Here is a 72089-nt window from a genome sequence, read left to right on the forward strand (position 1 = left end):
AATAAAATCAAAAAAGTTTAAAGACCACAATATGAGACCTGAAACCACAAGAATTCCAGAAGAGAGTACACGCAGTAATGTCTCTGACATCAGCTATAGCAACTGTTTTCAAGCTATGTCCCCTGAGGCAAGGGACAAAAGTAAAAATAAACTATTGGGACTATATCAAAATAAAAAGCTTCTCCACAGCACAATCAACAAAACTAAAAGACACCCTATAGAATGGGAGAAGATATTTGCAAGTGAAATATCTGATAAAGAGTTAATATCCAAAATATATAAAGAACTTATACAACTCAACAACTAAAAAACAAATCGTCCAATTAAAAAATGAGCAGAAGAAAAAAAAAATACAAAATGGGCAGAAGACATGAAGAGACATTTCTCCAAAGAAGATATCCAGATGGCCAACAGACACATGAAAAGATGCTCAGCATCACTCATCATCAGGGAAATGCAAATCAAAATTACAGTGAGATATCACCTCACACCTGTCAGAATGGCTAAAATCAACACAAGAAACAACATGTGATGGTGAGGAGGTGGAGAAAGGGGAACCCTCCTACATTGTTGGTGGGAATGCACATTGGTATAGCCAGTACAGAAAACAGTATGTACAAAAACACTATTTCAAAGGGATGCATGCACCCTTATATTTATAGCAGCACTTTTTTTTTTTTTTACAATAGCCAAGATATGGAAACAGCCCAAGTGTCCATCAACTAATGAATGGATAAAGAAGTGGTTTATGTGTCTGTGTGCATATATATATATAAGAAAAATAAAAACTTAAAAAACAGGGAGGGAGAATCTGCTGCTAGTTTTCAAGTGTCAAAAATATTACAGTTGTGTGTATGTGAGTATGTGTGTGTGGATATGTGTGCAACAAATATAAAAAAATTTTTTTCATTACTCTTATTACTGGCCTGGTTTTTACTGATTCAATTGTTCTACATTCAGAAGTTGTCCTATATTACTTATTCTAAATCATTGCTAGTACAGCTATTAAATAAGAAGACCCAGTCAAAATGTTGATATGAGGAATAAGGTAGTTGAACCTACTTTGACCTAAAGATGATAAAATAGAACATATATATAGCACAGCATAACGTGTATACATATTATTGCTTCTCCCTCCTCTTTTTTTATTTTTTTTTTCTTCAGTACTGGTTCGAGAAACACCAAAACGATTATGAAAAACTTGGCTGGAAGCAAACTTCTGCACTTAACCTAGGATCTTTCCAATAGTAGTGGGCAAGAAAATATGAGGGAGGAGTGATTGTCAGAGGTGCAGAGGTGGCCTTTGGTAGATTATGGGCTTTCCCCAAATCTTCTCCTTAGGCTGCCTCATTTCTAACTTCTCCGATAAAGCTATTTGGGGATATTTATTTTAAATCATAAATTTCTGAGCCCCATTTCACATCAACTAAATCAGATTCTCCAGAAGAGGGGCCTGGAATCTGTGCTTTCTCTTCTAACATGCATGTTTTGAATGGCAGAATGAGAATACTTAGACTTTTTAAACTGTAGAATTCGGATTATAATTATTTTTCACGAATGGTGGAAAAAGGGGAAGTATTTTTTGTGGTCACGTGGATTTTGGTGCAGAAGACTTCTAAATAATTCTTGTCTCATTTATTTCAGTGTCATTTTGGTGGAATCCTCAACATTTGTTATCTTTACCATAACAATGAACTGAATCTGGCCAATTAGTTAACCACATGAACCACTGGTAAATATTTTTATTTTATAAACTGTTAATTTTCAGAGGGAATCCAGTATAATTTGCACCAAATAAATTTAGTCTAAGTTTGATTTTAGCTCATTCAAATAATTAATATATATTATTCACACTTTTATTCAAATATATCTGTTTAAGTGTTACTAGGTTCACATTCATGGTAATTGAATAAATATGCACCTGATAGCATTAATATTTAAACTTATTCCATCTAATTTGTGAAGTCAGTGCTTATAGTTTAGAAAGAGTTTTGGGGGTGCCTGAATCACTCAGTCAGTTGAAATTCCAACTCTTGATTTTGGCTCAGGCTATGATCCCAGGGTCATGGGATCGAGCCCTGTGTCAGTGTCCATGCTGAGTGTGGAGCCTGCTTAAGATTCTCTCTCTCTCCTCCTCTGCCTCTCTCCTCAGCCTGTGCTCTTTCTCTCTAATAATAATAATAATAATAATAATAACAATAATAATAAAATAAATACATAAGTAAATGCATAAAATTTAAAAAAGAAAGAGCCTTTGAATTCTGAATATGGAAGTAAGGTTTTTAAAACTTAGATGCTTTATGGGGCACCTGGGTGGCTTAGTCGGTTGGGCGTCCGACTTTCGCTTAGGTCATGATCTCGCGGTTCGTGGGTTCGAGCCCCGCGGCGGGCTCTGTGCTGACAGCCAGCTCAGAGCCTGGAGCCTGTTTCAGTCTGTGACTCCCTCTCTCTCTGACCCTCTCCTGCTCACGCTGTCTCTCTCTCTCCTAGAAATAAATTAAAAAAAAAAAAAAAGATTTAAAAAAAAAAAAACTTAGATGCTTTATAATTCTAGTATCTTTTAAACTACAGAAAATTATCAACTGTTAAACAGATTAAGAAGTATTGATATGACAATTATGGAATGTCAAGGCAAAATAAAATAAGGTAAATTTCTATTAATGAAATGGATTTATATATTGGCCTTTACTGCTGTGCTATTAGTATATTTTACACCTTTGTTTATGTCTGTGTGATCCTTTCAGATGTAAAAATGATGGCTCAGCAGGTAAAAGTTGGGGTAATTTTGATTACATGGGACTTCCCAATGTTAAAGTCATCTGAAATCATTACAATGTTTGGGCCAATCTTGCTAAGATTAAAATCAGTGTATTTTAATTTCCAAAAGTGAACTGTACTCAAGCCAATATTTTTAAGAAATACTAAAGATTATATAAGATGTTTGATTTCTCTATTGGATGTTCTGTGAGAAAAGTTGTTAAAGAAGATACCATTTGCTCTCAGTGCATTTGCTTTATTGAATGTCATGTTATGCTTAACTAGGGCATTCAAAGCCTTTCTTTCTCATTTGGCTTTAGTTAACAACACAACATGACTTAATGAGTTGAGCTTTATTACCATACCATACCATACCATACTACATACCATCCCATCCCATCCCATCCCATACCATACAATAACCTTATCATACCATATAATACCATACTACATATTACACTATACCATATCATATCAGGAGATTTTAGATATCTTATGTTGACTTATTTGTAGATATCAAATATTATTAGCAAACACGTTAGTAAACAAACAGTTCATCTAGAAATCTAACTTTTTAGTCCCTTGCATTTTCTTGATTAGGTGGTTGCTTTGTGATGTAGATTTCACCTGAGTCATCTCAAAAGATTTTATTTACTTGTCATTTTGAGTAATTTATAGTATCACGTATCAAACTAGAGTCAAACTTAAAAACAGTGCTATAGGTGTCTCTGAGCATAAGTAATAAAAAATTGACTCACTTTAATAAACAGCAAAATTGAGTCTACTTTCACAATTTGGGATGTAATGTAAGAATTCCATCTCATGGGGCACCTGGGTGGCTTAGTCGGTTGAGCGTCCAATTTTCGCTTAGGTCATGATCTCGCGGTTTTGGGTTCGAGCCCCGTGTCGGACTCTGTGCTGACTGCCAGCTCAGAGCCTGGAGCCTATTTCAGAGTCTGTATCTCCCTCTCTCTCTGACCTTCCCCTGCTCACGCTGTCTCTCCCTCTCCTAGAAATAAATAAAAATATTAAAAAAAAAAAAAAGAATTCCATCTCGCAGATTTTAACATGTTTGTTTCTTCATATAATGCTCTGGAATATGTTTGACTAGATCCAAAGTTCAGTACAGTTACTGAAGCTGTAGACACTAAAGTTACAAGTAAAGGTATTTTTTCTTGTTATGGTATATTTGCCAAGCCAAAAAGAAAACAGAATTTACAAGTATAAAAATATTTATAATTTAATTTTGGCAGGAAAGAAAACCTTAGAAGTACACATCTAAAATAATTACCAAGTCAGCATGAAGTAAAGCTTAAGAAGTATGTCTACCATGACCTCAAGATTTATTGATTATTCTTTCACATATAGTCTCTTCCATTTACATCTATATTACTGAACATTCTCAGTTCTCTCAACCTTCCCTGTGATAAAAGAAACATAAAGCTGATGAAACACTGAATGAGGGAGTCATGATCCAACATAAGTCAGGGAGAGCATGATCCAACATAAAGGAGTCAGTCTCCTGCAAGCTGATCCTCTAAAAATCACTCAGAGCCATTATTTTAAAGGATTAAGGATTTACTCCATATAGTTCTGTGAAGACTGTCTGCCAAATCAAAGGCAAGGGTGGTACTTACAAAGGCAAAGCCACAAAATTTGTCAAGAAAAATGGACTCACTCATTTATAGAAGTCCTTGGTTTGTCATTTTATGACTGGAATAGACAACTGAGCCCCAAAGACTATGATGAATTAAAATAGAATAGTCACAAGTTCACTAAAAAGGTTTATTTTTCTGAAAGGCTAAAGAGTTTCTTCTGTTTTCTGCCATCCTGACTATTTGCTTTATGAAACTTCTAGGCTCTGGGTCATGTAGCAGGAAAATCCCTATGCACTTATTGAAAATTTCCAGAACTCCAACCATCACATCCACATTCTAGACAGCAGCAGAAAAAAAGAGGAAGAACAATGGTAAGAGCGTCCCCTTTCCATTTTGAAAAGCTTCCCAGAAATTCAACACAGCACCTCTGCTCATAACCCACTGGCCAAATCTTAATTGGATGACTGAACCTAGCTAGAAAGGAGACTGAGAAACCTCTCTCTCCTTCTCACATGACGAAATAAAAGTTCTGGCAGTGAGGAGGAAAGGACAAATGGTTACTGGGGTAAACAATCAATGGTCTCCTCCACAAGGGCATACAATAAGGATTTTTATCCCAAATGTCACAAAGCTATCCATTATTTCATCAATCTGCTTTCATTCCCATAATGAAGCCCTTTGATCTTTAAATGTTGATTTTTAAAATTCTTTTTTTTTTAATATTTACTAATTTTCGAGAAGGGGGGTAGGGGCAGCGAGAGAGGAAGACAGAGGATCCCAAGCGGCTCTGTGCTGACGGCAGAGAGCCCAGTGTGACACTTGAACTCACAAACTGTGAGATCATGACCTGAGCCAAAGTCAGACACTTAACTGACTGAGCCACCCAGGCGCCCTGATCTTTAAATATTTCTTAATAAAATGATAATTAGTAATGTTACAAGATCACACTTTTCTTAAAGCTCTTATTATTATTTGTCTTTGAAGAAAATTCCAGGCACAAATAAAATGTAAGAATGCACATTTAAAATCATGGCCAGAATGGAAGTCCTGTACAGTACCTCTACGGTTAACTTTCTTATATAATATGAAATGTAATAACATTACAGTGTCTCAACAAAAACCCCTCGTCTGGTCTCTAGGTTTAATCAGCAAGGTAACACTGGGAAGTAAGAAAAGGTTAAAAAAAAATGCCCATCAACTGACTGGATTGCTTGTAGAACTCTTAAAAATATATTCATATTCTTCTCTTTGGCAACACATGATAATATTGCACTTCCTCACCAATGTTGAAATTATGTGGGAACATATTACCTCTTCAGCCAAAATTGTGTGAGGAAAAGTGCTGTACATTATTTCTAAATTTAAGGGTCACTAGGTGATTTTTCAGATTCTCCTTCCTTACCAGATGTAAAAACTGATCCTTCCTCAGCATGGGTCTCTGAGTGTACCTTCTCCATCTATGATGAACATGTACTATGAGCAAGAATTAAACTATTATATGAAGCCACTGATTTTGGATGTTTGTTACTAAAACACGATGTGTCCCAAAGGATATGTTTTCTCTTCTCAAATGAGCTTTACAGCACTAAAATTATCTTTCAGGTGTTGTTAAAAATATCAAAGAAACTGTTATTAAAAAATAAAAACATCTCTATAAACTGTTCTTTATAAACAATAGATAACTATTTTAAAAATTTAGAGGCACCTGGCTGACTCAGTCTGAAGAACATGTAACTCCTGGTCTTGAGGTTGTGAGTTTGAGCCCTTCACCAGATGTAGAGATTACTAAAAAATAAATTAATTAAAAATAAATTAAAAATAAATAAACTTAAAATTCTTTTAAATACAAAAAGTTAAAAAATTTTAGATTACTAAAAACTAAATAAACTGAGCCTGGGTAGATCAGTCAGTTAAGCATCTGACTCTTGGTTTCAGCTCAGGTCATGATCTCATGGTTTGTGGGATCGAGCCCTGCACTGGGCTCTTCGCTGGCAGTGTGGAGCCTGCTTGGGATTCTCTCTCTCCCTCTCTGCCTCTCCCTCACTTGCTCTCTTTTTGTCAAAATAAATACATAAACTGGAAAAAAAAATTAAATGGCATGGGAGGTAGACTTTACATTCACCACACATTTTACTTTAGGAGAATATGAAACAGTAGCGTAAGCAAGAACAGTTAACAAATTCTTATTCTAATTAATCCCAAAATAATTTGCTGGCAAGGACCAGTATAAAAGAGTGGTTTTAGACACAATTTAAAATTGATCAATGAATCAGCTGTGCTCAGAAATGACCTTTGAAAAGAATTTTCTATACCAATGTGATTTGCACTTCTTTCCAGCAATATTGACTTATGTACTCATTCAACAAATCCATACTAGGTAGTGTCCCAAGCACTCTTTTTGGAACTGAAGAATACAGTGATAGGTAAGTTACATCTGGTCCTCAAGGAGCCCATGATCAAGTAGAAAAAAGTACACAAACGTTTTCAGTTGTACAAGACAGGATGCAGTCAGTATCATATATTATATGAAAAAAAATTTACGAGTTGATAAAAGAATATCACTAGATATTGTAGAGAACTTCATGGGAGAGGAAAAGACATTTAAGGAAAATTATGAGACACTAAACCCTCTTTTTCATGTATATTCTATACTCTGTTGCTTTTATTTATCATATACAAATTGGGCTTAGAAAAATGAATAAGATCTAGATGGCCAGAGTCTAGAGAAGGGGAAGATATTCACTCTACAGAAATGGAGCACAGAAAGACAGAATAACAGCAGCAATGGGGGCACAGCAAAGGGGTAGCACAAATCATTTGCAGGTGTATATGCACCACAGGGTTGGCCTAGGGGAGAGTGAATGAAGGCTGAAAAGCTCTTGAAGGGTTTATTGTTCTGCACTGTAATTATCTCTTGTAGGCCTGCATTTTGTGGAAGAGATGGTAGGTGAGCTTAGAGGCTTCATCATTCATCCTGTATCCCAGAGTAGCCTGACCCCAAATAGCCAAGTGAAAGAATGCTGTAGTGGAGATTTTTATGTGCGTCCTGATTCTTACTGAAAGCTCACCAAAAGCTGGATTCTGGAGAGCCATGATTTTAAAACATTTCATTTTACTGCACGGAATTAGCAATTAGAATTAGGAAAGTCTCTATGGAAAGGAGAGCAGATCACAGGCCAAGTGTACATACTAAGTATAGAACTCTCCCCTTATCGGCCAAGGATATGTTCCGAGACCACCAATGGACGCCTGAAGCCATGGATAGTACTGACCCTATAGATACTCTGTTTTTTTTAATTGAAGAATAGTTGATAAACAATACTATATTCATTTCCAATGTACAACATAGTGGTTCAACAATTATATACACTACAAAATGCTCACCACAGTAAGTGTAGTTAACATCAGTCACTATACAAGGTTATTATAATATTACTGACTATATTCCCTATGCTGTACTTTTTCATTCCTGTGACTTAATTATCTCATAACTGGAAATTTGTACCTTTTAATCCCCTTCACCTATTTCACCCATCCCTCCGCCACCCTTCCTGCGTTTTTTTCCTATACATACATACCCATGATAAAGTTTCATTTACAAATTATGCACAGTAAGAGATTAACAACAATAACTAATAATAAAGTCAAACATTTTTAACAATATGCTACAATATAAGCAACGCGAATGTGGTTTCTTTCTCTCTCAAAGTATCTTACTGTATGCACTCACCCTTCTTACGAGGATGGGCAATGGTAAACTGCCCACCTGATGAGCCGAAGTGGGGTAAATGACTGAGGCGTTGTGAGGTAGCAGTAGGCTACTATTGACCTTCTGAGGATTCCTCAGGAGGATCATCTGCTCTGTTGACTGTAGGTAACTGAAATCGCAGAACAGAAACAATGGAAAGTGAAACCGCAGATAAGAAAGGATTGTAGGAATTTGCCTTGATCCTCTTGCTCTAGATTAGATTTTCTTTTTCTTTTTTTAATGTTTATTTATTTTTGAGCGAGCTAGCAAGAGTGTGTGCGCGTGTGCGCGTGCGTGCACACGCATGTGCGTGAGCACTTGCGGCAGCGTGTGGGAGAGACGCAGAATCGGAGGCAGGCTCCGGACTAGAAGCTGTGAGTCGAGAGCCGGTAGGGGGGCTCAAACCCACGAATTGTGAGATCATGACCTGAGCCAAAGTCAGACGCTTAACCCACTGAGCCACCCAGGCGCCCCTCTAGATCAGATTTTCTTAACTTTTTTTTGCCATTAGCCTCTTTGGCAATTTGGTGAAGCCTATGCTTCTTCACAGAATAGGGTGTTCAGACAGAAATACATAAAATAAGATGTAAGGATTATAGAAAAACTAATAATATTCCATTAGGTTATCAAAAAGTAAAAATATTATAATATATTTAAATGTATACTTTTTCATTAAGACAATGCATACTAAGATCTAATGGTGGAGCTAATGTAACTGTCATACTTTCAAAGTAGTGATAAATATAAACAATATTTCAAGGTATCTTTAACAACTGAAATGTGATGTAAACATATCTATATTTCTTTGGTGACCAAGTTATAGGTACAACTAATATTACTGTGGTTTGGGAATGCTATATTGCAGTTAAAAGTCAGTGAAAATAAAGACAGGATTTTGCATATCCACTCTGTTCTTGGAGCCCAGGTTAGAGCCACTTGCTTAAGACAACTCAATTTCCCAGAGGCAAAGTGGTACAAAATGCAGCGTACATCCCATTTTTATTGCCCTCTGGATGGCCACTTGGAGATGTATATGAAAATATCTCTATTCTTTTTTGCTCTGTCCATTTTGTGTATGACCTTTCTTATAAAAGCTAAAATATCCTACCATAATGTCTATAAAGTCCTTAAATTAAGATGTATATCAAACCCGGAGTGCCTGGGTGACTCAAGCCAGTTAGGCATCCAACTTCAGCTTAGGTTGTGATCTTGTGGTTTGTAGGTTTGAGCCTGGCACAGTGCTCTGGGCTGACATTCAGAGCCCAGAGCCTGTTTTGAATTCTGTGTCTCTGTCTCTGGTCTCTCTCTGACCCTCCCCTGTTCGTGCTCTGTCTCACTCTCTCAAAACTAAATAAACATTAATTTTTTTTTTATTAATTTTTTTTTTTTCTAGGAGAGAGAGAGACAGCGTGAGCAGGGGAGGGTCAGAGAGAGAGGGAGTCACAGACTGAAACAGGCTCCAGGCTCTGAGCTGGCAGTCAGCACAGAGCCCGACGCGGGGCTCAAACCCACAAACCGCGAGATCATGACCTAAGCGAAAGTCGGACGCTTAACCGACTAAGCCACCCAGGCGCCCCGTCATTAATTTTTTTTTTAAAAAGATGTATATCAAACCCTAAGAATACATATAGATATTGAGGGGAATAAAAATACATATAAATACCAAGTGCTTTTTACTGTTCTTTACTTAAAAAAAAAAGGTATTCTTTAAACTGCTAGCCAACATATCTGCAAGTAGAAGTAAAGCACAGAATGATACATGAATTGGGTATATAATCTCACTAAGAAGGTATAAAAAGACAGTGTTATTCATAAAAGTCAAATGGAGAAAATGATAAGATGTTGTGGAAAGAAGAACTTTTCTTGGAAATAGTCAATATATTTATACAACACCAAATTCAGGCAAAAATAGACGTCTGGGTAAGCAAATCTTTTTTCTTTACTTTTCTCTTTTCCAAAAATAGATCAGGTAGACAGTGTCTGACCAGCCAAAGATTAATTGACAGCTTGTTGAGCAAAGTGATCGGAAATACTAAGAGTAATTTGACTAGAGTCGATGGGTTCTGAAAACCAAGGAATCTTTTAAGGGAGATAACTGTTTAAGACTGTCACCTGCTAATTATTTTTCAGGAATGCAACTAGAACACTCCCTCTAACTTTATGAGAGCAAAAAAAATGTGGAAAACATAAGCTAATAAAGAGAACTTTTCAAGAAAGCATCATTTTGGGGGGTTCCTGACTGGGCTCAGTCGATAGTGCATGCAACTCTTAATCCTGAGGTTGTACGTTCAAGCCCCGTATTGGACATAGAGCTTACTTTAAAAAAAAGAAAAGAAAAAAGCATCATTTTTGGAGACAGTACTTATTTATTTTTTTTAATAGTTTATTGTCAAGTTGGTTTCCATATAACACCCAGTGCTCATCCCCACAAGTGCCCTCCTCCATGCCCATCACTTCCTTCCCCTCCCCCACACACCCATTAGTCCTCAATTTGTTCTCAGCATTCAAGAGTCTCTCATGGTTTGCCTCCCTCCCTCTCCCCCCGCATTTCCCCCCTTCTTCTCCCTCATGGTCCTCCGTTAAGTTCCTCCTAATCCTCCCATAGGTGCAAACATATGGTATGTGTCCTTCTCTGCCTGACTTATTTCACTCAGCATAACACCCTCAAGGTCCATCCATGTTGCTCCACATGGCCAGATTTCATTCTTTCTCATTGCCATGGAGTATTCCATCGTATAAATAAACCACATCTTCTTGATCCATTCATCTGTTGATGGGCATTTAGGCTTTTTCCATGATTTGGCTATTGTTGAGAGTGCTGCTATGAACATTGGGGTACATGTGCTGGAGACAGTACTTATTTAGTCTTAACTTTTGACCACCTATTTTTGAGTCTTTGGATTAGGTTTATTATTATTATCAGCATCATTATTATATTAGCAAATTTATTCTTCTCATTGTTTGAAAGTGAAGATGTATCATTTTACTGAAAAAGTGAGTAGTGGAAATATGGATGATTGTTAACTTCCTTTTTGGATTTTTCTCATGTTTTAAATCTTTCAAGCAACATGAAGATCAAATGATATATCCCATACATCTGTGGTCTTTGCAGATCATGTACGTAGCCATAATTTTTAAGGCTCTATCGGATTTAAGGAATATAGAGAAGTATTTTTGAATTTGTTTGTGTGGTTCATGTTATTCTTCTGTTTGCTTATGACAGGGGTTCTGGGAGTAGCCCTGAAGTGACAATGCTGAGGGTTGATTACAAAACTTTAAAAACTTGTGAGTACCTCAAGTAAGAGCTTTTATTTGTCTTCATGTCTGACTTTTATGTGCATAGCATACTAGTGAATGAAATACTCAACAAAGCCTGGTTATGACAATAGACAGAATGGCAAGCCCTGGGGATCGCTGGCAGAAGGGGAGGCCCAGGTGTTGTCCTCAGCCTCTCCTGCTCATGACCCTTTGCAGGACTCTGCCCACATTTTTCTTCTCACCTCTCTTTTCACCGCCAGTTGTGGTTTCCTTACCTGTACAATGAATGCACTTAGATAAACGACTTCTATGTTTCTTTTGGCTTATTCTGAACTGTTTAAACCTATTTAGGTGACACATATCACCATGTTTAAAATGATAAGGAGAACAGTTTTATTTTGGTTTATGAAATAACTAAAGATTTAGAAAAGATGGATAGAATGATGGATAGGTCAATGGATATAGGAATGTTCTGGTCATCTCTAGCTACAGAACAAACCACACCAAATGTAGTGGCTTCAACAAACAGAATCTGTTGGGAGCCATTCTGAGCCCACTAGTCGAGGAAACTCCTGGTGAGGTTGAAGCAAGTTTGTACGGTCTCTTGCCAATCAGATGATGACCGATATCCACCCCCACTCAATTATTTCTGCTTGAGCACTGACCCCTAGGGTACCTTGCTGATCAATATCGGGAGTGACTTGTCCCCTTATTCCGGCCCTGGTAGGAAGACTGCACCTTGTGAAGGAACTTATTGTGGGAACTTCTTCTTTTGATTATGGGAACAGACATTGTGTCTCCAGAAGGTCCTGTTTCCCTCCATACTTTCCCTTGAGCTATGAACAGCCTAATGACCCCTAGTCATAAAAGATTGACCTTTACATGTACAATTCTGTTTCTACCGTTGCGTTAGTCCAAGAGGTTCATACAGCTCAACATGCAAATCAACTAACCAAAAATGTCTCTCATGCCCTAGCTATTCAAGAAATCATAAAAGTAGACACAAAGGTAAATGCCCTCGAAGAGGCTATTCTATGTATTGGAAATGAGCGAAACTCTTTAAAGGTATGGTTGGCTCTCCGGTGCCATAAAGAATATAACTGGAAAATCAAGTCTTGCCCGGAGACAAAGAGCCTAATTTAGAGAGAAGGAACAGATAAGGGCAGAAGATAAGTTAGTACATACACCTTTGCTACCTGATGGTGTATAGCAGCCCCTTCCCTAAGGCCTACATTGCACAAACACCTTCCCTTACCCTGGCAGCTGTGGTGAGGATGGATAAGAGTATCTACAAACCTATGACTTAATCTTAGCGTTATTAAAATGTGAATACCTTGTTATTTTCTTAGTTATTCAACCTCACTATAATTGGGGCAGTTCTGCAAGAAGACTTCTGTAAAACCTGTTTCTGTACATTTTCCAAAAACACCTTATCACAAAGAGCTATCCATTGTAAAAATTCCATTTCCTGATGCCATGTTAACATTTGACCTATAAATAAAGACACCAAAACCGACAGGATGGAGATGCCTGCCTGGTGATCAGAAAGGATCTCGGGGCTCTCTCACTCTCTCTCTCGCCAACACCGTCCATCCTTCAGGGACGCCTGGACCTGCCGGAGCCAGCCTCCGACAAAAATCAATTATAATTATTATCCCTTACACTTCTGCGGTGACTAGGCTCAGCTAGGTGCCTCTTGCTCAGCATCTCTCCTGTAGTTCCGGTCAGATGGAGACTGGGGCTTGAATCATCCCGAAGGTTTTCTCACTCCCATGTCTGGTGGTCAACGCTGCCTTTTGACTGAGACTTCATCAGGGATTGTTGGCCTGGACACTTATAGGTGGGCTCTTCATATGGCCCAGGCTATTTCACAGGATGGCAGTTTGGTTCTAAAGGAAAATGAGTCAAAAAGATGGAGAATTAGGCGAGAAGTTTTGTCAAGTTTCCTGATCAGATGTCAGAAATTACATCACTTCACTTCCTGCTGTGCTTTAGCATACTATTTGTTAGGATGAAGTCAGTATGGCCCACGATATCACCACATTCAAGGTAGTGTCAAACAATCCATGTTTTCAAACCACCAGAAAGAGGAGTTTATGAATACACAAAACAGTCCTTTATTTCCCAGTTCAAATTTTCCATTACACCTTGTATTGTGAACTGTTACATAGTCCATAAAAAAAAAAAAAAATTGAAGATTCATGGGTGACTCCTTTGCTATGTCTATACAGGTTAATTCTTTTTTTTATTTTAAAAAATGTTTTATTTATTTCTGAGAGAGAGAGAGACAATGTGAGCAGGGGAAGGTCAAAGAGAGAGGGAGACACAGAATCTGAAGCAGGCTCCAGGCTCTGAGCTAGCTGTCAGCACAGAGCCCGATGCAGGGCTCGAACCCGTGAACCGTGAGATCATGACCTGAACCGAAGTCGGATGCTTAACTGACTGAGCCACCCAGGCACCCCTAAACAGGTTAATTCTTAATAGTAGTGAAGTTCCCTTTGTAGAGAAATTCTTTAGTATAGGGTAGCAATTCTGCATTTTTTAATATCAAGGTTGAGCTGGGGTCACACACACTTTCATTAACAAATGTATCATCTTCTAATCTTGTGTGCTAATGCTTGGAACATTTTTATTGATCCCAAAATGCTCATCACTAATTGAAACAGCTGCTTTATTTAAATAGCACTTAGGATGTGATATGCAGACAGGCTCTGCTTCATGTTTTGGCAGAAGTTAAGTCCAATTTGCTCAGAGGGCTCATCTGCTCCACACATACTCTTCACCTGGGAGTGAGAGGGACTTCAAGCCGGGAGCTCTGCTTTCCTCCCTTTGACATCACATGTGCTCCTGTGGTGAGAGGAACAGAGAAGTGAGAACAGAATTGGGGTCTGTACTTCCAGCATGGCCTGTAACCCTAATGGAGTTACCAGTACAGGTGACTTAAAGGCAGCAGAAGGCCCTGGGAAGTGTGGGATTATATCCTAGGACCAAGAGTAGCCTTTCCTAGAAGCCCCTCTACAAGCCCACAGATGAAAGCCATAATTCAGCCAATACATGCACGTTTCCATTTCCAGGAGGGGCAAGAGTCAAAAAGTCGGTAGTCTACAGGGCACCTGGGTGGCTCAGTCGGTTAAGCGCTGGACTTCGGCTCAGGTCATGATTTCATAGTTCGTGGGTTTGAGCCCCATGTCAGGGATCTGTGCTGACAGCTCAGAGCCTGAAGCCTGCTTCAGATTCTGTGTCTCCCTCTCTCTGCCCCTCCTCCACTCATGCTCTCTCTCTCTCAAAACTATTTAGAAAAATTTTTTTAAAAGTCAGTAGTCCAGCCTTGATTGTCCCTACCTGGCTCAGTTATATTTAAGAGTGGTAACAACAGCGATGAGGGTGACCCTGAGACACCACTGATTGAAAACCTCAGTCTTTCCCATGCGTCATCCCAGCTTCTATTTCTTACAGATGCCCTCCTTTCTATGTGTGTGTGTGCGCGCGTGTGTGTGTGTGTGTTTTCCAGCTTTATTGAGATGTTACTGATATACTATGTAGTTTTAAGGTGTATAGTGTAAAGATTAGATATAGTACCTGTATATATTGCAAAATGATTATCATAGTAAGTTTGGCTAACACCTCCATCCCCTTATATAATTACCAATTTGTATGTGTGTGTTTGTGTAGGGGGGGAGGTGATAACATTTAAGATCTACTCTCTTGGGGTACCTGGGTGGCTCAGTCGGTTAAGCATCCAACTTCAGGTCAGGTCATGATCTCACAGTTCGTGAGTTCAAGCCATGCATCTGGCTCTCTGCTGTCAGTGCAGAGCCCACTTCTGATTTTTGTTATCCCTTTCTATCTGCCCCTCCTCTACTTGCACTCTTTCTCCCTCTCAAAAAGAAATAAATGTTAAGATCTACTCTCTTAGCAATTTTCAGGTATATACTACAGTCACCATGCTGTAATTAGATTCCCAGATCTTATTCATCTTACAGTTGGGAGTTTGTACCCTTTGGTCAACACTTCCCTATTTTCCCCACACCCCACCCCCTGGCAAACACTATTCTACTCTCTATTTCTGTAAGCTCAGGTTTTTTAAAAAATATTTTTATTTCTGGGACTCCTGGGTGGTTCAGTCGGTGGAACACCTGACTCTTAATTTTGGCTCAGGTCATGATCCCAGGGTCATGGGATCAAGCCTCTTGTTGGGCTCCACGCTGAGGGTGGAGCCTGCCTAAGATTCTCTCTCTCCCTCCTCCCCTCCCCCACTTGCATGTGCACTCTTTCTTTTCTCTATAAAAGAATTAACATTTTTAAAAGAGAGTTTTATTTCTAAGCAATTTCCACACTCAGCATGGGGCTCAAACCCTCAACCCCAAGACCAGGAGTCATATGCTCCACTGGCAGAGCCAGCCAGACGCCCCTTCAAGTTCAGCTTTTTTAGCTTCCACATATAAGTGAGAACAGACACGATTTGTCTTTCTCCTTCTGACTTCTGACTACAGGTCTAACCGTGGGCACATGCACAGTAGTGCAGGCTGGTAACGGGAGTCAGGCTGGTGAGGTACAGGCGCACAGGTGAAGGAGTGGGCTGCAGGCCCACCCACTGGTGCACACCAATGACAGGAGACGGGCTGGATAGGGGCCCGCAAGCAGTTGCAGGTATTCTGGCTGTCAGTATGCACTTCTGTGACTGCAGGGTCTCCCTATAGACATGTCCTGGGCACTGGAGGCCAAAGTTCAGGCTAAGCGCATGATGGTGTGTTGCCGGAGGGGCTAACCACAGGTGATCCGAGTGGTGCAGTCCAGTGACTGGAGATAAGACCAAAACTGAACCCGCAGCAGGTATGGGGGCCTTGGCTATTGGTGTTCACTTTGGTGACTTCGGGGTTGTGTTACAGGTGTGCATGTGGCAGTAGGGTCTGTCAACTTAAATAAGGAGGTAAACTGAGGGAAGCTTAAATGACCAGATATTGGCTTTATCCAGGAACAGCAGGTAAATTGCAATTTGGGAAACATATGCTTTAGCAAGCTTCAGGCATGCTCACCCTCTGTTGAGGATTTGGGGAGACTCTATTTATGAGCAAGGAGAACAAAGAGGGCGACAGTCGGCCAGAGTCCAAGCAGTGAATTCACTGGCTTAAGGATGGGGAGATTCCTGGCACATGTGCACTGTTTAGGGGACACATTTCAGTCTTTTGTAAATCAGGCATTTATGGGAAATCAGTCTCTCATTTCTTAAGTTCCATTCTTCCAAGGGTGCACGCTTGAGATTCTCCATTTCACATCCTCCATTTCCATTTTAGATTGAAATACTCTGGCCAAGGGCAAGCGCACAGCTGCAGGGTCTAGCCTGCTGGAGACCGGATCCGTCAGGTCCAAGGGTCCCTGAAGGATGGACGGTGTCGGGGAGAGAGAGAGTGAGAGAGCCCCGGAGATTCTTTCTGATCACCAGGCAGGCATCTCTGCTCTGACTGGGGCTCCACTTTAGTTTAAGGGTTTTGGAGACGGCACAGAAGCGGCATTTGCCTTAGACAATGATTTCTGACAACAAACTTCTTTGATATGTAAGAATTTCCCAGAACATAGATTTGTAGAAGACTCATGTATAACCTTTATCAATCGCCATTGAGGTAGGGGATTTAGATGTTTATCTTATGGGGAAGGAAGGCTTCTTTAGCATACCAGAAAATGTTTTTAGCATAAGAGGGTGAAGTTACTTCTCTGTGAGCAGGGGTCAAAAACAGGTCTTTCAGGAGATACCTTTGCTCTCATAATCACAAAAAGTTCCTCACTAGGTTCCTTCACAGGGAGTAATCAGCATATACAAGGCCAGAAAATGCTCCAGGCAGAAACAAATGGGTGGGGGTAGATATCTGCCCTTAACTCTAAATTAAGCTCTTTGCCTNGCTCTTTGCCTCAGGGCCAAACTCAAACCCCCTTTATTATGTAAGTCTTGGATCTGCAAGACCCTTAGGAAGAGCCTTTTGACAATCATCTTTGGAAAGGCAAAGACATGCCTTTCCTTAAGAACAATATGTGTGGGGAATATCAATCTGATATGGAATAATGTGAGACCTGGTCAATACCAGCAGCCTCATTTACAACATGAGCCAGTAGTAGCAGAAGGAGATACCAGTTTCCTTACTGTGACTGCCATCCAGAGAGGCTGGTGCGGCTCCCGAAAGGCATCTGCTACAGTGCAAGAATTGAAAAGGACTTTGAAAAAAACATGTCCCTAAAGGAGAATGATGGTGAGATGGCATAATGTAGCCGGTAAAATTGCAAAGTGTCTGAAGATCAAAATGGTTTCTACCTCTGCTATTTTACATCTGACGGAATGCAGATACAGACGGATGAATCTCTTAACCCAGAAATGGCTTCTCATTTATAATATATGATAATACTCCTTTATGTGTCTATTATACAAATCAACTTATTTTGGATATTTAAGAAAAGATACATATTATTTTATCAGTACATCTTCAAAAATAGAACTCTTTTACCATGAATTCCACTGTAGGATGGATTCGTTTTTGGACTGGTAAAGGAGAGAGGCTGGCACTGTGCATTCCTTAGGGTCTTTACCCACGTACATTTCATGAGTTGGAAAATGCACACTTAAGAATGTCCTTGACTTTCACTTTCAGACTCAGTATCATTAGGAAGTAAATATTATTAGGGAAAAGGGAACTGTGTATAACACAAAGCTTTTGACAGAAGCTTTATACTTTAATTTGTGCATTTCCATTTTTGTAGACTATAAAATAGCTAGTGATTCTTTATCTTTGATAACATTAATAATTACTGTTAAGCTATTTAAATTTCCTATTCTAAACATTTCATTTTACTTAAATTTCCCATTCTAAAGGTTTTCATTTCCATATGTTTACATGCAAGCAAAATCAGAACTTTTTTTCTGGATTTCTGTTAATAAAACAACATACATTGATCAAACAATTCTTTCTCCTGATTTGCTCTAATGAGATTGCCACAACCCAAATACTTCTCTCAGAATAAAGTAATCAATGAACAAAGATGATAAAATGTGCCTGGAGTCCTTTTTTGCCAAGAGAAAATTATATTCTAAAATTATATTTGTAGTTGAGTAGGATGGAATAAAAATAGCAATATTTTGACAGTCTTTGAGAGTAACTGTAACTGTTTGTTTCCCCCGTAGACCAGCTCAGAATGTTGAGGCTTTGGTTAGACATAGTATGGATTCCAACAATGGTTCATTGCCAGTGTGTGTTATCATATAATAATAAATTGTAATATGTTATATGCACATAACATATAACATAATATGTGCCATATAGTATATAACTAATACATCTAATATAATTAATTTGTGATATAAAATATAGGACATATATATAACATAAACACAAAAGCAGAATTTGTTTTACAAAGAATTTAAAGCAGTTAATACTTTTGCAGGATCAACTGATTTTCTTGACATATAGACTTCAGTGCATTTGAAAACAAAGTTGCCATCTTTAACATTTGATGTGTTAAATGTTTCTCATAGTGAATTAAAAAGTTTTTTATAGTTTATTTTTGAGACATAGAGAGACAGAACTTGAGTGGGGGAGAGGCAGAAAGAGAATCTGAAACAGGTTCCAGGCTTTGAGCTGCCAGCACAGAACCCCATGAGGGGCTCAAACCCACAAACCACGAGATCCTGACCTGAGGGGAAGTTGGACGCTTAACCAACTAAGCCACCCAGGTGCCCTTCTCACAGTGAATTAAAATGTAGCCAATCAGTCTCATTGTCATGGATACTTGTTTGATTAATGTGCTTGACTTCTTTTCTAGTTTTCCAGAGAATTTCCTTAAGTGGAGTTAGGCCTTTGGACACTTTTTTATCATTTGTTGTTTATTGATTACTTACATATATTGGCAATAAATGGAAAGAGAAGCAAAATGGCTAAATGTGTATTATTATTTTTAAAAAAATTTATTATTGAATATAGTTGGTATTCGATGTTATATTAGTTTCAGGTGTACAACATAGTGATTTGACAATTCCATACATTTGTATTATGTTTTTATACTGTATCTCACTTTAGGGTTGAAAAGATTTTTATAACAATGCTTTGATTTCATTAAGATTATGAAAATGGTAACCTTTAGAGAAAAAGTGACATTGCTAGAAAGGAAAAGACCACCATCAGATAAATGAAACAGAGGATAGCTTGCCCAGCTAGTGTGAGGCCTTGAAGAAATAGCAGTTTTCCCTGGATAAACAGCAAGCTAACAAGAAAGTCTTCAAAAGAGCAAGGGTAATTTTTTATGGTTATGTTGTCCTGAGCTTTCTACCTTTTTGCTCAACATGCCTTTCTCCCTGTAGTAAGTCCCGTATTTAAAGGAAAGGAATTGTTATTCAATAATCTCTGACATGAAGACAGTCCACAATAGAGATTAGAGACTTGAAGAGAACTGGAAAGTGAAAAAAACACTTTTTATGACAAATTTATATGCTTCATTCTCTATTGTCCAAGATTTTACATATTTCAGCTCAGGAGCTTAGCTGAGTTTAACAAATAGGCATGTCTCTGAGTACTTCAGGAGGATGGTAAATTACAGTTACTTGAATGGAGGAAGTTAATGGACTTCTTGCCACACATCCTTGGAAAACTTCCGTGCTTATGGTGGAGTTAGATAATACAAAATACAAAAAACAAAAACAAAAACAAAAACAAACTACTGAGGAAGAAATAACTTTATTTGAGTATCTCTGAATATATACTAGATATAAATTATGCATTAGTTTAGATATATTTGCAGGAAAGAATACATACACTTATTTCTGCAAAGATTGGATAGCCTGCGAGCGGTCTAGAAGTGAGATTTGAAGACACAGTTTCTCCTTAAAAAAACTAATGGTACACTTTAATAATTAAAAAAAAGATCATTAAATTGTTCTTGTCTCCTCCTCCCAGTTGGATAAACCAGCATCTTCAATTATTTATGTTCTATCCTCAGAAATATAATTTTCACAGATTTAAGAGGGAAAGCAAGAGTCTAGAGTGAATGAAGAATAAAACCTCTTATGATGAAGATAAAACTGGACAATAGAGGGGAAATCAATGCTGAGGTCACTGGGAAAGTACAGGAAAGTTTTATCTTATAGGTGCTGAAAGATCCTTTAGGGTCAAAGTCGAATTAGAAAATTGTATAAGGAAGATCAGACCAAGGGGCAGAAATCTCTGAATGTCATGCTAAAAAAATACTAAAATTCAATTATTTATTCATTCATCCATCCAATTAATATTGTTGAGCCCTTAGATGTACCAGAGTCTGTGTTCGGCAGTAGATGTGACAAAATGAACAATGAAGACAAATAATGGGATTCAGAAATTGTGTTAGAGAAGAAAATAACTGCCAATAGATGGGTGACTTAAAAAATTACACATATTGAAATTCAGATGTTCTCAAGAAACTAAATTATGTAATTTTGAACTTAATCCAGGAGCAATAAACGTAGGAAGTGATTCTCGATAGCATCAGAAGAGATATTCTCTTCAGGGAAAGGAGGAACTAAGAACTGAGGATGGTGAGGTGAGAGATGTGCATCCTGCATTTTGGTAGAAGAGCACAGAGAAACTCAAAAGTGTGACTCTGAAAAGAATAGATCATATTTGAAGAGGAAGGAAATGTCATTTGGAGTTTTCAAAAACCTCTTTCAATGTACCTCCTTTTTTAAGGTTATTTTTGAGAGAGAGAAGGAGGAAGGAGTGGAGAGAGAGAAAGAGGATCCGAAGAGCTCTGAGCTATCACACCCAATGCAGGTCTCAAACTTGCAAACCATGACACGAAGACCTGAACTGAAGTTGGATGCTTAATTGACTGAGCCACCCAGGTGCCCCTTCAGTGTACCTACTTAATAATATTTTCCATTTTTCCTCTTCTACAGAAACATATTTTATCTTATTTGAATACATTTAACTTTATGCTTATTTTTAAACACAGAGCAATATCATAGCGTGGTGAATTTCATAATGTCATAAATCTGTTCTTTAAAATAAACTGCACATAGGGGCACCTGGGTGGCTCAGTCGGTTAGGCGACCGACTTCGGCTCAGGTCATGATCTCACAGTTTGTGGGTTCGAGCCCCCATTGGGCTCTGTGCTGACAGCCAGCTCAGAGCCTGGAGCCTGCTTCAGATTCTGTGTCTCCCTCTCTCTCTGACCCTCCCCTGCTCACACTGTCTCTCTCTCTCTCAGAAAAAAAAAAATACTTTAAAAAATAAAATAAAATAAAGTGCACATATTAAAGCAAGATTTGAATATAATGCTCATGTTCAGTGTTTCCTGTATTTCTCTAGTTGGATGAAATTGAATACAGGCAAGTATACTGAAAATATACTCATGAATTTTGGTTAAATTGTTTAATTAAAGATTAATTATATGCAAAAAATGACATCTTTACAATAATATCCCCCAGTAGGTATAACATTTTGCTCGACAAAAAGCAGAGAAAATAATAATTCTCAAATTAACAGGTCATTACTCTTGACCTTATGAAAGAACAAAGTAATTTATTTCAAAGATAATTGAACTTACTATGTGAAACCTAATAAAGTTGCAATATTAGTAATGTAATTGTTCTCATTTTAAATTTGGGTCAAGCTTATAATGTAATGAGAGAGCAAACAAGGAGAATATTAACTTCATAAAAACAAACAGCAGGAAGTTTCCTTTTGCCTGACAGTAAAGTACGGCACAGATAGGCAAAGTTTCAAGCCCTAGTGCCAGTGCTTACTCTCTCTGGAACAAGTCACTGAACTGCTCCATACCTCAGTGTTCTCAGCTGGCGACTGAGATTGTTCAGTGAAGAACATATGTTGATTTATTTTTTAAAATATTTTAATGTTTATTTTTGAGAGAGAGAGAGAGAGACAGAGTGTGAGCATGGGAGGGACAGAGAGAGAGGGAGACACAGAATCCAAAGCAGGCTCCAGGCTCTGAGCTGTCAGCCCAGAGCCCAATGCGGGGCTCGGACTAAGGAACTTTGAGATCATGACCTGAGCCGAAGTTGGACACTTAACCGACTGAGACACCCAGGCGCCTCTTTATCATGATATATTTAATGCGTGTAAGGCAGTGTCTGGAACACGACAGATGCTAATTAAATATTACTATTGTTTTTGCTGTCATTATTAATTCATCAGAGTAAAAAGAAATGACCTAGGGGTGCCTGGCTAGCACTGATCTCAGTGCTGAGTTTGAGGCCCACGTTAGGTATACAGATTACCTGGTGCCTGGGTGGCTCAGTTGAGCATCTGTCCGAGTCTTGATTTCAGCTCAGGTCATGTTCCCAGGGTCATAGGATCAAGCCCTGTGTTGGTCTCCACACTGAGAATTGAGACTGCTTAAGATTCTCTCTCTATCCATCTGCCTCTCTCTCCTACTCACTCTCCTTGTCTCTCTGGAAAAAAAAAAAAGATCTGAGCACCTGAGTGGCTCAGTCTGTTAAGTGTCTGACTTCATCTCAGGTCATGATCTCACGTGAGTCTGAGCCCCATGTCGGGGTCTGTGCTGACAGCTCAGAGCCTGGAGCCTGCTTTGGATTCTGTGTCTCCCTCTCTCTCTGCCCCTTTCCTGCTCACACTCTGTCTCTCTCTCAAAAATAAATAAACATTTATAAAATTTAATGACAAGAAATTAAAGATAAAAAATATTTTTTAAAAATGACCTAAACATACTATACTGTATTTGATTTATCACAAAAATTTCAAAGCAATGACTTTGGAGTTGAATACTAATTATTTAATTTGAAACAATCTACTTAACCTCTCTCAGCCTCAGTTTCACAGGTTACTTTTTCCCCAGGCATCAGTGGTTGAGTTGACTCAGAACAATTCAATAGTAGGTACAAATTTTTATCTTACGTTAAATAAAGAAATATAACAAATGTCTCTCAGGGATGCTAATGCTCCAGTAAATAGATATTACTAAATTTCTAAGCAGAAATTTCACGTGCCAAACCTTACTGAGTTTTTTCCTGCCCATCAACCTCGTTACAGCTTTATGTAGGTATCCTTTTAGATGGTGTGACATCAGCTGTCCCCAAATGTCTTTGTACAAATGTATTTTTCTGCCACTCTTCAATAGATTTTAAAACATCCATCTTTCCTTCGGATTTAAAGCACTAACTGCTTCAGAGGAAAACAAGTCAGTTAATTGATCTGAGTAAAGCAATAAACAAACATATGATCTGGAAAGAGACTTAGGAATTGAGAACAAAGGCTGGTAAAAGTTAATAGAGCCAAACTCGTCAAGTGAGAAGCACACAACTTACCAGCAAGTCTGGGATCTTGGTGAGTACTCTCTCTTCATTCTCAATTGCCCGAATGCCAATTAAAGTCCAAATATTGCTTTTTAAGCACCAGGATAAGTAGCCAAGAGTCCTTTGGAGCATTGCTCTCTCTCCAAGCTCAGGAATCTGCTCCCTACAGAGAAGCAAGTACCATAGGACTGATAAATGTTAAGAACCCATAAAATGAGGGGTACCTGGGTGGCTCAGTTGATTAAGTGATTAACAGTCCAACCCTTGATTTCGGCTCAGATCATGATCTCACAGTTCATGATCTCAGGGAGCCCAACTTGGGCTCTGTGTTGACAGCACTGACCCTACTTGGGATTCCTTCTCTCCTTCTTTCTGCCCTTCCCATGATTTCTCTCTCTCTCTCTCAAAATAAATAAAAATTTTTAAAAATCCATAAAGTGATGAGTCCCTTTAAGCTAAGATACTAAGGAAAGGCAATGTATAGGTGCTAGTGTTGTAACCAACGCTTGGAGAATGACTAGTACAGTTACATGTAAACTTGAAGGTGTTTATAAATCCAGGGAAAGTGAGTGACAAGAGCAAATTTTGAGAATATAGAATTTTCCAAATTAACTGGGACACTGAGCCTTTTGGAAATTTGGAGAGTTGAGGCTATAAAGGTATATTCATGTCAGTGATTTTTTTGCATCATTCACTGAGTAGTAGGGAGTCATGGGAAATTTTAATGTGGAAGTTTAACATAAAAATAGTTCTTTTGGGGCACCTGGGTGGCTCAGTCGGCTGAGCATCTGACTTCGGCTCAAGTCATGATCTCACAGTTCGTGGGTTTGAGCCCCATGTCAGGCTCTGTGCTGACAGCTAGCTCAGAGCCTGGAGACTGCTCCAGATTCTGTGTCTCCTTCTCTCTCTGACCCTACCCTGCTCATGCTAACCCGCTCTTTCTCTTTCTCTCTCTCTCTCAGAAATAAATAAAATATTAAAAAAAAAATAGTTCTTTGGAAAAGTACTATAGCAGTCTAAAATTAGAGAAAATATTTTAGGTTTATGAAATCAATTGGTAGATATTCGAAATAGTCTAGCCATTAAATCACAAAGTCAACAAACAGGGGCAGAGTCAAAAGAAAAATTGAAGAATATTTGGTAGGACTTGTATGCCAGGCCAGCCTACAAATACTGGCTCTCCAATTGTGAAGACCCTCAAAATGATTACTCAAACCCAGTTCATTTTACTTTCACATAGGTTAAATAGTTCAAATGACATCAACTGGATTAAGGATTTAAATATGAGTGTAGAAAGTTCTTCAGGTTTCCATACGTTGTCAGAGTTCTATCAGCTTAGAGATCAATGCAAACCATACTGAGTGAGATCAGCTGTAGCCTGTGGAAGTGTGTATGTATGTGTATGTTCTGCTCTTTAAATCAATCGTCCAGAGCTGGGGCTGGGTAAACATTCACATACAAAACCTTGCATATCTGTGATTACCACAGAGAGTATGAAATGAGACCATCTGCTCAACATAATGAGAAGAGATGAGGCATGGGAATTAAAGTGCTCAGGAAAAGATCTGAAGAGTTCTTTGCAAGCTGACATCTAAGGAAAACAGGAAATTGATGAAAATAGGGCTAAGCAGAGGTGAAAAAGACAGTGGGAGCACACAAACTTTTAGGGCTAACCCATATTTGTGCTTTCTTTACCATTTTGCAGGAGTTATGAAAAAGACATAGGAGGGGAAAGATTAACCTAGGATAGGTAACTTCCATGGCATCATTGAGGAATATCCATAAGTAAGAGATTCAAGGGCAATTTTGAAATAACTGGCCATGAGCTCTATACTAATTACCAAGGTGACTATCAGACATTTTTATTACATAACCTTCAATCTCCAAGGATAATAGCAAGAGACAATAAAAGAAAACCTTGATTTTGGGATTGAATATTGTATTTTTTAAAAAGGGTAAGGGGAAGGCACTTGGGTGGCTCAGTGGATAAGCACCAACTCTTGATATTGGCTCAGGTCATGATCTCAAAATTCATGAGTCCAAGAGCCTGCTTGGGATTCTTTATCTCTCCCAGTCTCTCCTCCTCTCCCCCAGTTTTGGTCTCTCTCTCTCTCTCTCTTTCTTTCTTTCTCTCTCTCAAAATAATAGATAAATAAACTTAAAAAATTTTTAATTAAAAAATTAAAAATCTACAGAAATAAATGCTACAAAGAGGCAAGCTTAGGTTATGAACTTCTAAAGAATCTATGATGAATGACAATAGAAGAATAGTGATCTGAAATTATCTATGATGTTTTCTATCTGTGTCCTGTTTGCCTTCTTTTGAGTCTGGAGGAATAGACAACAGATAGTTTTTTGGAGATAATTGAGGATATGTTGAAGGAAATAGTAGTTCAAATGTAGGTAGGAAGATATGGGTGAATTTGAACCCAGTTAGTATGGTATAGTGGATAGGATGGACAGGAAGACATCAGAGAATTAAGGAAGCAAACTGAGTAAGAATGTTTGATGGGAGGGTCCATACCTAACAAGGAAGGTATAGAGAACTAGAGCAAAGAAGGAAGTGCAAAGATAGACTGAATCCAAATAACTATTAGCAAGCAGGAAAGAAATTTTACAAATGCATAAACATGGCACAAATTCGGAGTTCTGCTTGGGTGCATCATCCTTGGCCACTGTAACAGAACGTGCTGTGATAGACATGTCCACTGGTTCACTCCTCAGCTTCTAGTGTGCTTCCATCAAATGTCACCACAGTAGCCATTAACAATCTTCCCATAACTTTTAAGAATTTTGTTTTACAGGGGCACCTGCGTGGCTCAGTTGGTTAAGCATCCCACTCTTGACTTCAGTTCAGGTCATGATCTCATGGTTTGTGAGTTTGAGCCCCACATTGGGCTCTGTGCTGACAGCGTGGAACCTGCTTGGGATTCTCTTTCTCCCTCTCTCTGTCTCTGCCTTCTGCCCCTCCTCAACTCACTCTCTCATTCTCTTTCAAAATTCATAAACTGAACAAAAAAAGAATTTTTTTACACAGTCCATTAAGAGTTCATAAAAAAAAAAAAAAGCCTCTCCTCCCCCCAAGTTCTGTTATAATAGAATATTTGTCTTGGATAACCTGAGTCAAGGTTTCATTCCCATTCTGGGGACAAAATGCTTAAGATTTTTGTCTCCAATTCCCATATTCTAAACGAGAATAGAAATATTCATCTCAAAAATTAGTATATGGCTTCTATGAGATAAAGTAAACAACAGGGCCTGACAGGAGCATTTTACCAACACTCCCTAACTTTTACTTCAACATGTCCTCATCTGGAATTCTGACTTACTTGTTCCACTTCCAGTCTATTGTTTTACTTTTCTTTTACTTTATAACATTACAGGGAAAAAATTCACAAGAGGGTATAGTAAATCTATTCTAAAACTTCCAGTGAAGTCGTATCTTTCACCATTTTTGCATGTAATGCGGGGATGTAAATTGATTAAATGAATTTCGATTTCAATGTCAACTTTCATCATCAGATGACAGCTCCACAATTCTTTTTGTGAAGACCAGCAAGTCCCTCAAAACTGGCATGATTATTTTTAGATGAAACATAATGAACCCTGGTGTCCTGCTGTATATAAGGCAGTGAAATCTGCTACTTATGAGAAGGAACACAAGAGGCACTGTGAACAATGGAGCACTGTTGAATTTGGAAAGTTTATGACAACCTTGGAAGAAGCTCCTTGGCCACTCGTTACTGAAATGAACACAAAAATTAAATAATTACACTTGATAATTCTTTTTCCTTTGTACAACCTTTTTTTTGTGTTGATCTAATCACCATTTGTAAGGCTGTACCTTTCAAGACATAATAAGTAAATATATGCTCTCTTAACATATTTGTATAGAAAATTTCAGAAGGAATTGAGAGAAGTAAAGGCAAGTCAGGGTGTAATGCAAAGTGAAGGTGGGCTATGGTAAATGCTGCTGGTTATGTAGATAGTTTTACAGGTCTTGTTATTTTGAAAAATATTTGCAAAACATAATCATGATAGCTCTGCTCAGAGTTTTCCCTTACAGTTGAGTTAATGTTGCCATTATGCTCTGGAAAAAAATGCGCTAGTCAAGGAAAAGCTAATTCCATTTTTAATAATATTACTATTGGAAGACTTGTACATGTTTTTAAACACTAAATATAATTGCTTCTTGAATAGCTATTAACTAATATGAAATAATGTAAGAAAACTAGATATAAAATTTTCACACATATGTGAAAATCTCCCTGTTTGTTTTGGTCAAAAATGTGTATCAATGTGTGTATGTGTGTATGTGTGTGTGTGTGTGTGTGTGTATCAGCACTCATTATAAAAAAATGTGCTCATTTTCATTTCTCAAAAAGAGTTTTTGGGGTGCCTGGGTGGCTCAGTCGGTTAAGCATCTGACTTCGGCTCAGGTCATGATCTCACAGTTCACAAGTCTGAGCCCCGCATCAGGCTCTGTGCTAACACTTCAAAGCCTGGAGCCTGCTTTGGATTCTGTGTCTCTTTCTCTGTGCCTCCCTTGCTCATACTCTCTGTCTCTCAAAAATAAACATTAAAAAATACAATTATTTACTGAGGTCTATAATTAGGAAAATCTTGATAAGCGTAGTAGTTCTGAAAAAGGCTGACCTTCAACAAGTTGTGCTCTGCTTGTTAAAATATTGTAACAGTTGCTTTTACTATATAGTACAACTTGCCACTCTAACAACCACAGGCCCTCCATCAGAACCCTCTGGATCTCCAGGCAATCCAGTAACAACTAAGAAGTTAATCCATAGTGTAGTAGGGGGCCTCAGAACCTTGCTTAGGCATCAGTTCAGATTGGTAAGAACTCTAATCTGTGCTTCCTAATTATATTTAATGTTATTTATGGATAGAAAGATGGCTATGATATGACTCCTGCCTCCCAGGAATTCCTATCTGGTGGTAGAAATAGGTATCCATAAATCATCTCAATACAAGGTACACACTGATACACTGAAAATCTAAACAAAGGGGTGGGAAGCCTAGTGGAAAGAAATTAACCACACCAGTGTGGGGTTTGAGAGGTCTTCTTAGGAGATACAGGGTTTTAGCTGAACCTTGAAGGATGAGATGGGATTTATCAGCCACTATGGGTGGAGAAGGGCATTCCAGCAGATAAAACAACCTTAATTTAAACATAAAGGAAACAATTTCTATAAATAGTGAATAGAGGGGTATGTTTGGAATGTAATTGTGGTAGGAATACAGAGTGATGTACAAGCAGAATTTGTAGGGCAGAATTTTTGTTTCACTTATTGTAGTGGGAGCCATTGAAGATTTAGGAGGACTAAGGAGACATGAGTCAATAAATTTAAAAAGAAAAATCTGGAGATAATATGTAAAACAAATGGTCAGAGAGACATAGGGCAGCTAAATCTGGGAGATCATTTAGAGGCTTTGGTAATAATTTAGATCATGTAACAATAATCTTTCCTGTAAAGTTTCAGAGAGTAAATATTTTACGGTTGCAGGTCATTTGGTCTCTGTTGTAGCTACTGAACTCCACTGTTATAGCATGAAAGCAGCCACAGACAATACCTAAATAAATGTGAGTGGCTGCGTTCCAATAAAACTTTATTTACAAAAACAGATGGCAAGCCAGATTTGGCACAGAGCCCTGTTGACTCCTGTTCTAGAGCATCAGTTATTAACATAAGTACCTTATTTTGAGTTTCCCATACAGCAAACTCTGAAACAGGGATAACAGGAATTTGAATGCACATAGTTGATTTGGAAGCTGATTTGAGGAAACACCCTGGAGAGGGAAAGTAGGACCCTGAAGAGTGAAAGCCAACAAAAGGTAGAATTATAAACAGTTTACTACAGAAATCTGGAGTGCCTTATTGGAGACTTTATTAGAGACAATGTAGAATACCCCCCAGAATTGTCACTTTATGGAGTGAAGAAGCTGGATGTGCATTCACTGTAACTCACACCTCATTTTTTGAGGGACACTTGAGATATTATATCCCAGATATATCTGACATAAACAAGCTATGTATGCTCTCATGACAAAGAATGCCTTCAGGCAGTGAGATGCAGGAAAACATTGGTTTTCCATCTCCACCATTGTGGAGGGCAGGTAGGCTAGGAACATGTGTGTTTCAATAGGTATCATGGCATATAGGTGAGTAGAGATAATTTTTAAGAGAAGATGAAGCTGAAAGATGTGCCTTCACTGACTTCCAATCAAGATCCACGTGTCTGTGGCAGGAACATTTATTTTAAAGCCTGCCTGGTGTGGAATAAAAGTAGAATGGCCATTTGAAATGGAAGTTAATGGTAGATAGAACCAGGTCAGTGAGGAAAAGGAAGATAGTTTCAAGAGAAATAAAAGATAAAATGGTCTGTCACAGGCTGGGTTCCAGAGAAAGCAGTTTTGAAGATGGAGTTTAGTATGCAAGATATTTATTAGGAACTGTTGGTAACATCAAGAGTATGTATGTTGAAGAAGAGGGTATGAAATAGAATTGGGGAAACGTAGAGGTTGAGCTGTGATGCAGTCCCAACAAAGGCCTCAATTCGCCTCGTGGGGAACGCCACAACTGAGCTCACCCTTTAGAATTACCCCCAGGTAGGGCAAGTGGGTCAGGTCTTTACAGCCCTGTGTTGTTCAGTCACTGAAAGTTGGTTTGCTTTGGAAGGAGGCATGATCTTGGATGAAGCTATTTTCTTCAGCTGAGGAAACCATGAGAGAAGGCTGATAGCCAACAGGACCCCACAAGACCCCAATAGTTAGGAGAATAATTTCTGGTTGGTGCTTGACAGTATTCACCACAGATAGATGTGATAATGACTGGAAAGGGAGAGATGAGTGAAAAAAAGTAAATATGGTAGTGGCACTGAGAAGCCCTAAGGAAGGTGATACCATTGACTTTAATAGGGGGAAAAAAGCACAGGATAAAATCCCAGTTAAGTTTGAGATCGAAATTACCTTTCCTTTGCCAACATGTTTCAGGAAATGAAAATATATTAAATAAGTTGTCGTCGACATGAAAATATGGACTCTAATTTCATAAATATTGTATTATCTCAATGAGAAAAAAAAGAAGCAAAACAAAGTGAGCAAACAAATGCACTATGTGTGAAGTTCATTTTTCTTAAGGCCATGGCAGAAATAATGTTAATGATATCACACTTTAAGACGTGATGAAAGTCTTTTCTTTTTTAAATAACCATAAAGTGACCCGTCTGGTGTGGGTATAAAGTATAATTAGAGAAGTTAAATTTGTTCATTATTACAGAATTGATACAGAATAAATTTCAGAAATGCCATTCTATGGCCTATTATTTACTTGAAGTAGTGAAATATGCAAGTATATTTCTGTTCTTGTCAGGAAGAAGTTTGTTTTGCACAAGACAGAAATTGAAACGAAGATGATTGGGCCTAAGTGGTTAACTTGTACTTTAGTAACAGCAACTCTTAAATTTATTTTGATTGCAATGACATAATATGATTCATAAATGTAACTTAAAGATGGTTATAAAAGATGCATGTTCCTAAGACAGAGACAACTCACTCCTAATGCAGTATTATGAAAATGAACTTGTACCAATTAGAGGTTGTATAATGTGGTATAACCTGCACATCATTTTCTCCAGTTGCTCTTTAATAATCTACATCAAACTCATACATCTGAGGTGTGTGTCTCTGGCATGACAGTTCTGAATTTCTTTTTCTTTTTTTTTTATGTTTATTTTTGAGAAAGAGAGACAGACAGAGTGTGAGCAGGGGAGGGGCAGAAAGAGAGGGAGACATAGAATCTGAAGCAGGCTCCAGGCTCTGAGCTGTCAGCTAAGAGCACAATGTGGGGCTTGAGCTCCTGAACTGCAAGATCATGACCTGAGCCGAAGTCAGATGCTCAACCAACTGAGTCACCCAGGCACCCTGACAGCTCTGAATCTCTTATGAAGATGTTGCTCTAATTAGCTCGATGCCCTCCAACTTGTGAATATCAGGGCAATGGTATGTATTTAAAAAGAGAAGTTTAATAACAACAAGCAGTTAAGTGCCTAAACTTATAAGGCCACCTTCAGGACCACTTTTCCGTGTTATCAGTTCCCTACTTCTGAGTCTATCTATTTTTGAACACAGATCCCTTTGGCAGTCTAAAAAATATACACCCAGAGTACTGTTTGTATATAAATTAAAATACATAAATAGCAAAGGATAGCAATAATTTGAAAATAGTGCTGTCAAAATAAAAATGAAATGTATTTGTGATGTAGTGTATGTGCTCCTTAACATAGTGGACAACACGATATAGTGAGTGAGCACATAATTTTTGTAGTTTCAAGATGTGTGATGCAACTGTTACATGATTTCAGAATACCTGGGATGTTTATTGGTGACCTAGTCATAGGTACTGCTTCCTCATTAGGTTGTCCCCACTCATACTTGAAGGAAATGATACATTTCAGTGAGATGTTAATAAAAACATAAATGTTATTTTTTCCTCTGATTCTTCAGCTCTTTCCAATTCCCTGAATCCTATACATGGGCACCTCTGAGGGATGGACCATAGATGCTAGGTTAGAAACCCATGGCAGAAAAAAAAAAAAAAGAAACCCATGGCAGGCCCTGCTCTACTGCCCTCTGCCCTCTGCCAGGGCCACATCTATGCTGAATGTGGTGTTGGCAAGTCAGTCAGGTGGTCCCTCAGCACAGTCTACCTCAATGAAATCCTCCCCCTGATGGCATTCCTTTGATGTAAGTGACGCCAGATGGTGAAGAAAGGCAAGTTCCAGAACAAAAAGTTTAAGCTTTAATCCATAGATATTTTTCAGCCTTTGCTACTCTTCTGATAGCATGCCAGTGTGATCCAAGCAGGAGTATAGCCTTGTAACTCTGTTAGTGGTGAATACGATGGCTTGCAACAAAGGCCAGGGTTGAGTAAAACATGAGGAGGAAATATGAGTTGAGTTGAGATATCACTGTCTCTGTCCTAGTCTTAAGAATGAAGAATGAATTGGGGCGCCTGGGTGGCTCAGCCGGTTTAAGCGTCCGACTTCGACTCAGGTCATGATCTCATGGTTTGTGGGTTCGAGCCCCGGGTCGGGCTCTGTGCTGACAGCTAGCACAGAGCCTGGAGCCTGTTTCAGATTCTGTATCTCCCTCTCTCTCTGACCCTCCCCTGCTCACACTGTCTCTCGCTCTCTCTCAGGAAAAAAAAAAAAAAAAAGAATGAAGAATGAATTAACAGTCAGTGTGATGAGTTACCAGGACTTGATGAATATGGAGTTTGGATAAAGTCTTAGAGCCCTTATTGATAATATTTCCTGGCCAGGTAAGTAGGAAAGTTGTTGCAATTCAAATAAAAACAGAGAAATGAGATGTTAAAATATGTCTGGGGAGGACATGTTATTTCTTTGATTTACTTGTTGAGAAAATGTCCAACAGGCACTTATTTATCTTGAACAAGTGGGAGATGGAGCTGGAGATCCAGGTTGTGATTTATATGGGACAAGATGTTATTTGAGTCTCTGAGTATGGGAAGATATCTGAGAGAAAGAATGAGAGAAGAGCAGAGGGGTAAAACAAAACTTTGGGGAATGTTAGATGGAGGAGGACCAGAGAATTTGTGAAAGAAGGCCCTCAAACACAGAAGACAAAGTCAAAGTATAGTGTTGCATAAGGTAAGCAGTTATAAGATGAGCAAGTTTTGGGACCTAATGCACAGCATGATGACTGTAGTTAACAACACTGTATAATATGTGTGAAAGTTAATAGAGAGTAAATCTTAAAGATTCTTACCACAAAAATAAATAATGATAACTATATGAGGTGACTGATGTGTCAACTAACCTTGTTGTGGTGATCACTTTGCAATATACACATATATCAAAGCGTCACGTTATACACCTCAAACTTATACAATGTTCTATGAAAATAAAGCTGGGAAAAAAGATAAAGAATTTCCCAAAATGGCTTCCCAAGTGACTGTAACATTTTGCTGTCCCACCAGCTATGAATGAGAGCTCCCGTTGCTCCACATCTTTACCCGTATTTTGGTGTTGTCAATGTTCTGAATTTGGGCCATTCTAATATGTGTGTAGTGATAGGTCACTGTTGCTTTAATATGCTTTTTTGCATATTTTTCATATGCTTATTTGCCACCTATATAACTTTTTTAGTCGGGTGTCTATTATGGTCTTTGGTCCATTTTTTAAAGTAGTTGTTTGTTATTGTTAAGTTCTAAGAGTTATTTTTATGCAATAGTTCTTTATTTCATGTGACTTTTGCAAATATTTTTTGCCTTGCTTGTCTTCTCAGTCACTTGACGTTATCTATCACAGACCAGAAGTTTTTCATTTTAATGAAGTCCAGTCTATCAGTTATTTCTTTCATGGATCATAGCTTTGGTGTTATGTCTAAAAAGTCACTGCTGTACCCAAGACCATCTAGGTTTTCTTCAATTTTCTAAGAGATTTATAGTTTGGAGTTTTACATTTTGGTCTGTGATCCATTTGAGTTCATTATTGTGAAGAGTGTAAGGTCTGTGTCTAGATTCATTTTTTCCCCATGTGGATGTCCAGTTATTCCCACACGATTTTTTTAAAAAGACTATCTCTGCTGCACTGTATTGTCTTTGCTCCTTTGTTAGAGATCAGTTGATACTTATGTGAGTCTATTTCTGGGCTCTGCATTCTGTCCCATCTGCCTATTTGTCTTTTCTTTCCCCAATGCCGCACTGTCTTAATTACTGTAGCTTGATAGTAAGTCTTGAAGTCGGGTGGTGTCAATCTTTCAAATTTGTTCTTCTCCTTCAATAGTGTGTTGACTATTCTATATCTTTTTCTTTTCTTTTCTTTTCTTTTCCTTTTTCTTTTTTGTTTTTTAAAGTAAGTTCCAGGCCCAATATGAGGCTTGAACTCATGACCCCCGAGATCAAGAGTCACATGCTCTACTGACTGAGCCAGCCAGGCATCTCTCTTTTGCTTTTCTGTATAAACTTTAGAATCAGTTCATCAATATTCAGAAAATAACTTGATTGGGTTGGATTGGGATTGTATTGAATCAGTAGATAATTTTGGAAAAATTATGCTGTTAAAAATTTAATGTGCTTATCTTGGTTGATGAGCCAAAATTATTTCCAAGCATTAAACAACAAGAATTTTTTAGGGGCACCTGGGTCACTCAGTCGGTTAAATGTGTCTGACTCTTGATTTTGGCTCAGGTACTGATCTCATGGCTCATGAGTTCAAGCCCTGCATTGGGCTCCACTCTGTCAGGGATTCTCTCTCTCTCTGCCCCTCCCCTGTGCTATCTCTCAAAAATAAATTGACAAACCTAAAATAAAAACAAAAAAGAATTTTTTCATTTGGCACTTATTTACAGTGGCAGGTCTTTAAATGTTCTAGAACATTATATGGGCACTGCTCAATGCTGTCAACTAGCTGCTTTAACTCTGTTTACTCCACATTAGAAAACTAAATTCTGAGAACTCACAATTAAGATGGTCTCCAGTTATATTAGCAAATTTAATCTCTATCCTAAACATTCTTGTTTTTTGAAATTAGATTTTTTTTAACTTTATTTATTTCAAAAGAGAGAGAAAGAGCAATAGCAGGGGAGGAACAGGGAGAGAGGGAGAGAGAGAATCCCAAGCAGGCTCCATGCTGTCAGCCCAGAGCCTGATGCGGGGTTCAGTCTCACAAACTGTGAGATCATGACCTGAACCAAGATCAAGAGTCAGATGCTTATCCTACTGAGCCCCTTAGGTGCCACTGAACATTCTTAATATAGTAGTCTGGAAATTTAATCCTATTAATTCATGCCCTTTGATAGTAACAAATAGTTAAGTTTGTAGCTCCAGAAGCTCAGTAACAATGATGAGTTTTAACATAATCAACAAATACCGTATATTTTTATTCAATAGAAGCTGTAAGTGGTTTTTTACTTGCTGAAAAGTGATTGTATTCACTTAGTTGCCACAAGTGTGAATTATAGCTAAAACACGTTTCTAAAAATTTGCAATTCAGAAGTTAGCACACTGAAAAGAGATCTATTATGACATTGGCACAAGAAAGCCTCATCCAAACAATTGCAAACAAGCTTTTATTCAGTTTTGGTAAAGACTCGACATCAGAAAACTTCTGTTTAATGTCTAAATAAAATGTTTAATGTGAGCACAATAAAGTTGTTCTTATGTTAGGCCTACATTAAAGCAAGATCGAAATAGTTTTTATAGTCAACATTCTGCTACTCTCTGAAATGTTACACTTTCCAGAAAGATATTTATTACCAGTTGCCATCTTTAAAATAACAAATTCAATTCAAAATTTGATTTCTAATATTATGTGTAATGAGAAACACTACTTTCACTGTACACTTTTAGAAAGTGATGCCAAACAAAAGTATTACCATTTAATTTTGTATTTCCATTTAACTTTGGGAAAGATATTTATGCTATCCACCACATCACAATGGCAAAATGGCATGTCTTATACTTTGTAATTTCCTATTTAACTATTATTGCACAAAGAACATATTCAGAAGCCAAACAATTTGGTTTTCATAGCTTTCTTAAAATATCCCTTTGAAAACATTTCGAGGTAAAGCGAAGGTTATGTATTTCAAGTGATTTTTACTATTTTCGTTTTTTAAGACAATATCCTATAATCATAATGGTTGAACTGATAATAACTCTTTTTTAAACACAAAGCATTTATAACAAGCTTATTTTAGTTTTACTTTTATAAAATATATTTTGAATAACATTTTCTAAAATATAAATACAGAAAGAAATCCTTTTATTTCAATGAAAGATCTGAGATTTCTCTTCCGTCTTGAATATAAGCCAAACTACATCTTATATCCTGAGCAAATCATCCTTTAATTTCTGTCATTTAAATGGTGCCTAAGTATTTCAGGGCTTCCAACAATACTGTAATGACTAAGAATCTTTTTACATAAAATCTAATTTTAGTTTAGTTTATTTTTCATAAAAATATGTAATAATTTCTCAAAATGGTCTTTTAAAAATCAAAGGTCATCAACAAAATATGATTGCTTTTTATAATCCTATGTTACACGAAAAACAGACTTTGAATCTCTTACCTAGTACTTCTTGTCTCTGAGACCTGGTCCAGGTTATTCAACCCCACCAATCCTCAGTTTCCTCATCCACGGAATGATAATATAAATATTCCTTACATAATTGGCTCTTGGGCCATCAGTGGGTGATAGTGCTATGAAGGCACTAACACAGAACATGCAGAAGGCACAAAATAAATGTTAGGTCTCCTAATTATTTTATGCATCTGGATAAACATTACTTCAACTCCCAATTATGTTATTCTCTTGTTGTGTGACCTTGAGTTATTCACTTAACCTCACTGAATGTCAGTTTCTTATTTGTAAAAGATAGATAATATTTAACCTTTTGAGATGGGTATAGGCAGTAAATGAGAATAAATGAAATGTGCTAATCTAGTAGAGGCTCGATTAATGTTTATCACTCTTATTTAATATGCTAACTCCCATCTCCACCCCAGCTCTGACCCTCACATTTTGGAAAACAGTCTTTTCAACATTGAAAATATCATGTAGGGGACATCCTTTACATGTTAGCACTGTGTTAATTGAAATTCACTTTATACCTTTAAATAAAACATGCTCTAGAGAAAATCTATTTGAGAGCTGGCCTAGAAGATGCACAGTACAAATGTAAAACCTACCGCTTACTTGTATCTCTGAAGAAACTTTGTGTAATATTTGAAGCTCACGGGAATTCTGCTAATGGTTCCTTTTTCATGCGTAACTACTACCACCATATATATGTATATATGTATGTACATATATATATGTATGTATGTTTATGTGTATGTATATATATATATATGTATTCTTTTCTAATCCTCAAGAACATTTGATATAAATACCATTATTTCTACTGTTTTGTAAAAGAAGAAACTGAGGCACAAAAGAGCTTAAGTGAGTTGTTGATATTCACATAATTTGTCAGTGGCAGAGCTGAGATTTGAATTACAGCAGTTGATTTCTAGAGTTTTTGCTTTGTTTCTCTATGCCATACTGTCTCTCTTTAATGTTGAAAGAAACTTAGGGACACTCGTTTCTGGTTATTGCAGTGAGGCAACCTGAGCAGCAAAGTCTTCCCCAACGTCTTGTATGAGGCTATGTGGGACGTCCTGCACGGAGACCAGTGTAAGTTCCGGAAGTTTTTGGAGACCGTGGAGCTGCAGATCAGCTTAAAGAACTATGACCCTCAGAAGGACAAACACTTCTTGGGCACCATCAGGCTTAAGTCCATTCCCTACCCCAAGTTCTCTGTATGTTTTGAGGGACGACCAGCACTGTGGTGAGGCCATGGTTATAGATATTCCCCATATGGACACTGAGGCACTGAAGAACTCAACAAGAATAAAAACTTAGTCAAGAAGCTGGGCAAGAAGTATGATCCTGTTTTGGCTTCAGAATCTCTGATCAAGCAGATCCCATGAATCCTGGGTCCAGGTCTGAATAAGGCTGGCAATTTCTCTTCCTTGCTGACCCACAATGAGAACATGGTGGCCAAAGTGGATGAAATGAAGTCTATGATCAAATTCCAGGTGAAGAAGGTGCTGTGTCTGGCCCTGGCTGCTGCCTACATAAAGATGACAGACGATGAGCTTGTGTACAGCATCCACTTAGCTGTCAATTTCCTGGTGTCATTGCTCAAGAAAAATTGACAGAATGGTCAGGCTTATACATCAGGAGGACCATGCGCAAACCCCAGTGCCTGTACTAAGACACAGCTTAATAAACCCTAGTGTTATCATTAAAAAAGAAAGAAAGCAAACCTAATGACCGAGAACCACAGAAAATGATAAGGTATTATCTAATGCAAGTTTTTGCTTTTTCTGTGTTCTTTTTCTTCTCACTATTCTCTTCATAGTTTGGCAGGCAAATGCCTAAAAGCTATGGCCAGATGGTTAGATGTCCCTTTTTTGAAAACTGTCTAGCATGATATGTATATATGGTGGATTTTGGACTCCATTTGTCCTCCACCCTCTCATAGTTTGTCTCAATGACAAAGCCAGGAAGCATAATGTCAATGTTTGGGTGAGATCACATTTGTATTTTGCTGTCTTGTTCCCATCACCAGTATGGTCTGTCTCAAAAACCAATCAGACTGCCCCTGGTCTTTCAAGTATTGGTTGCTAAAAACATTTCATGCTCTTTTAGAGGACAGAAATGATTTGCAAAAGCAGGGCTTTGAGATACTTCAGAGAGAGGAGAATAGATTTGCTTGGATCCTGTCATGGTCCTTTGGACTCTCCTCTTTGCTTTTGCTTTTTCCATCTCTGCTTTCCCAACTGGCTCTGATGCTTCCCAGTGGTTCCAGCTACCTTCATGGTGTTACCCTACAGGGCTTGTGAGCACTTGACCTTTTTTATCCTTCAAATTAAAGAGACATTCTAATTGTAGCCCCAGATGTCTGGCTAGAGATAAATTCATTCATTTTAGTAAATCAATGAGTTATGAAGTATTTGCATTTTCTGTTTTTACATAAGATTATCTGTCCTTTACCTGCCAGGTCAACATTAGATTCCAGAACAATACCTGGCATACAACAGCGGGAATCTCATCAACAGTGAGTGGAGGAAGAAATACATTTCAAAAATAAAACTGTTTCTAAATATTAAAAGATGTATTCAGTAGTGCAATAATAGGAGTGCTATTAAATTCAAGAACACTATCAAGGAAGATTTACAAACTGAAGAAAAGCATAAATTTGACAACTGTATCTACCTTGTCAGGCTGAAGGAAAGACACTCTTGCAACTACACTGTTTATCATGAAGCCCATATTTAATTGGCACAACATTAATTTGTATTCTTGATTGCATTAGAGACCTAGCTCTTCGCGGGAGTGCAAGGCAGGCTGTAAATGCTCTATTGAATACAAATTTAGGTTGCTCTAGGAAGAAGACTCTAGTGGCTGATGAATCCATTCTCGATATTTTGTTTAAAGTGTTTACATCAGGGGCACCTGGGTGGCTAAGTCAGTTAAGTGTCCAAGTCTTGATTTCAGCTCAGGTTGTGATCTCGAGGTTCATGAGATCAAGCCCTGAGCTGGGTTCCTTGCTGATTGTGGGGACCGTGCTTGGGATTCTTTCCCTCTCTTCTTTTTATCTCTGCCCCTACCCTGCTCACAAGCATGCTCTCTGTCTCTCTAAAATAAATAAATAAACTTAAAAAATTGAAGCTTTTACATCTGAATTTTGAACAACCAAGATATAGTTTGCATTTATACTGAAAAGGTAAAACTCTCTGTGTATGTGCATGTATGTGTGCATTGTGTGCATTCAATTTGGCCAATTGAAAAGAATTTGTGTATGTTGTGAGTAGTTATTTTTTTAAGTTTATTTATTTTGAGAGAGAGAAAGAGAAAGTGCCAGTGGGGGAGGGGCAGAGAGAGAGGGAGAGAGAGAGAGAATCCCAAGGAGGCTCTGCATTGTCAGCTCAGAGTTCAAAGCAGGGCTCAAACTCACCAATCATGAGATCATGACCTGAGCTGAAGTCAGACACTTAACTGACTGAGCCACTCAGAGGCCCCAAAAATGTGATTTGACAGGTTCTTCTCATGTAATACAGGAGTTTACTATAAGCTATTTTATTCATACCTCCTGCATTTTTTAGAAACTCAAATTCAAACCACCCTTCAAAAATAATTTCCTAATATGTGAGTAATTAAACATAACCTGTTGGAATTAGTAGGGTGAAAATATTCTTGAGCAATTCTGAAACTTTAAAACTAAATACTTTGCATGGAAGCTTAAAAACCCACTATCAAAGAGGCGCCTGGGTCGCGCAGTTGGTTAAGAATCCAACTCTTGATTTCAGCTGGGTCTGATCTCAGGGTCCTGAGATCTAGTCCTGCCTTGGGCTATCTGCTGGTGGCTTAGAGCCTGATGGGATCCTCTCTTTCCCTCTCTCTCTGCCTCTCCCCAGTGCCTTCTCTCTCTCTGTCTCAAAATAAATAAACTTAAAAAAAAAGAAAGAACCCGACTACCACAGTGCAGTGAATCTAAACAGATGAGCACAACTGCATTTGACACTTGTGAAGCATATTTGACTAAAACATGTTTGACAAATTAGCCATGCTAGTCAAATGATTGGTATATTAGTCAGGGTTCTCTAGAGAAACAGAATCAATAGGATATATGTAGATTTATAGAAAGAAATTTATTATGAGGGATTAACTCATACAGTTACAGAGGCCGAGAAGTCCCATGGTCAGCCATTTGCAAGATGGTGACTCAAGAAAGCTGGTGATGTTGTTCTACTCCAAACCTGAATGCCTGAGAACCAGAAGAGCCAAAGGTGTAAGTCCCAGTTGTAGAAAGGCCAGAGAACCAAGCACAATTATATTGGAGAACAAGAAAGATAAACATGTTAGCTCAAGCACAGGGCAAATTCATTCTTCCTCCACCTTTTAGTTCTCTTCAGGCCCTCAGTGGATTGGATCAAGTCCACACAGACTGGTGAAACCAATCTCATTTATTCAGTCTATGGATTCAAATGCTAATCTCTTCTGGAACCGCCTTTACAGACATATCCAGAAATAATGTTTTACTAGCTATCTGGGCATCCTTTAGTCCAGTCAAGTTGACACATAAAATTAACCATTACAAGTGGATTCTGTATAGAAAATGATACTATAAAATTCTTGCAACACGTAGAACGAATCAAAAAGTACACAGACAAGAAATATCAGAGATAAAAGTGTTTCACAGATGTCTCAAGCAGTTCACTAAGTAATTTTTTTTTTTCTGGATTTTATGGTACTTGCAGTATATATCAGCTTTGAAAATTTATAATTTGTTATTTCTTTTCCCATTTTCAATAAATAGTCCTTTTCTTTTTTAAAATGTTTTTTAAAGTTGGCTTTATGCCCAACATGGGGCTTGAACCCATGACCCTGAGAACTAGAGTCACATCCTCTACCCACTGAGCCAGCCAGGCATCCCCAATAAATAGTCCTTTTTCCAACCTAATTTTTTAACTTTAATCTCAATTTTATATTGAGATTTATATAATCTCTCCTCTTCAAGAGGCTGTGCAAATCAGACAAGCTTCAGGCTGCACAAAACCCAGATGGCTCCCCCCATCAAACAAGTGCCCCTAATGACAGGTATAAGAACAGTCTTTCCTTTCTTATAATATCTGATGCATACTTAAGCCTCTTAAACAGAACTGACAATTTTCCAGATACATACTGCGCTTTTTCACCTGGTAGCTATTTCATCAACACTGCTGGGTGAGGATGGGCCTAGGCGGTGAAAAATGATGAGAGAAAGTGACAAGAGATGTAGTTTAGTCTCAAATTCAAGTAAGTGGCTTGTGAAGAATGTAAATATACCGTAGTAAAGCTTGTAAAAATATTGACCTTGCTCTTTCTTTTTCTTTTCATCCATTTTGTAATATATTTGTAGCAGCACTGAATGACAATTTATACATATTAAGCTGCATATATTGTTTATAGCTGACAAGGATAATCTATTATGCTGTCATCACAATAGGGACGAACATGGTGTAGTTTAATATAGAGGATAGAATATTGCATTGGATCAGGCAAATCTGTTTCAAAGTCTGGTTCTTCCTCTTCCTTATTTGACTCAGTGAATTTTTTCCCCTGAGTCTATGTTTCCTTCTCCATAAAATGAGGATTTAAAATAGCTATCTTGAAGAATGGTTGAGAATTTTAAGAGATTTTTATAGATGATTCCAATATTTGGTTCCAAGCCATGACCGGCACTGAAGTGGTGCATTCTGGGTGTTGTTATTACCAAATATCCTTTCCATTGAGGAGGAGAATTACTGAGGCATTGTGATCCTGATCATTAACACATGGCTTGAAGATACTTTAAAAGTATGACATTTGTTGTTTAAGAGAAATTAATATTTCATTTCCAGGAAAGTATTTACAGTTTTGGTCCTAAAGTATTTCACTTCTCTGCAATACTTTGCAATATATAATACACATATTGAAATTAGATGAAGACATTGGTCTTCCATAATTTGCCTTCAGTTCACTTTAGTCACGATTCAGGCATCTCTGGTTTTTATGAATACATGAAATGGTACCCTCACCTTTACTTAGATGTTCATTCATAGTTTCAACTAATAGTTGTATTTCATTTAATAATTTTCCAAATTTTAATTCTATATATACTTACATTATCAGTTTTAAAACTTAAGAATATCTATTTATCATGCCTTTTAAGTAAACTGTGCTATGAAAATATTAAAAGAAAGAACACATTCTACATCTTCCTACTAAAGATCCCACAGGTATTTATTTATATAAAGAAACAAAGTTGTGAGCTGGGAGTTTAAGGCAATGTGTAAGAGCACCCCTAACACTCTATTTGTTTTGAATGGGCTATTATGAGGGGGAGAACAGAAAACAAAATCAAAGAAGAGTTTCTTTTTTTTCTTTTGATATAAATAGAGTTACTTAGAATTCTCTAGGTTTTTTTTTTTTTACCAAATGAAACCAGAACCATATCAGTTTATAAGTCAATGAGGAATTTACTAAATCTCATTGGAAATTAGAATATTTTTGTCAGGGTTCTTCAGAGAAACAGAACCAATTTGTGTGTGTGTGTGTGTGTGTGTGTGTTTCTTTTTGTTAAGGAATTGGCTAACTTGTTTGTGGAGACTGAGAAGTCTGGACCTTGGAGAGCCAATGGTGTAAATTCCAATGTGAGTCCTAGTCTGAGTCCCAAGGCAGGAGAAAATCCATGTCTCAGCTCATTAAAAAAAAAGGCAGAGAAAGAGAATTCTTTCTTACTCAGCTTTTTATTCTATTCAGGCCTCCAGTGGATTGGACAAGGTTCATCCACATTGCTCGGTCTACTGATTTAAATGTTAATGCCATCCAGAACCCACTCCCCCCTCCCCAACACACACACAGAAATAATGTTTAAGTCAATATCTGGGCACTTGACAGTTGACAGTTAAAATTAACCACCACATAGACTTCTAAAATATTCTGAAGGTTGTAGAAAATTGAATCACTTGCATTTAAAATTAATTGATATTACTTTCTTGTAGTTCACAGTGTGATATAAATCATGGTAGGGAGAGAAAAGGTAGAAATTCAAATATCTCTACAGCAGCATATGATAAATATGAAAACAGAGGAAAGCTAGATACGTATATAATACAGAATGCCAGTTTTAATCATGGTGGCCAGGACAAGGCAGAAGGTACCAGACGCTGATTTGTTAAATTCGGCCTCCCAAAAGTGAAGGTGGAAGAATCTTTGGTTAGGAAAATAGGGGGATTAAAGTATTACAGAGAGATGATGAGAGAAGCCTGGCCTTGCTCTGAAGGCTAGAGTAGACACTTTGTTGTGGCACAATGCAGCAAACAAAAAGCTTTGATGGACCAGAGTGAATTATTACTCTCTATGCAATAACTCAGGTTTAATTCTACTCACAAGAACATAGTAAAATGCACTGCAGCAGATACCATTACTATTGATGCCTCATCTCCTCTGCTCACCTCTGACCTCACCTACTGCTATAGTGGACAGTACCTTGCACACTCCCAGGGTGCCAATTTAAGGGCACCCTAGCCTCTCTGATTTTCTGTCTCAAGGTTTTCTCCTGCCTGCTGATAGGTCCGGCCAGGCTTTTAACGTACCCAAAGAGAACATCAACCAATGGAGGTTGGCAGTCTATAGTGAAATGCTCCAGCCTCCTATCCTTTGGGGGAAGCCAACCCCACAGGGAATTCTACACAATTCCTCACATGGTTCATGGAGACTGAGCCTATTTGTCCAGAGGGAAAACCAGCTTCTTATTGGTTTTCCAGTCAGACATCCTTGCTCTCTCCTTTATCATTCCATGGATAACCTGTCAAATAAATATCCTATTCCCAAACCTTTGTCACAAGCTCTGCTGTCAGGGAAACCCAAACTAGGATACACATTCAGTTTTATCCATATAGAAAACTGCTTTATTATTTTTATTTTTAATTTTTATAGGTATTTTTAAACATTTATTTTTGAGAGAAAAAGAGAGTATGACCAGGGGAGGGGCAGAGAGAGAGAGAGAGAGAGAGAGAGAGAGAATCCAAAGCAGGCTCCACACTGTCAGGACAGAGTCCAACACAGTTGATCACATCAACTGTGAGACCACCACCTGAGCCAAATCAACAGTCAGACTCTTAACCGACTGAGCCACCCAGGTGCCCTTACAAAACTGTTTTATATTCCCACTTGCTCCATAGGGAAGTAGGATGCAGTGCAGGGTTGGGGACAGATTGTGGAGTATTGTCAACTCCATTTTACTAATAAGGAAAAGACTTTAGATAATCTGAGTGATTCTCCCAAAGCCACACAGCTAATAAGTGGCAAAGTCTTCTTTGATGTGCTAAATAGAACCTTGGCAACTCACAAAAAAAGAATGAATCACTTCCTAAATGAGTTCTGTATGCTTTAATTCCATGTATAATTTCAATTTAATGTGTCAGATCTTGCTAGCTTAAACCGCTCAGTTAAACCTCATTAATTTGGACTCCATTTATGCTTTGTGATAACTTGTTGAAATTTATTTTCTCTATAAAAATATTATCTAATCTAAAATATCCATTTTTAATAAGACTCCATTTATGCTTTGTGATAACTTAATAAAATTTATTTTCTCTGTAAAAATATTATCTAATCTAAAATATCTATTTTTAATAAGACCAAATAATTTTATCAGTCCCCACCTTGGGTGTTCTGCAGCCACCAGACTTTAATGTTCTATGGTATCCAATAAAAGACAAAGAACATTAGGCACACTCAATTTTAGGTTGCTTTATTGTTCTCATAGTGCCTTTTGGCATCATGAAAACGAGCTCTGCCCCATTTCAAGTTATATTCAGAGAAGGAAATATTCGTGTATTTGTTTCCATTAACATTTTTTTATATAGGGGCGCCTGGGTGGCTCAGTCAGCTAAGCGTCTGTCTTCGGCTCAGGTCATGATCTCACGGTTGGTGAGCTGGAGTCCTGCGTCGGGGTCTGTGCTGACAGCTAGCTCAGAGCCTGGAGCCTGTCTTCTGATTCTGTGTCTCCCTCTCTCTCTGACCCTCCCCTGCTCATTCTGTCTCTATCTCTCTCTCAAAAATAAATAAAACATTAAAAAATTTTTTTAAATTTTATGTAATATGCACATATATGGCACTAACTGTATGCCAAACTCTATTCTAAATGTTTCACAAATAGTAATTCATTTAATCCTCACAATAATCCTCTGAGAAAATACTGTTATCATTTTGCAGACGAGAAAACTGAGGCACAGAGAGATACGTGATTTGATCAGTGTCACACAGATGGGAAATGGCTAAGTCTGGATTCAAACTTTGGAAAGTCAGCTTTGGAAAGTCGGCTCTGAAGTCAGAAGTCAGGGCTCTCATCAGTTCCTTGAAAACCTTTCAACCCAATCTCATTCAGCCACCATAACAACCAACATACCAGAAAAGTCATTAGTAATAAAGGCTGAGGATGAGGGTTTTAAAATATGCCTTTCAGAGTTGTCTTTCATTCCAAATTGCACACAAATATTTAAGTGTTTAGGACCCAGTTACCTCTAGATGCCTTCACGCACCTTTTAAGTCTTTTTAAGTTCATGTCACACTCAATTACTGAGGAAGCTTTGTGACCAAGAACGGCTTTTGTAAACAACAAAGAGAATGGTTGGGAACTAAGAGGTTTTGGAGTAAGTGCTCTTCATCTGAAAGTTGAATCACACAAAAAAAGGAAAGTCAGCAGATAATAATTGTAGAGGCCACTTTTAAGCAGAAAGCTTGAGTAATGGAATGTAGACAGGGCCCACCAAGACCCCCTAGCTGAATACACACAGGCCCATGAGGCAACCCATCCCCCTCAAAATATCCACAGGCCCTAACTAACCAATGGGCTACTTACAAGCAGGCACAGTTTCCAAAAAAAAGGGAAAATTCTATACGTCACCATACCTCCTCTCCTTCCCCCTTTAAATACAACCTCCATCCACTGTGTCATGGCAGAGTATCTCCTGTGCTGTCTGGCCCGCTGCCCCCTTGGGGTGTATTCGATAAACTTCTATCTCCTTTGTTCCACCTCAGGGGAATTCTTTGGCCTCCTGCACCACTGGCTTCTACCGGAGGCTTCTACCCAATCAATTGTCATCCCACATTTGTGGGCCCCATTTGATCAGAGAGACACCACAATGATGACTATTAATAGTCATCTGTCTATCCAAATAATGTGTAAACATTAGGCCAATTCATAGTTTGGTCAAATTCTACACCAGAGTTATGATTTGGGACAGCCAGTCAGACACACATTTTGCAATTGTTTCTAGTGCCAATCCAGCCTAACTGTCAAACTGTGACAAGGAATTATTTTCCAGATTAACTCCCTTTGCCTCAAAATGATTTTAAGGATTTTATATTATGTATTGAGGAGGGAAAAGTCCCCTTCTACGCTTCTAGGTTCTTTGGCTGGTCTAATAATTAAATTGACGTAAGACAGATTAACAGAAGAAAAAACAGTTTCAAACATAAGGTGCCTCACAGACTGAAGACTCCCAGGCAGTCAGGCAGTGGAGGCCTATATACCATCCTGAGGTAAGGAGAAGGGGGTAGGGGTCTGGGCTTCAAAGGGAAGGAAGACAATTGACCGGAAGATAAGAAGAACAGCTGTTTGGTAATCAGATGTTTGCCAAGCCAGGCCAAGTCTTTCTAATAGAAAAAGCTTTCTCTTGGCCAGATTTCATTCTTTCTCATTGCCACGTAGTATTCCATGAGGGTGTTATGCTGAGCAAAATAAGTCAGGCAGAGACGGACAGCTACCATATGTTTGCACGTATAGGAGGATTAGGAGGAACTTAACGGAGGACCATGGGAGAGGAGAAGGGGGGAAATAGGGGGTGAGAGGGAGGGAGGCAAACCATGAGAGACTCCTGAATGTTGAAAACAAACAGGACTGATGGGTATGGGGGGAGGGGAAGGGGGGTGATGGGCATGGAGGAGGGCACTTGTGGGGATGAGCACTGGGTATTATACGGAAACCAACTTGACAATAAACTATTAAAAAAAGGGGGAAAAAAAATAAAAAGCTTTCTCTGGTAATAGCTCTCTTCCTGTTCAGGCTCCCCATCTAAATTCTTTTAGGCAGTTAGGGAGAGGTAAAAAGCTTTTTCTGAGCCTGCTGGGTCTTAAGTGCCTTCCATTCAAAACAATCCACATGCCAAAGTGGCACATTGTGGGGTGGCATATTCAGCTCCCGTCAAATGTTAGTGTTCTTATTTGCACAAAATTCTTATCGAAGCATTTAGATTTTCTAAAATAAACCATCCAGCTACTCTATTGTTCTGTTAACAGCTTTTCTTTTAAAACAATTTTTTAATGTTTATTTATTTTTTGAGAGAGAGAGAGAGAGAGAGACATAGGGCAAGCAGGCTCCAGGCTCTGAGCCGTCAGCACGGAGTTTGATGCAGGGTTTGAATCCATGAACCATGAGATCATGATTTGAGCCTAAGTTGGAGGCTTAACCAACTGAGCCACTCAGGTGCCCCTATCAAAAGCTTTTCTGTATATTCTTTTATGAAAAAAAAATTGCTTTCCCCCTTAAATATTCTTGCTCTGATTGTTTTCCCAAGTCTCAATGTAACTTCTCCACATCCAGTCTAGATTAAAGACATTTGATTATACAAATTAAGGCCACTAGAATGCCATTTATCCTCCTAGAACATTATTTTCCTTAAGTTCCCTAGAGTTCTGAAAAAAGATTAACACACTGAACAGAACACCTGGCTTGAAGGGCATCATATTGTTTACTTATTGAAATTTACTTAGAAGATACTACAAAGATGAAATCCCCAATATGGAACAGTATTATTTAATGATACAATAACACTTATTTTATTGATTTGACTTTGATTTGATTTTCTAACCCCATGTTTTGTGGTTGCCTCATTTTCTTATTAGAGGTATAACATCATAATGTTGGAAGCTGTGACAAAAGTAATAAAGCCCAACTTTCTCGTTTTACATCTAATGAAACAGAAACCCTGAGAGTTTAAATTATTGTTTTTCCTTTCTTCCAATCTAGCACTCTTTCCAATAAACATCTTTTCTCGTTGATCTTGACATGTTTCTCTGCAAACATAAGCTCCTTGGTTAAAGGAAATGCTATGTTTTCAAAATACATGTTTAAATAAAATAGTCACAAATGTTAATTAATCATGATAGTGATAAACATTAGCACTGTAGTTTTATATTTCGGTGGTTAAGAAAACACTGGTTGTTCATTTTAGTTTAAATACTGGATCTGAAGGAAAGTTTTTAGGGGAGCCTCAGTGACTCAGTCGGTTAAGCGTCTGACTCTTGGCTTGGGCTCAAGTCATGACCACAGGGTTTGTGGGTTTGAGTCCCGTATCAGGCTCCACACTGTCAGCACTGAGCCTGCTTGGGATTCTCTCTCTCTCTCTCTCTCTCTCTCTCTCTCTCTCTGTCTCACTCTGTCCCTCCCCTGCTTGTGCTCCAGGAGTTCCTGGTGAAAAGTAAGGTAACAGAAAATGCTCACATGCATAGAGAAAAAACTATGTCATTCAAGAGGCAAAGAACTCTGACAAGAGTCATATGGCCCTAATTTAAGTGTTCATTAAAGCACAGGGAGATTGGTGCCCTCACCAGTGAGTAGATACAGAATCTCAACTGGTCAGGCTAGAGATATATATGTTAATCTATGAGTCTGATGTCATTAAATGTCTTTGTCAAGCCACTAGTTTCTCTTGCACTTGATCCTGTGTTGATCAAGCAACCTTAAGACAATTTGCCTTCTATCTAAAGAAAGGGAATGGGCTGATCTGATTGTTTAGTGCAAAACTCTGCTTCACTAGACAATTTTTCTTCCTCTCGTAATACGTTATCAGTCTCTTGAGAGTGGACTTAGCAGTTTCATTAACAAACAAAATTCAACTGGGTAAATTTAAAGATCTAACTGGCTTTATGCAATGATTCATGAATTGGGCAGCATCCCACCGAACAAATAAAGGGAGCCCTGACAAGCTGTACAAAATAGAAGGTTTTTAAAGGCAGAAGAGAGGTGGGATGAAGTCATAAACAAAAGCAAGGATTATTTCAGGCAGGGTAACATTTCTTGGGGAATGGGTGGGAGATCTATCTTGCTAGTGCTGACCTGGTAATTTTTTAAAAATATAATTTATTGTCAAGTTGGCTAACATACAACATATACAGTGTGCTCTTGGTTTTGGGAGTAGATTGCCATGTTTAATCGCTTACATACAACACCCAGTGTTCATCCCAACAAGTGCCCTCCTCAATGCCCATCACCCATTTTCCCCTCTCCCCCACCCCCCTTCAATCCTCAGTTTGTTCTCTGTATTTAACAGTCTCTTATGGGTTTGCCACCTTCTCTGTTTGAAACTATTTTTCCCCTTCCTTCCACCATGGTCTTTTGTTAAGTTTCTTAAGTTCCACATATGATACCTGTCTTTCTCTGACTGACTTATTTACTTAGCATAATACCCTCCAGTTCCATCCACGTTGTTGCAAATGGCAGGATTTCATTCTTTCTCATTGCCAAGTAGTATTCCATCGTATATATAAACCATATAATATATCTATATATATTCTTCATTATCCATTCATCTGTTGATGGACATTTGGGCTCTTTCCCAGATTTGGCTATTGTCGAAAGTGCTGCTATGAACATTGGGGTACATGTGCTCCTATGCATCAGCACTCCTGTATCCCTTGGATAAATTCCTAGTGCTATTGCTGATGACCTGGTAATTACTGATTGACTACTTAAAGGTCATGTTCCTGGGAGTGGCTGAAACTCCAATAAAATATTAGTTTGCTTTTGTGGAGTCTAATGAGTATTTTGGGCCTGTTCCTTTTTTAAAAATAGTTTTCATGATTTTAAATATTTCTATAATGAATCTAAACATTTATATACTGTAAAACCAAGAAGCATAGGTCATATTGTGTTCAATTCACCAAGATAAAGACGTTTCATAGACATTTTGGAAAGTGGCCATCTAGCTTTCTGCGTGGGCAATGAAATCTTTCTAGCTATTTTACTTTCAGATTTCTAGATACATATTTACTCTATTTTTTAAATGCTTATTTATTTTTGAGATAGAGAGAAGATGAGCAGGGGAGGGGCAGAGAGAGGGAGACAGAATCTGAAGTAGGCTCTAGGCTCTGAGCTGTCAGTGCAGAGCCCAATTTGGGGCTCAAACTCAGGAACCATGAGATATGATCTGAGTCAAAGTCGGATGATTACTGACTGAGCCACCCAGGTGCCCCTATTTATTCTATTTTTGTTGTTGGTTTTAAGATCCATATAACTAATTCACAAGTACACCAAGAGTATATTGATAACTATGGTTTTATGGCTATAATTCTACAAAATCACCCAAATTAATGTATGACACCAGGTTACTTTTAGCTGAAGCTTTGGACTATTGTGCTTTGGTGAAGCTTTTCCAAAATTCTAGATTTGAAATTTACTAGAATCGTGAAGGTTCTGCTTATCTGATATGTTGTCCATGGTATGCAGATACAGGTCCTAAAAATGGATATAACTTTTTTGATAGATCACAACTAGTTTCCTAAACCTCTTATAGAGGTAAGACAGAATCAATGTATTTGTAAGAATGAATATATTTTATTCAGACTGCTTGAGTATTTATAATGAAATTTGATGACTAATTAGAGGCTTGTATAAAACTTTATTTGTAAAATTCAACTATACTTCCAAAGTAATGGAAATTTGTGTATTGTTTACTTTGCAATTGCAGAACTGTTGATGAGGAAGCTTAAGCTGACATCCCATAAACACCACCCTCCCCACCCCCAGCTGGGATAAAGGTGACATTCCTCAGGCACTTCTGGCTGCCCAAGAACAAATGGTTAACTGACAAGAGATCAGTGTCATTCAGGACATGAGTTTACATATGTCTTAGTAAACTGTAAGAAGAAGGCCTAATCTCCAGAAACCTATAGACTCAGTTTCCTGAAGCCCCAACATTACCCTCCACTCCGTAGTGATGCAGGGAACAAAGGCAAGAAGGAAATGGCAGGTAAAATTAAATTTCTTTATAACCTGAAGGCCAAATACTTGAGACAAATACAGAATATAACATTTCTTCAGGAACCCCCTACTGTCAATGTCTACTAGAAGAAAAACAACCCTAGCTTGACAATAGCAAGGCCTCCAGTATCTTAGAAGTCCTCTTTAGCATATCAAAGTCCTTCTGGAGGCTTCCCTTTTGGCTTTATCTCCCCGACTTCATAGACTTCATAGTATATAAGGAGTCTCTCTTCACACTCCCAGTGCAGCTCTTTCTGCCCAAGGGTCCTGTTATTATGCTTTAATAAAATCACTTTTTTTGTACCAAAGATGTCTCAAGAACTCTTGGCTGTCAGCTCAGGACCTCCACCACTCCAACAGCACATCATTGTGACTTATAAGAAATATATATCTGGTCTTTGTGCACGGTTTGGTTCCTGGTTTATAGCTCTCAAAACTTTTGGAATTTTCCAAACAATAAGAGCAATGGGAGTATCTTTTGTCATCATATTTGGTCTCTTGCCTTTGGTTCCTGAAATCACTGCGGAGGTAAAAAGGTAAAATAGGTATTTGTTTATTCATAACAAACCCCTTTCCACCAAAACTGGTTTTATGTTAATTAGGTGACTTTTGGAAAGCACCTAAGATGAGGGCTGGTTGTCAGGGGAAAGAGCCCAGAATCTAGGGTTAAAATTTTCAGTCCCACCCGCAGACCTCAGGTGTGGTAAAATCAATCACCCATTGCCAATGATTTAATCAATGGCTACTATGTAATGCAGCCTCCATACAAACCCAAATGAGTGGAGTTTGGAGAACTTCAGGGTCGGTGAACACTTGGAGATTTGGGGAGGGTGTGGTCGCTCCCTGTCCTTTCCCCCTACCTTGCTCTATGCATCTTTCCATCTGGCTGCTCCTGAGTTATACCCTTTTATTTTAATCTGGTGATCTAGTAAGTAAAATGTTTCTCTGAATTCTGTAAGCCATTCTAGTAAATTAATCAAATCCAAGGAGGTGGTTTTGGGTATCTCTGACCTCTAGCCAGTTTGTCAGCAACAATCTGAACTCGTGAGAAGTATCTGAAGTGGGGTGGGGCGGGGGGCTGGGTGTTATAGAACTGAACCCTTAAACTACAGAATGTGATGCTATCTCCTGTCACCTTGTGTTAGATTTTAATTTAAATAGACTTATATGACTACTGTATTAGCACAGGGTTATAGTAAGTAACAAGATTAGAATTTTATCTTGTAAATGCATTGACTAATTTTAAGATGCAAATATGAGCAAATTAGAATTAACATGTATTTTGTAAACAACTGAGTGAAATCCTTACATATGCCAAACCACATATTTTATTAATTTAATTGAAACTATCTTAGAGTTGAATACTGTAAATGTTTTAGTTTTTGTATTCTTTTATTTTGAGAAGATAGTATCGAAAGGAAGGAAAAATTCTTTTTCTACCTTTTAAGGTCTTCCATCTGGACCAAGAATTAAATTTACAGGAGACAGATTAACAAAAGGAAAAAAAAAACAAGGTTTTATTACATGTGCACGGAGGCCCAGTTATAAAATCGACACCCAAAGAAATGGGCAAGGAAGGAAGTTTTATACTTTTTAAACATTGAGACAACCTGTTTAGGAATCATCAGGACAAAGACGCTTAACTTTAGGAGCTTTAGTTAGTAAAGATTTCTAAACAGAATATCTGATAAGAAGGATGTCTTTTTACTTCTTAGTCCCCCTTTCAAATGGGAGATTTATTTCCTGCTTTCAGGGGGACAGAGGAGGGTCTGAGTGTCCTTGTACAGGCTTTCTTTTAAGTAACTTTTCTTTTTTCTTTTTTCTTTTTAATGTTTATTTATTTTGGAGAACAAGACAGAGCACGAGCAGGGGAGGGGCAGAGAGACAGGGAGACATAGAATCCAAAGCAGGCCCACCAGGGGCTTGAACTTCTGAACTGTGAGATCAAGACCTGAGCTGAAGTCGGACACTCACTGACTGAACAACCGAGGTGTCCAACTCTAATGATTTTAAAGAGCTTTCTTTAAGGAGTGCCTGGATGGCTCAGTCCATTGAGCCTCTCACTCTTGATTTCGGCTCTGGTCATGATCTCGTGGTTTGTGAGTTAGAGCCACTCATCAGGTCAAGTCTGGCAGTGAAGAGCCTGATTGGGATTCTCTCTCTCTCTCTCTCTCTCTCCCTCTCTCTCTGACCCTCCACCGCTCGTGTTCTATGTCTCTCTCTCTTTCAGAAATAAATGAACATTAAAAAAAAATTAAAGGAGACAGATGTCTTACTTTCTTTTTTTTTTTTTTTTTTTTACAAATAGTTTATTGTCAAATTAGTTTTTACATATCACTCAGTGCTCATCCCCAAAGTGCCCTCCTGACAGATGTCTTACTTTCATAGGCATTAAAGGTTGAGTTGGTGGGGGGTGGGGAGTCATTACAGAACTAAACACAAAATAAATCTATAAAATAAAACACAGTTACATTGTGATACATGTGTTGAAAGAAAATACAAAGATTCAGTGAGTGAGAATATCAGGGAAAAAATAGTCATATTTGAGGGCTAACTAAAATGCCATTTTGAGAGAGGGACAATTAGGGTCAGATCTGAAAGATGAGAAAGGGTTAATCAGGGGAAGAATGAAACGTGTGGAACATTCCAAAAAGAAAAAAACCAGCAATTGATAATAAGAGCAATTCATTAGTATCATCCAGACATATTTTGCATTAAATTTCATTAGAATTGTTTTAAATAGTGCAAATCAAAAGCTTTTTCAAGAAATGTCAAACTTTATTTTGATTACTAAACCATCACACTAATTTTCTAAAGTATTCTTCATAAAATCTTTCAAGCCTCAAAGGTTTTCTTATTCAAATATGTATTCATTTTATCATTTGTTCAATTTTGAGTTATGAGCATTTAATATTGAAATCTAATGATACCCTTGTCATTAGATTAGAATGTTTTCCTAGCTAGTAGTTCAAAGAATTTTACATACTTTTATAGTGTTAAGTGACCATTTATTTAAATTGATTTACAGTAGAGAGTCCATCTTGTAGAACCTAATTCCATCAGGTTAACTAGAAAAAAGAGAATGGGCGGTCTAGTCTCTACTGGGCTGTTCTTTGTAGAGAGTTTTTTCGTTTTTTCAGCTTTTCTTTAGCTGAAATTACCTTAAAATTATTTTTTCTAGTATCAGGAGATTAAAGCAAAGTCTACCATTTGATGTCAGGTGGAATAGGTAGTGCCTTGGCCTTGCACTTTGTTAACCAGTTTTCTTCAAGTGGCAATGTCTTTTGGTCCTAGGTGGAGGATTTGTAGCCGAGAGGTATCCAGAAATCATTGTAACTGTGGCAGTATTTCATGCAATTGTTGAAGAGTATTCTCTGTTCAAGGATTTCAAAACATTTCTCTAATGGTAAATTACCTTCCTAATATTCCGTTATGTAAGCTGCAAAAACTTGAAACACAGGAAGCAATAGTTTACCAAGGTCTAGTGCTGATTTTTAGTCAACATATTTCTTGGCTATCTACTAAGCATTGACCCCTTTGAGGGATGAGGTGAAGAGTTTCAAGGGGAATAAAAGACAACTTTCCTGAAGTCAGTTGTTTGATTTAATGAGAGAAAAAAAGAGCTAAAGAAAATTATGCATATGTGGAAAACATTTATAAAGCCAATTATAAACGTTCTCATTAAGTGCCTAAGTGTTTAGACTGGTAAAATGGTTAGATAAAGAGGTTTCATTGTGTAATTAGGATCATTGGCCTTGGGAAGGTTTTTAATGAGTGAGGCCTAAGATTTGACACTGCAAAGCGGGAATGACATTCTGAGCAGATTAAATGGCATATTTAATGATACATAGGCCAGAGAGAGCACACTTTATGTGAGGGTGGCACTATGGCTTGTCGCATACAGCCAAGATCTGGATGGTCCAAAATCAGGCAGAACAAAAGGACCTTTGGTTAAGGGAAGGGTTTCTGGCAACAGGAACACCTGGAGTCATTTTAGGGGAAATGATCAAAATGATACCAAGGTAAAGTCTTTACTACACCATGTGGCAAAACTGGATGATAGGAGGAGACAGAAATTCGGTGGAAGAGACCTCAGTGAGAATTCTTTGGTGACACTTTATGCATCGGGTATCAGTGGGAATGGAGAATCCAGTCTTTAGAGGAGAATCTTAGATACAGAATCATAAAAGAAACTTTGGAGATTATTCAGTTCACTCCCACTCTTCATTGAATTGTAACTATGGAAAGGAAATACAGACATGGGCACTGTTGTATTAAATAGGAGTTCTTTCTTTTTTTATTAATATTTTTTAAACATTTATTTATTCTCGAGAGACAGAGCATGAGCAGGGGAGGGATGGAGAGAGAGGGAGACAGAATTCAAAGCAGGCTCCAGGCTCTGAGCTGTCAGCACAGAGCCTGACACAGGCCTCAAACTCACAAATCGTGAAATCATGACCTGAGCTGAAGCTGGATGCTTAACCAACTGAGCCACCCAAACGCCCCAAACTTTTCTTCTATTACAGAATGCATGGGCTCTCCCCATTGAATTCCTGTGGTTCTACAGATGCTCCAGAGAGCATCCCCAAAGCTTCCCACATGCCTCTGAAAAAGGTCATGAAGGAGCCAAGAGGGGTCTTTTCTTCATGAGGCAGTTTAAGTCTCACAAAAGCTCATTTTCTCTTTTTTACTCTCCCCAGCTGAAGAAACTTAATTTCTTCTGTAGTGAGTATAAAAACTGGATAGGACCTTCTAAAACCAAAGTTTATCTCAAAACATTAGAATCAATGCAGAATAAAACAACATCTATGAACAAAATGTATGTTGGAAGAGTTCTCTTCATTTCAGGCTGTAGCAAACCTGTCCACAACAATGGACTTGGAAAACTTTGGCTGCAATTTGAAATTGGTGTGTGTGTGTGTGTGTGTGTGTGTGTGTGTGTGTGTATGTGACAATAAGAAAGAGAGAGAGTTTGGGATGGCAGCAGAGGGTGCTGGGCAATAGAAGGAGGAAGATCTAGGTTAATATGACAAATTATTATCCTATCACACTTGATGAGGGAAACTAGACATCAAGATGTCTATTTATAGACATCACTATTTATGCGGTGAATAAAAGAGGCTTTTTTATGTTTATTTTGTTTGAGAGAGAGAGAAAGAGAGAGAGAATGAGTGAGAGTAGAGGAGGGGCAGAGAGGGAGAGAGAGAATCCCAAGCAGGCTCTGCATTGTCAGCACGGAGCCTGATGTCGGGCTCTAACTTACAAACCATGAAATCATGACCTGAGTCGAAATCAAGAGTTGGTCACTTAACTGACTGAGCCACCCAGGTGTCTCATTGTAAAGGAGGCTTTTTTTTTTTTTTTTAAAAACCCACACTCCATTTTGGGAATTTTGTAAGGGGAGAGGTAATAACCATTTTAAGTTATTTCTGTCTCAGCAGCTCTCTGTGTGAAACAGCTAAGCAGGAAGGCACTTTCTAGTGATCAGTCCTTGCAATTAGATATATTTCTAATTGTCACTGCTTTTTATTACCTTCTCTTCCCACTGCTCCCCCATCCTCTCCCCTCCCCATCCCCAAGGTTACAGGGAAATGCCTGAATAAACATGAATAGACATTACAGGAGTTTCTGGCTCTTTCGCAACTCCTCAGTGCCTGTCAATGCATCGTCACTCCCACATCCCCCCAGTCTGGTGTTAGCAACCCACCTTGATTTCATCTCTGCATTCTGCATGTCTCAGGTTGGATGGCAGAGGATCAGAGATGTGGGTGTGAGACGTGACTTCTGTGGGTGCAGATGGCAGTGATATGCAGATGGCAGTGGCAGGGAAATGACAATGACGCTTCTAATTTACAATTATAAACCTGATTCCTCTGAGTTCTGAACTGCTGGCACCGACACTGAGACAGATTATAGTTATTTCTTCCAAATTACATGATACTTTACAAAATACCCTTTGGTACAATTTGTTTATTGACTGGGTAAGGTTTTCAAATCGAATAAAATCAAAATAGAAGATTTCCACAATTGTGTGTCTTACTTAAATTAATATTATTGTGTGTTTTGGATCTCAGAAATAAGCCTTTTGGAGTGAACTCATGATTATCTTCTGAGAAATGATACAGTGAAAAATATTTCCTGCTAGTGTATATTGAATTGCCATTGACTAAGTTAAGCTCTGTATAGACAAAAACATAATCTTTATTTACTCTGATCCTGTGAGAGGAGGAAGTGATGAGGTTTTCAGCTCCAATATTTAATGGATTAAATTGTTCCTGCTTGGAGAAGGTGTGAACCCGCAGCTGAGTAATAAAGTTAATCCACAGTCTTGCTTCACCTGAGGCAGCTGACCTTATCCCACAACTTAAACACAGGAGGCAACCTGGGTTAACCTGAGATTTTTAGGGGTGCCTGGGTGGCTCAGTCAGTCAGGTGTCCGACTTCAGCTCAGGTCATGATCTCAACTCTTCGTGGGTTCGAGTCCGGCGTTGGGCTCTGTGCTGACAGCTCAGAGCCTGGAGCCTGTTTCGGATTCTGTGTCTCCCTCTCTCTCTGACCCTTCCCTGCTTATGCTTTCTCTCTCTCTCTCTCTCTCTCTCTCTCTCTCAGAAATAAAGAAAAAACATTAAAAAAAAACCCTGAAATTTTTAAACTTCTTCTGAGTCAGTTTCTTATCTACATGGCTGTTTTATTATTTCATTAAAAGTTTTAATTATCCAGAATATCTACCCATAATTAGATTTATATACAAAAACTAAAGCCTCTTATAAATTGTATATTTTATCCTTCTAACAAATATTTATTTATTTATCTATCTATCTATTTATTTAAAGTATTTATTTTGAGAGTGAGAGAGAGAGTATGTGTGTGACCAGGGGAGGAACAGAGAAAGAAGGAGACAATCCCACGCGTTCTCCACTTGGCACAGAACCCAACTCGAGGCTCCATCTCACAAACCAAGAGATCATAACCTGAGCTGAATCAAGAGTCAGATGCTCAACCGACTGAGCGACCTAGGCACTGACTAACAAGTAGTTATTAAGGATCTCTGATATACCTGGCAGTGTTCTAGATGCTAAGGAACAGCAATAAACAATATAAATATGGCCTATATTTGCATGGAGTTAACATTCTAGCAGAGTTCAAAAACAAATGACTGAAATGAGCTACTTCACAGAACTTGCTCTGTTGTTCTAGATTTGCCAATAAAGTCACAAAACTAAGCACTATCAAGAATTCTGCCTGTTATGAAAGGCATTGCTATGCCATTTATTTAGGACTCACTAAGTATATTATTTAGGGTATTTATAGCTGCTATAACAAGCCAGATTTTCAATAGCTTAACACAATAGAAGTTTGTGACAATTTTAGCAGTCTAGTGCATTTGTTTCTGGTTGATGGATAGTGTGCTCCATGTTGTGATCCATGGAACCAGGCTCCTTCCGTTTTGTTCCATCACTAGAGCCACATCACTGGGAACTGTCCTGCCTGATTAGGAGAGCAGTAGTGGGAGAAAGAAACTTTTCAGATTGCTGCCCACCAAGTTTAGCCCATGCACTGTGCCCATCACTAAGAGAATAAATGAGATACATTGGTAATTGTACAAACAAGTCCAGAGTTTCACTGAGGGAGGCATGAGAACTGGGCAAATGTACCCAGGTAGAGCAATTAACAAATATAAAAGCCCTTGGAACAAAATGGGCTTGCTGGGAAGGGAGGTAGTAGGAAGGAGCCCAGGCATCCCAGGAACGGAAGAGATGCTTGTGAGGCTGGAGGGTGGGCAGAAATGGCAGGGGGTGATTTTCAGGCAGAGGTGCCAGCAGGGCCATGTTTTGCAGGACCTCAGAGGGCAAGAGATTTAATTCCACATGCAATTAGAAGTCAGTAGAGGGTGGAAAGAGAGGAATGACCTCATTTAATTTATGTTTTTAAAACATGCTTCTAGCTGTTGTGCGGAGAATGAATTGTAGGGGGCATGAAAACTGGAGACCTGGTAGAGACTTACAGTCACCAGCATGAGAGTTGATTTTGGTTTGGACTGGGCCATTAGGGTAGTAACAGAGAGAAGAGGGCAGTCTCACGACCAAATGGCTAAAATGCCCAGCAGGTACTTCAGAGAGACATTAAGTCACGGAAAATTTGAGCAATGATTTTTATGAAAGGGATGCCGGTCAGAAGCCTCCACCCCTCAATAATATCCTTCAGCGACATGCCCCGCTCCTTTAGCGGGCAGCTTGCTAGACGAAAATACATGTCACTTAATCAGGAAGCACTGAGCTAGTCCCTGTGTGGATATTCCAGTTAACAAAGCCAGTATGGATTTTTGTCTTTTTCAAAATATGAATATCTATTATAAAATAAATACAAATAAGATATCAGGAGGTTTCTACTATCACATTTTCTGCTCAAGTATTTATTTACCCAACAGTCAGAAAGAAAAGCAAATAAAATCTTCAGCATTGGAAAAGCTGTAACAAAGACTCCTAATTAGAATATATGTGCAAACAACTTATTAACTAAAATATGCATTTTTTCCTGTTTTCTTCATATCCCAGAATTCTCTCTTGGTCCTCTTCTTTCTGGTTACCTTGAATTGTTAATAGGTAAAACTTTCTTTGACATGTAAATAGAAAGTAGGCTTGACACTTCTTCCCATCTCCAATCAAGGAAATACTTAAAGATAAAATGGTGAACTGTTGGGATTGTTATCAAAATTAAAACATATAAAGTTGAAGAGGCCATTTTTATTTTAAAATAAATACCTCTAGGTATTAACATAATACAGCACAGAGCCTGCTAGGGATTCTTTATCCTTCTTGTTGCCTCTCCTCCCCATGTGTGCTCTCTCTCTCTCTCAAAATAAATAAATTTTAAATGCTTAAAAATTTTTTTTAATGTTAATTTCTTTTTGAGAGAAAGAGAGAGGCAGAGCACAAGCAGGGTAAGGGCAGAGAGAGGGAGACACAGAAGCCAAAGCAGGCTCCAAATTGTCAACAGAGACCCCAACTTGAAGCTTGAACTAATGAACTGTGAGATCATGACCTGAGCTGAAGTTGGATGCTTAACTGACTGAGCCACCCAGGTGCCCCTTAAATGTTTTTTTTTTTAATGTTTATTTATTTTTGAGAGAGAGAGAGAAAGAGAGAGAGAACTCAGGGGAGGAGCAGAGAGGGAGACAGGGGATCAGAATGCGGCTCTGCACTGGTAGCAGAGAGCCCAATGCAGGGCTCAAACTCATGAACCGATAGATGCTAGACCATGACCTGAGCCAAAGTCGGATGCTTAAGTGACTGAGCCATCAAGGCGCCCTTAAATAAATAACCTTTAAAAAAGTAAATAATTTAAAAAGACAAAACAATTCCTGAAGGTATGTTTTCTGTTGATTTTTTAGAGTTCTGTAGATTTTTAGAGCTTAAAGGCTCTACTTTCTCTACCAACGCCCACATGGAAAAATCAAAGGGATTTTTAAAAAAATATATTTTTATTTATTTCTAGGAGAGAGAGAGAGAGAGAGACAGCAAGAGCAGGGGAGGGTCAGAGAGAGAGGGAGATACAGACTCTGAAATAGGCTCCAGGCTCTGAGCTGGCAGTCAGCACTGCCAAGAACCGCGAGATCATGACCTAAGCGAAAGTCGGATGCTTAACCGACTAAGCCACCCAGGCGCCCCAAATCAAAGGGATTTTTATGCTGTTGCTCCAACTTGAACCTATAACAACTTTTTAAAAATGTTTATTTACTTACTTTGAGGAAGAGAGCGAGAGTGAGCAGGGGGAGGGGCACAGTGAAAGGAGAGAAAGAATCCTAGTCTCCCAGCTATCTGTGCAGAGCTCAATATAGGGCTCAATCCCAGGAGCCCTGAGATCATGATCTAAGCCGAAATCAAGAATCAGACACTTAACCGACTGATCCACCCAGGCACCGCTGGAACAAGTTTTCCTGATGGCTACGAAGGTTGCTGATATTAATTTAGAGTGAGAATAAGGGTTCTTTGATTGTTTAGTACTAACGCCATTAAAGTGAGTATAATTCCTTTCAATCATCTGGAGGGCTAATAACATTTAGTATTTTGTAAAGATCTGTAATATTCTCTTCAAATCAGGAAACTGGTTCACACAGACTGTGCAACTATTACTCAGGCTCTCTGAGTTCTATGTTGGTGTTGTTTTATTAGGAGAAAAAAACAAGTATAAAAACACATTTGATTTATTTATGAAATATTTATAGGGTACCTACTTGGCTATATTAGGGATAACCTACACATATGAATACACACTAGAATTTTTAAGGAAAATAAATGTTTAGAAGGGGAAGAAATTATTTATGGAAATGTAAGCAATACTGGGATGTTCATTTTTTCAATCAAAATATTTTGAAAGCTACTGTAACTTTTTGTGTCCTATGTTGTAATTTTTTAAATGTGTAATTTTTAATTAGAAATGACTTTTCTGGTGACCTCTAAAGTCATTGTTAAATTATCAGTGATTAATAGCATTTCATATAACTTTGTTTAATTTCATAACTATAAGAAACATAATATTTTTAGTGCAAAAATGATTAGGTTCTTTTTTAGAAAAAATTTCCTCTTAATTAGTTGAAGGGAATATTAAGCAAGCAGAAATTTTCAAAGATTCTCCTTTAAAAAATAAGACTATGGAATATAGCTTATTCAGCCTTAAAATATGCTCCTTGATTGGAATTTTCAAAGCAAAATGAATAAAGGGAAATCAGTTACATGTTTAATTTGTCTCTTTAGCTTGCTTTTAAAATAGTCATTATTCTGTAAGCTTTTACCTGTTTTCGCAAATTTGTTCTGACTATTCTAGGTCTCAGTTAGAGGTGTGACTATCTCTGACAATCACCAGGCAGGTCTTTTATTCAGGTGGGCCACACTGATAAGTGCCATTATCTACTGTTCATTGGTGGCATCTGCTTTCTGTGGTGGTGTCCATGGACCAGTCATTATTTTGAATACAACTCTTGTCCTGACCCTCTATATCCAATTAAATCACCATCTCTGAAATTCATCTACCTCTCTCTGTCCATGCTGCCATTACAGGCTTTCAAGTCTTCATCAATAGGAACTTGTACTCTGTAGTTGTCTTAATAATTCCCCCAAATCAGTCTGGCATCACTTCAGCCCCTTTTCCATTCAGTGTTCATTATATTCTTTCAAAATAATCCATCTGATAATGAGGGTCTCCATAACATATTGCAATGGTTTTGCATCGCTCAGTAAACATCAAACTCTTTATATGTCCTAGAAGGGCCTGAACATAAAATCTTGTGATTGTCCTCTTTTGTTTCTACGGTCCAGCCAAAAGGATGAATTTTTTGTTCCTCTTCAGAATGAATATTCTTTCTATCTCTGATCTACCTTTCCCTGCTCCCTGTTACTTTTCTGTCTACTATTTTTCAGAAGTCAGTGCCCAAGTAGTCTGTTTCTAACTAACTCTCCAGCTTCTTAAGTGTCCGCTGTTGTGTGCTCTCATCCCAGCCGGGAGTTCGTAATTTAGCACTGCTATCGTTGAATAATTACATTTATAATTAAGTTAATTGTTATGTTTCTCTTGGTAGTATGCAAGATTCACTAATGTGGGGTCATGTCAGTACAGTCAATTTGCCATATTCTAAATGTTTATCACAACACCTTACACAGTTACACATTCAATAAATACATACAAAAGAAACGAATGAAATAGATTAAAAATAACACTTAATTAAAATTTACTACATGCCCACAGCATGGTTATGTCACATTTATCATCATGCATCAGAGCAATTTACATATAATTAGCAAAGTGGTAAACTATAAAAAAATAAATGTGAAACACAAAAAGGAGATTTGCAGGGGTCCCTGGGTGGTTCAGTCGGTATGGCACCTGACTTTGGCTCAGGTCCATGATCTCATGGTTCGTGGGTTCCAACCTCACATGGGGCTCCTGCGGTCAGTGCAGAGCCTGCTTTGTATCCTCTCTCTCTCTCTCTCTCTCTGCAACCCCACCCCTGCTCTTACCCAGTCTTTTAAAATAAATAGGGGTATTTTTTTAAAAAAAGAAGGACCCCGGATGATTATTATTTTTTAAATACAGTTTTTGTCAAATTGGTTTCCATCCATCGTCCAGTGCTAATCCCAACAAGTGCCCTCCTCTAGGCCCACACTGGGTTATTTTTATCTGTGCTTACCAAACATACCATGTCTATGAAACAATGTTTCACCTCCTGGAAAAATTCAGGAAATGTTAGCAAATTAATTCTTGGTATGCTCCAATTTCCATGGTCTTTGGTCTCTCTTCAAGTATTAATTATGAGGGAGACTTTGGTTATTAACCACACAGGTTGTTATGTAATTGGGGTGTAGGAATACCTTCCCCAGCTGGATGTCATTGAGATTTCCTACAATTTGTGTCAAGTACCAACTCCTCCACTTGTTCCCTGCTACACCTTGTAGGGATTCAGGATATGTTGTCCCCAAAGATGCCACTTTGGCATATTGGTTACTTTGAATTACGAGTACTTGAGAAATACTAACCCTCCTCTGTCCCCCTTGAAGCAGGACACAAATTCCCCACGTGAAAGGTGCCCTTGTTGTACCAAGGGGGGTATAGGGCATGCTTACGACCAGAGACAGGGAATTTGGGGCCAAGAAATTTAGAGCAGAAATTTGTGCTAACCTGCACCTCCCAGGTCACCCTCCCCCCACGCCCACTGTCTCATTCATTTCACCCCCTCCAAAATGTCATCCTTGTTGATTGGTTGATAACTCCCACTGAGGACCGCTAAGTCAAGGTTGTTTATGGAGGAAGTGGGCACTGGCTCCCCTCAGTGGCGGCACAGTGCCAGCCCGGTGGTTTCTGGGTATCTAATGCCAGTGGAGGGTCATCTGTATTTTCCAGGATCTCCTTACACGTGATGGATATAAAACTCCTGGTTTGTGCACGGTGATGCACTGCGCCAGGACGAGAACACAGAAACCCTTCCATTCCTGTTCCAGATGGCAATTTCCTCTCCGGCTTACTTGTGATCCCCAAAGTAGCTACCGGCAGTTTGCCCCTCTCGATTTCGGGTTTGAGCTCTGAGACACATCATCTGAGATGTCTCCGGTGTGTGTTCAGTTCACGGTACTCCCAGTCTCATCTGGCCCACCACCTGGCTTAATGTAAAATTAATTCCTGCTGAAACACCTGAAGTTTCCCAAAGCCCCAAACTGCCATGCCTAACTGCATTAACACGTGGACGACTGTCGTATGGACCCTCGACTACGCACACCTCTACTCACACCTCCATTTTACTTGTCCGTAGGTAGTAGAAGATGCCACCATTGTCCTTAAAGGACTATCGCTCGCGTATGTGAACGTTCCGTGGGCAGGTACTGGGTCGCTATGCCAGCTTTCCCAGGAGCAGTGCAGTGCTTTCCAAGGAGGAGGTGTTCACAAGAAGTTTGGAGAATAAAGGAACCAGTGAACAGGACTTCTAATTTATTAAGGTTTATTTAAACAGCTTAGGATAGCCATGCGTGCGTCCCTTAAGTTTACAGAACAGGAACTGAAAAGGATAGGACTCTCAAGATCGGAGTATCTTTTAGAGGTTCTTCTCTATTTTTCTATTGAACTGAATTATCTTAGAGCAGAATTCTTTCACATTTCCATGGAAATGCCTAGGGCAATGCCATGTTCTTATTCCAGATGACAAAATGAGATAGATGGTTCAGAATTTCTCTTACAAAACAAAACTGAAACTACTAAAAGTCCTTATAGCACTAAATATATGACCGGTATCATTTATAAACGTGGAGAGTTTGAAGCTAATTAAAAGTGCATCCAAGAGACAATATTTGAATACTATACAGATGCAAAAATCAGAAAGTTTTCCAAGAAAAACGTTTTTCAGTTTCTCCCTATAACATAAGAACACATAGGTATAGATACCGTCTTCCTTGCAGCCCCACCTCAAACCTACATTCTATGAACACTAACTGACCTTTTCCAACACAAAGCGAAGAGCCTGCCTCGGGCTTCTCTAGGGGTTAGAGGGAGGACTGGGCCTGGCACGAGAACGTGCCTCGAGCATACAAGTAAAGAAATCCTGGGCCAAATTCCTGGCTCGGGCTCTCACTTCTTCATCTCGCAAAGCGTCCTCATACTGAGATGGGTACGTTGTCGGGTCAGTCCCTTCGATCTTCGTCAGAAACTCTAGGACTTTCATCTTGGTGGTTTCAGCGTGGGCTCTTGAGCCCCAGCGGAACTCATATTGTGGGGGATCACTGTTGGCCACCTGGCGGCACTTCAGGTACTTTTCCTTCACAAAATGGTAGGTGATGAGCTTCCTGGGCTCCCCAAGGAGGCTGTGCTCCTTCCCAACATATAACCCCATGACATTCATAGCTCTCCAGAGTTCCTCCTCGGTGGCAACGTTGCCATTCATGAAGATGACACCCAGGACAAGTATCAGGAGGCCCGTCTTGGGTATGCCCTCCTTACCATGCATCAGCCCGTCATAGGTGAGGCCCAATTTGAGGTTGAAGCCGTAGCACTGGTTGACGGGATCCACTTCCTTCACCTCGATGCCGAAGGCAACCGCCATACGATCAGAGGCTTTCTGGAAGATCTCAGGGAATTGCACGTCAAACTCTTTGTTGAGGTTCTTCATATATTCCTTTGTGATGAGCCCTTTCTGTAGATAGTTCAACAGCATGTGATCCTGCAGCACATCCACTGCCTTATTTAGAGCATCTGTGGGCACGTTCTCGGTGCCTGGCCCACGCCACGAGGTGATCCTGTCCTTTTCTTCGCTAAAGGAGCCCTCTTTCACTTCACTGGTTGAGCTGGTTGCGATGGCAATGGAAGATGGACCGCAGCTCTGAGGACTCTCCGCGTTACCAGCATCAGGGGCCTCCTTTGAAGTGCCAGGCATTTGCGGATGGGAGGAGAGACAGGGCTCCTCCAGAGCCTTGGAGTCATGCGCCCCCTCCGGGCCCTGGGTCACACTGCACTCCGCCGGAAGGCACTGATCAGGTGAGTGTTGTGGACTCTTCTGGGGCAGAGACATGATGTCTCTTGTGGATGGCAGTAGGCAGGAGTGTGGGCCAAAAGGTGGGCAATGTGGAATCAACGCCTAAGAGGAAGGAGGAGACGTGAGTGGCCTCAGCTGCTAAACTCAACTGGGGCAGCACTGACCAAAGCTGTCTCCACTGGACTTCGGACAACACTGCCAGAGGGCACAGGGCCTCAGAGGTTTCCTGACTCCTGGTTGCTGTGTCCCAGAAGGGCCTGAAGGAGCAAGTCTTTATGCCCCTGAGGATGCACTAGCAAACCCAGGCCGAGAATCCTCAGGGATCACACTAGGCAGGTGTGGTTGGCTCCACAGAGCCATTTCTGTTCTGAGGGGGCTCCCATCAGTCCTCACTCAAGTTCACTACCTTGGCAACCAATAGGGCCCGGCTCACCTCCCCATGCTAATAGGAGGTGGTGCCCCTAAGACCAAAGTCACATCTCCTAAGACAACTCATGAGGAACCTTGGAGCTACCTCCTCCGGAAAGCCTACCTGGGGTTTCCCAGGGCTGACAGCAGGAGCTCGATTCTGTGGATGCTATGTGTACTGGTGTCCGTGGTCCCCCCAGTTCTCACTCAGCTGCCTTACTCTGAATCCAGGCAAATCCTGGGATCTCTCCCTTTCCTGAACTAGCACTGGCCCCGACACCAAAGGCTTTGCCTCATGTTGGGGAAGAGGTCATGAGTGGTCACGACTACCACAGAACCCTGCCCATAGCCTCTCAGCACTGAACGGGGCAAGGCTAGACATGTGTTCTCCATTCTACCGTGGTCAGCAGTTCTTCAGGATGCACTCAAAGGACACTTGCCTTGGTGACTGGTGGGGCCTCAGGCGGGACCAGTCTGCCAAGGGACGTTAATCACCCGTATCACAAGAGGACTTTATTTTGCTGAGCCACCCCAACAGGAGCTTAGGGACGATGCTGTGTGTCCACCTTTCTTGGGTTGGTACCAGAGCGATACGGGGAGCTAGGCATTCTAGAGGTCCCTCTGTTCGCGGGTGCGTAAGCCCTTTGGACCTCATTGAGGGCTCTGGCTGTGACTATTGGCAAGCCCTGGAATCCTTCCTTTGCTGACCTCGTGTAACGTGGGCACGTAGGCCAAGGACCTCACAGACTGAAATGCCCAGGAAGGAAGAGAATACACAATTCACTATGGGATACTTGCCCAGTACCCTGATGTGATAAAGGTACGGGGGCTCTTTGGGGATGCTATGTTCTGGGCTAGACTGCTCTTGCTCTCTACTGTTTCTAGTCAAATTCCAGCATTGCCTGGTCACTCTATCCACTGCTAATGGGAACCTGCCCCCTGCAGACCAAGACTGCCACCTCCCTAGGACCACAGTGTATAGGATATACTGCTAAGATCTCTGAGAGGGGCGCCTGGGTGGCTTGGCCAGTTAAGCGTCCAACTCTTGATTTTGGCTCAGGTCACGATCTCACGGTTTGTGGGTTCAAGCCCCACATCAGGTTCCATGCTGGCAGTGCGGAGCCTGCTTGAGATTCTCTCTCTCTCTCTCTCTCTCTCGCTCTCGCTGCCCCTCCCATGCTCTCTTTCTCTCAAAATACACCCAAGAAACGTAAAGGTAAACAAACAAACAAAGAATTCTGGCCATTCTGTCTGGGCCTTTTCAGGAAACAATTACGGGGGTAGGGTAGATATCATGGGGTCCCGTCTCCACTCAGGTAGATGGTCAAGTGTTTGCTCAAGGACGATCTATACCTTGAATCTTGACAGTGTACGAGACTCTTGCCCTGGGAGGAATTTACGGGATATCATATCCAATTGTGCAGGTGTGACAGAGGGACACAGTTGTTTAGATATCTGTCTGTTCTGAAGTGGGAGTCTCCGTCAGTCTCACTTAGGGTGCTTCCTTTGCCTACTGGTAGGGCCCGGGATCTGATACCACTTCCCCAGATGTACGTTCATCACCCTCAGTTCACTGCCCAGGAAACGAGGGAATGTCTCAGCATGAGAGCTCTGCCCAGAACTTCCCAGGGCTGACACTAGAGCTAAGTATGGTTACGACAGGTGCCAGTCTTCTGGGATGGGTGGTTCTCAGCCCTCACTCAAGGTCTCTACTTTGCCTCATGGTTGGGCCCCAGTCACAACGGGTCTGATTCCTAATGCCACTCCTGCCCCCCAAAGGCCTGCTCCCCCTTAGACAAGTGAGAAGGGATGAAAACTCTCATCTAGTCACCATAGCCAGGCTTAGCAGGATTCACAGTAGGGGCTAGACACTCTGGGACCAGTATGTTCTGCGGTGGGCAGGCCCCTCAAACCTCTTCCAGGAAACTCACTTTGACCCATTCACAATCAAAGGACTCCCATTCCAGGGAACACCACGGAGGAGTGTCTGGGTGTCTTGTCTGCCTATCACCGCTCAGAATCTCCCAAGGGTTCCCCGTGATCAGTGCAACGACACTCCTCTGTGGCCACTTTGCCCTTCAAATACAGCTCCAGGACATCTGCCAGGGCCTGGAACCGCTGCTGACTTAACAAATCCTTGAACTTCCTGAGCCCCAGGGGAGGAACAGAAAAGCCGCCTCTGCCCACCATCCCTTCCCTGAGTCTCTCAGGGCTGCCAACAGGGAAGGGCTCCGGGGAGCTCCTCCGCCATCAGGTGGTCCGTCCCACCATCCTCACGTGCGCGAGGCAAACTGAATACTGCTCAGTGTCGTGCCCGCTGCCATCTATCACCTGTGGCTCCACGTTCCAGTCAAGGCCCACAGGTGTGAGACACCCACACAGGAAGTGAGGAGCCAGCCCATCCACCGGCTTCGAGAGCTGACCACACGGGCTTGACGCTGTGCCACAACCGCTACCCGGGAGGAGTAGAAGCCTGAGAACTCACGCGGGGTCCCCGCCGGGACTCCTGCCTTTGCCAGGTAACACCAACGACCTCGGACTCAGCGCTCACCTCCCTCAGACCCTGGAGGCTGAAGTCAGCCACACTTCCGACCGGCCCTGCCCGAAGCCTCCCGGGGCTGACAGACTGGCTGAGGCTCGGCGAGCCCACCCCTGTCTGGGGCGAGTGGTCCCCTCAGCACTCACTCGGGACCCTCTTCTGGACTAGCAGCAGGTCAGGGGCCTCTTCGCCCTGGCACAGAAAGCCTTTCAAAACCTCAAACACATCCAAAATGGAAGCGCACGGTACGTCAGCCTGACAGAATGGTCGGGCGCCTCCCTGGGTTGCACTGGGGCTCGCATCTAAAGGGTCCCCTCATTTCTGTGGCAGGAGGTCCCCCCAGTCCTCATTTGGAACCTTACTTGATGCCGACGAGCGCCCGGGACTCTTCCCGCGGCCGAGGGGTCCCACTCGCCAAGATGGAAGCCCGCACAGCCCCACGATGTGGAGGAGGAAATCCTGGGGTGGGACATCCGGTTACGCTTGCTTGTGGGGCTCGTGACGCGCGGAGGGGGGGTGTGTGCGTGGAGGACGGCGGGGGGCGGCGTAGGGAAGCGTGGGTGGCGTGGGGGGGAGGGGCCAACAGCAGGGGCAGGGCTCTGCGCACCGGGCTGTTTCACACTGAGGGTTGCTGCTGGTCCCTCTCCGGTGTCTCTCTGTTGACTTCTGCCAGCCCCGGGATCGGTCTCTGTCTTGAATCCGGATCATGCCTCTCATGCCAATGTCCTCATGCTCTTAGAGGCTTGAAAGGGAACTGAGCGGATCCTTCAGCTGGAGAGCCTCGCCTGGGCCAATAGGACTGAAAGCGGGCGCGCGGCCACCTCTGTGTCCACTGCCACTATTCTTTGGTTTTGGCCTCTTCTTTCCTCATTTGCGGGCCTTCTTGTTATGGCTCTTTTCTCGTGACTTCAGGTTTTTGAGGAAATGCCATATCAGGAAGCTCTTGATGACTTTACCTACTGAAACCCTTGCCAAGCGTGGAATGGGTCGCGTGTCCTAGCCTTAATGTGAAATGGAGAATTTGGAGCAAGTGCAGGCAGGCGCCAGGATCTGCGGTGGGCTGTCCGAGAAGAATCACACTGTGTGTGCTCTCCACCAGTGTGACTTCGGCCTCTTATGTAAATCCTGTTCTAAAATACTTAACTTTGTACTAAAAGATACTGAGATGAATGATTTTGAATTCCCCTGATTTTTTTGAGGCTATTCAATATTGTATATGCAGAAATTATAAGCAGACTATGAATATGATCTCTCTTCTTGCATTTTTCATACGTACTGTTTACCTTGCTATTCTTATTGCTCTGGCAATGATTTCTAGTCCAGTTCTGAACAATGGAGTGGGCTTGGCTCTAGGATTTTTTCCTTGGGTCTAATCATCTACAGGCTTTTTGTAGCAAGAAGAGCTAGCTTGATCAGACGTGGAGAGCGATTTCAAAGTATTTGTGTGTGATTTGGAAAAGCTTACGTAAGATGTTGTTTACTTTTTGTATGATTATAAGGTGCAGCTGGCCTTCACACCCAATCTGTTCTAGGTGGCTTTGGCCTAGAGTTCCAGTTTGCAAGTGTGGACCGCAATTTTCTGTTTCTAATGGGCCTCCTTTGCATTTTAGGTTTTGGTCAAGAAGAACATTTCACTTGGGTTATCGAATGGAAAGGCATACTGATACAAAATCATTACACATAGAAATTCTCAGGCATGTAGCATAGTTCACAAAACAGTACAATGGACCCTGTTTACCTGATGCTCAGCCTGACAGTCCTCAGTAGGTATAAGCAGAAGCCTGATTAGATTAGTGCCTTTGGTCAATCTTTTGTTCTTTCGCAAGACCACTCCAGAAGTCATGCTTTATCCTTCCACTCGAAGCCACATACTGTCTGTGTGTCTTTTTGGTGACCTTGGCACTCTGATCATCATAGCCATTACCCATCCCCCATTAAGAGCTGTAGACCTGTAAATCTCTTGTTTTCTCATTATTGCTTGAAAAGCTTCTATAGGTGGAAATCTTTTCCTTATCGTTTGTTTTCCTGAGCTACTGTGATAATGTCTTTCTAGTGTTTTCTTGCACTATTTAAAATCTCCTCTGCCCTTAGAGTTTGGACAGTCTTATTTAGCTAATATCACATTTCCAGTTTCTTTCTTTTGCTGTTGGTAATATGTGAAAAAGTATCTGTCATATAGATCTTCCATAACAGAGGAACTAGCACAAAGAACCCTCCTGTATACTGTTAAGTAGAGAGCCAGCTGCTTTGGTCATCGCGGGCATCAACAAATCGGGAAGAGAAAGACTGAGAGTCTGGGTCGTCTCTCAGGTCAGTAACAGAAGGCCT

The 72089-nt window shown here is 39.6% G+C and overlaps 1 protein-coding gene and 1 pseudogene across 1 annotated transcript; one reads left to right on the top strand and one right to left on the bottom strand.

Annotated features, from left to right (window-relative positions):
• Positions 1-8407: 8407 nt before the first annotated feature.
• LOC120248088 lies at positions 8408-38445 on the top strand (annotated as a pseudogene).
• Positions 38446-65284: 26839 nt separating this feature from the next.
• Positions 65285-70193, bottom strand: LOC120247845 (melanoma-associated antigen B16-like). Its single transcript, XM_039255907.1, has 2 exons — positions 70124-70193; positions 65285-66916 (listed from the first exon to the last, which is right to left on the bottom strand). The coding sequence occupies exon 2, from the start codon at positions 66848-66850 to the stop codon at positions 65822-65824; it is 1029 nt and encodes a 342-aa protein (XP_039111838.1). The 5' UTR covers positions 66851-66916; positions 70124-70193; the 3' UTR covers positions 65285-65821.
• Positions 70194-72089: the final 1896 nt, after the last annotated feature.

This window comes from Hyaena hyaena, unplaced genomic scaffold, assembly GCF_003009895.1.
Source record: "Hyaena hyaena isolate Hyena2069 unplaced genomic scaffold, ASM300989v1 scaffold_12, whole genome shotgun sequence".
Taxonomy (NCBI): Eukaryota; Metazoa; Chordata; class Mammalia; order Carnivora; family Hyaenidae; genus Hyaena; species Hyaena hyaena.

Bases quoted from the DNA above. Each gene is read 5' to 3' on its own strand.
- LOC120247845 (XM_039255907.1), bottom strand. From the start codon at position 66,850: ATGTCTCTGCCCCAGAAGAGTCCACAACACTCACCTGATCAGTGCCTT.